Below are 72,089 nucleotides of genomic sequence, written 5' to 3'. Positions count from 1 at the left end.
TTAGCCAACGCATTTGTCTCCTCGTTGTCTGTATTTTGTATATTATTGATGTAGTATGCTGTTTCCATGTGAGTTGTGTATCTAAGTGGAGTCATAGGTATTTGACTTGCTTTGTTTGTGATATGTGCGTGCCGTTCAGAAGGATGTTTGGTGGTATCCTTTTTCATAGCGTGAATGTAATATGGTTGCATTTATTGGAGTTTGCTTTTATTTGCTTTTCTTCTAGCCACTTTTCTATTTTTGTGATATGTTCTTGTAGTAATTTGACTGCCCTTTCTGGGTTCGTATGCCTGACTAGTATAGGTGTGTTATCCGCGAATGTCAGTACTGTGCTACTGGTAGTTGTTGGTATGTTCGCCGTGTATAATGTGTATAGTATTAGGCCTAGCACGCTTCCTTGTGGCACCCCTGCCTTGATGTCTTTAACTTCAGAATATGTGTCCTTGATTTTTATTACGAAGGTTCTGCTGCTTAAGTAGGATTTTATTAATTGCTGTATTTGCTCCGGGAATTGTTTCCTAATTGTTTGTAGTAGGCTTTCATGGTTTATTTCGTCAAATGCTTTCTCTATGTCCATAAAGGGGCTGTGCAGTATTCCTTGTTTTCTAGTGCTACTATTATTTCGTTTATAAGCCTGTGCATTTGCTCTATCGTGGAGTGTTTGTTTCTGAAACCAAATTGGTGATCCGGTATTAGATTTTTGGCTCTATTATTGTTTTTATCCAGCAATATATTATTTTTTCCAGTATTTTGGAAAATACTGGAAGCAGTGATATTGGTCTGTAAGATGCAGTTTGGTGCGGGTCTCTGCCTGGTTTATGTAACATTTTGATCTGTGCTAATTTCCATGGTTTGGGGAAGTATTGAATTCTTAGAATTGCATTGAATATTATTGTCATTAGTCTTATCGCTTTTGGCGGAAGGTTTTTTAAGATTTTACCATTGATTAGGTCGATTCCTGGTGCTTTGTTGTTTTTTGTTTTATCGATTATGTTTCTAATTTCTTGTGCTGTTGTTTTAGGTATGGTGTATTCCTGTCAGTTGTGGTAATAGTGGTTTGCGCATCCTCATCCGTATTACTTTTGAGGTTGCTGTTGTTGATAACGTGTAGTGTGAATGTGTTGTAGAGGTGATTGGAGAATTCTTCAACTTGTTCTTCGTTGCTTCTTGCCCATGTGTTATCTGCTTTCTGATTGCTGGGACGGGTTTTATTGGCTTCTTTACTTTTTTCGTGGCTTTCCGTAGGAAGTAGTTGTAGTTCTCGTGTGCAGAAAGTGTCCCCATGAACTTTGCGAATTCGTTATTGTTGTGCTCTTTTATTTTGTTTTTTCTTTCCTTTGCAAGTTTGTTTAGGTGTTTTTTGTTTTCTCGAGTTCTGTGTTTTTACCATTTTGCTTTCGCTTTTCTTTTTTCTCTAATTTTGTCGAGTATTTCTTGCGGAGTTGTTATTGTTTGCGTGCTGGTTGATTCGGGTGTAGTGGTTGTCCTTGCTGCTTCTTGGATAGTTGTTGTCAATGTTGCTATTTCCATGTGTTCAGGAGTTTTCAACGGGATGTTGCAGTTTATTTTGCTTTCAATTATTTCTTTGAAAGTTTGCCATTTGGTGGTTTTATTGCATAGTGTTTTTGGTTTGCTATAGTGTATTGGTTTGTTTCTGTATTCAATTATTATGGGTGTATGATCGGAGCTGAGCTCGAGGTTGGGTGTTATTTTTAGTTTGTTTGTGTTTAGTCTCCTTGTAACTGCAAAGTCCAGAAGATCTGTTTTTTTGTTCAGGTCAGTCGGCCAATATTTCGGTGTTCCTGTGGATAATATATTGAGGTTATTATTTCTAATGTATTTTTCCAATGTTCTGCCTCGAGGTGTGGTGTCTCTTGATCCCCATAGCGTGTGCTTTGAGTTGTAATCTCCCGCTGCGATGTACTTGTCCTCTAAGTGTTGGAAGTGCTCTTCTCACATTTGTGATGTTATTTTGTGTCGCGGAGATACATATACTGCTGACAACTGGAAGCAGTTGCTGCTAGTTTGAACTGTAACGGTGGTTGCTTGTATATATTCCTTATTAAAATGTCTGTGTAAATGGTGTTTGATATCGTTTCTTATTATCACTGCGGTCCCTCCGTGCGCGTTTTCTGGGTTGATCCGGTGGGTGCCGACGTTGAGGGTCGGACTCGACGGGCACTGCTCGACAGATGGCGCGCCAGCCTTGACATTGGAGCGCCGGGGCTAAGTGTCTTCGACGCCGTCTTTCCAAACTGTGACGTTTGGTTGGACGGGGCCGGCTCCCCTGACTTACAAGGTGACGCAGGTGTTCACCGGACACGGATGATATATCAGCGCCTCGGGACCTGCAAGCAGTCCGGTAGGGGAACCAGACTGCTTTGCACGGCGGCTCCGGAGACGATGCTTTCTGTGCGCGGGAGGGGCCCGGTGTGTCGCTCGCACCGGTTCCCGGGCCTCTTTCGATCGCAGCCGGGACGGTCATTGTGGAGGTTTTAGTCGGTTGGAGTCCGGCACTACCACGCCACTTCCCCCCAGATGCGATCTGGTGTCCGTGCGGATTTCCTCCATTTAAGAAAAAGGAAAAAAAAGTTCCTTGATTTCTGTAGCGTTGTTATTGTTGCCGTTTTGGTTTTGGTTGTTTAAAGGTAGTATTTGGTTAGTTATTTGTGCATAACTTCGGCTGCCAATGGTGTTGATGTTTCTATGGTTAAAGTTCGATACGTTTTGTACATTTGGTGTTGAGAACCAGGTTGAATGAGAACCAGGTTCTGAAATTTCTTGTTGTGAGGGATAGTTGCTGTATGTTCTGCTTCGAAGCGATGGAAACAGTTTTCGTTGTAGTTGTTTTCTGACTTCGTAGCCTTTATAAGTGACTGGGTGGTTTCCATTACGGTTATAGCATTTTACTTCGTCTATTTTTCCTGCGTATGTTTTGTTACGTGTCAGATTGTTGTTACGTGATTTTCTGCACATTTGACGCACGCCCGGTTTTTGTTGCAGTAGTCTTTTGTGTGACCATATTATTATATGACTACATACATGTTGACACTGTATGCATTGCGTTGTATCTTTCTTATAACGAGGTGGCTCAATTGTTACTATTGTGTTTATGATTTTTTTTGTCAAAGAATTCTTTGTTATTAATTTTGTGTTCAAGTTCTATTAAAAACAGTGGCAATAGCTGTTTAGCATCGTATATTATACACATAACATATCGTTATATTTTTTATTGTTCTTACTTGATGTCCGATTTTTGGTAATTCCTCACATATATTTTTTGTGTTTGTTCTTGGGTGTAGTTCGTTAATTACTATTTTGTAGCTTTTTTCAGTTTTGAGCTAGTATATATGATACCCAGCGTTTTTCTCCTGTAATGCTTGCGTCACATTTCTAACGATTTCTGGAGTTTTTGTTTGTACTTTTACTTGTCCCAGTTTTAACTGCTTTATGCCGAAGTTTTCTTTTCCAGCAATGTTGTTCAATCGTTCAATCAGGGGATCTATTATTTGGCCATAGATGTAGATCGGTGATGGTTTAACGATATGAGTTGTGGCTTTTTGTTTTGGGTCCGTATCTACTGCTTCTATTAGTGAACTGAACGAATTTCGGGGTGGGATGTCTTGTAGCCATTGTTGCTTTTCTGTATCTGAAATTTTTATAGCGCCTATGCCTGGTATTATTTTACGCTTTTTGTGTGCTGTTGCTACCTTCCAGTGTTCATTTTCATTGTAGCTGTTTCTTCTTGTTTTTGCAATGTTTCCATTTCTTTTGTACATGAGCTTTCCTGTCTTTTGTTTATTCATTGTTTTCTACTTAACGTATTTGTAACTTTATTTTTGTACTATGTATTTATGTACCTTTGCTTGTTATTTTGGTTGGTGATATTTGCTGTTGCATTTTGGAGCTTTACTATTTGACAGTGTTTGTTATCGTTTTGTTCACCTAAATTCACTGTTTGTCGTAATTTCACTGAAGCACAGTTTTTCACGCCTGTTTAGCTCGGCTGTTCGGGCAGAACTCGTTGTAAATGTTACAACTTGTCAGGTTAGAATTTCCAACTTGCCAAAAGAGCTATCGTAAACTGAGAATCATCCAAAATCCTGAGCAAGTAGAATAGAGCGTAGTCGTAGACATATATGTAAAGTTCCCACTATCACTAATGTTAATAGAAGCGAACAACAGATATATGTGGTGATGCAAACAACAACAATGTATATGTATCTGCCAAGAAGATAGAAACTTCTGCAGTTGCGATGACGAATCATAAAATATCAACGCGTTCAGGCAGAATCATAAAGCCATCCAATTATCTGGCAGAAAATTAAAGTTTTCAGAAGGCATCCATGTTGAAAATGACAGGACTTTTCATGCAGAAGAGAGTTGCTATATAGTGAATATACATGTGTAGTGGTACATGAGTCATAGGACGATTCGAATCGAGAGTGACTCATGTTGTTGTTTTGCCTCGGAAATGTAATAATAAAAAACTGAGGACAAAATAATATCGCCGCTACTTACAACCGTCAACCGGAATTAATTTCAAACTTTCCGATTTTTTTATTCGATCAGTCGCGGGGAGACGTGATCGCGAGGAAGCGCGTCAACGGGAGTTGTAAATTCCCGTTACGATTAGGATAATCGATGCCACGATCCCTTTATTTCTTTTAGGGGTGGTTGAATTAGTATAACACTGCGGTTAACTGGTTATAAGATATATATTTCCAACAACTTTGTACAGTTGATAGTTACGCCGTTGCGTAAGGTGTAAGTGTAGTAGACGAATGATTAAAGGCCCGGTATAGCGTCGTTGACTGTTCTCAGGTTAGAGAATCAGTGTAGAGATGCTGACTAATCTATAGGCGAAATCGAATCCGAGTAGATATGTTGACTGTCCTCTCATTGTAGAACAAGTCCAGAGTAGAGATGTTGACTGTACGAATGTCGTACATCTAGTGCACAGGGTTTCGACTGATTAGTAGTTGACTAGGCAATGAAGTCCGGTGACGATATTGTCGCTAAGGAGAACTCTTGTTCAGTGATGATCACCACTGGTCGCTTGCGGGAGGAATACTGCGAAACATGGAACACCCAGATTTCCCTTATTTTTATCTGATCGAGCAATAACCATAAGGAACTTCCTGGGTCGAAGCTGTTATATGCCAATTGACGGAGTTAATGGTAAATCAGGATTCTATATTTAAAATACTTTTAAATACATTTGAAGATATCAAATACCAACTTGTCTTATCATTTTTTAAATCGTCCAGCACAGATTTCAGGTTAGAAGACGCTAGCTAACAGAGTATAGAGTGCCGCGCAAAGATCAACATGGATAACAACAAAAAGGAAATGAAAATATTCACGCTTATGATCCTAGTTGTTCCCCGACTAACGCTGTACCACGCGGTCACATGCTAAACGGAGCACACGTTAGCATATACAAGAACATACAAAATTAGGAATTTTCTCTGTTTGGTGCATGTTGGCGTAGATTTGAATCTACTGAGTTCCACGCAACAAGAACCTATTTAATTGTACGGTTCTACAGAAAGTTTATATCTATTTTTCTATTCAAGATAGACAAGTATGAGAATAACAAAATAGCGCACTAATTAAACAATTAATTATATAATTATGTGTATATATTAATATAATAAACAATTCTGAATTGGCTAAGAAAGAGAAATTGGTTGTTTACTATATTTTTTTTAGAGAAGGAAAGAGAATATCCTTTTCAAACGATAATCGAACAATGGAATGATGCAATAATTTTGATATATTTTCCATACATCATTCAGATTTAACATTAATCCTTGGCATTTGGCATATCAATAGTACTAGCATGAATGTGTTTTCATCGTCGCATGGAACCACGCGACGTACAACTTCGCGTTTTCAGGCCTTGCAATCGCAAGACATCGGGGTCGCTGCCCCACACACCATGCGAGTGAAAGCTTAATTTATGGCACCTTTAAGAGTTGAGACTTTCTCTTTCACAGTTTGCTGGTGAGTGCCGAAGCGTGCAGACGTGTGTCCAGTGCCCTGTGAAGTTCACAAAACAACACGTGACGCCCATCCGTCGAAAGCGAATCTAACAAACCTAGCCAAGTGTTCGCAAACGTGCTAGTGAAAAATCCGACGCTACTAAGCTCTGACCCGAGTCACAGCCGCTCGACTAGTTATTTCATATTGAATTAACTAGATCGATGATGGTCCAATCATCCCAAAGGGGCTCTACGGAGCTCAGTCACAACAACGCCGCTCTTCCACCCCGGTGGCAAAGAGGTAATACACCCCTCTTTGCAAACGACCCGCACACGAAAAAACGCAAGATGGAAGCTACCCAGATTAATGTGAGCAAGGGACAAACCAACCCACCAGCTAGCCAAGTGACCGCCCACAATAGGTCCGCGATACTGGAGGCAACAGAAGACGCTATGGACATAATCGCAGTGGTAAATACACAACATACCCAAAAAACTCCCCCTCCCCCGCTAATCTTCATTGACGATGTCATTGAGATTAAAACAATGACAGAGACAATCGAAAAAGAAATCAGCAAGGAGGAATATAAATTGAAAATCAGCAACAACCGTGTAAAAATCCTGCCAACCAACCCAGACGCCTATAGAAAATTAACAAAGTTGTTAAAAACCCTGAATGCCAACTTCCACACTTACCAGCTCAATCAAGAAAGATCATTTCGTGTGGTGCTACGCAACATCCACCACTCAGCCGATATAGACGAACTAAAGTTCGAACTGTTAAAGCACGGCCACGAAGTAACTAACATCAGCAACATAAGACATAGAATCACAGAAAACCCACTATCGCTATATTTCATAGACACAAAACAAAAAAAAAAAAAAAAAGAAATAACAAAGAATTCTACAACGTCAACCGGCTGATGAACTCCATAGTTAAGATCGAACCATCTCTTGTAAAGAGAGAGATAGTACAATGCAAAAGGTGCCAAATTACACACACGAAGAAATACTGCAACGATAATTTCCGGTGCGTAAAATGTGCAGGTAGTTACCCCACTGACCAATGCACTAAATCCCCAGAAACCCCCGCGAAGTGCATCTACTGTTAAGGAGAGCATCCTGCGAACTACAAAGGATGCTTAGCCTATAAAACACTACACAATAATAAGTACCCTAAACCAAGACCCAAGGAGATAAACAAACAAGTACCTAGACCTCAAAAATTCTTCACACCATCAATCTCCTATACCCAGGCAGCACAAGGAAATATAAACGATTTGAAAACTCACTGTGGACACTCAGAAAATAGTGTTCCCACCCTACAAAACACAGGCAACTTCACCAGACTCGAAAATATAATCCAGAGGCAAACAGAGCAAATTAACAGCTTGCTGTCAATACTTACACTCTTCATGGATAAATTAATACGCATAGAAGCAAAATAAGACCAATGCGTATAGCTCTGTGGAACGCCAACGGTCTAGCTCAGCACAAATTTGAACTAGAACTCTTCTTAAAACAACAGCAAATCGACGTAATGCTCATATCTGAAACCCACTTCACCGACAAAAACCACCTCAAAATACACGGCTACAACTTCTACCATACGCAACACCCCAGTGGAAAGGCACACGGCGCCTTACGGCGCCTATAACGCCAAGCATACCCAATGGGGCAGCGGACTTGTCACAGCAAGAGGCAAAACCCTCTTGAAAAGCATAACCACCAACAATGTCAACTACCTCACCACATATGAACCCACATACTGGCCCACTGACACTAAGAAAATTCCCGACTTACTCGACCTCTCGATAACCAAAAATATCTCGCCCAGACATGTCCAAATCCACACCTCGACTGAACTCTCTTCCGACCACTCCCCCGTAATAGCAACAGTCGGTTCAGCAATAATCGAGAACCCACCTAATGGCCTTATTCACGACCAACTCACCAATTGGCAGCGCTTTACGGAAGTCTATCACTCAACTCCTGCCTCAATTTCACTAAAAACGAAGGAAGATATCGAACCTGGATGGATCGCCAATCTGTTCGCTAATTACCTATCCAATGTTTTTAAACCTCATTCCTCCAATACCGCTCCGGAAATAACAGAATACCTGCAGTCTCCCTTCCAAATGTCTCTCCCCATTAAACCTTTCACTTCTCTAGAGGTTACTGAATTAACCCATCGTCTGAACCCCAGGAGAGCACCGGGACATGACCAAATAAGTAAGAAAGTAATTGAGGAACTACCCGTAAAGGGGACTGCACTCATTTCTTCAATCTTCAACGCAATTCTTCGCCTTGAATACTATCCCAAAACCTGGGAATCGTCACTGATTACGCTCATCCCAAAACCCGGAAAATGAATACACGAAACTAGCTCCTATCGCCCAATTAGTCTTCTACCCACTTTGTCAAAACTATTCGAAAAGTTGCTAACGAATCGACTCCTTCCACTCCTAGAGGATCTGAAAACCCTGCAGATCATCAATTCGACTTTCGGAAGCAGCATTTCGGAATAGAGCAAATCCACCGAATAACACACAATATCAGCTAAACCCTCGAAAAGAAAAAATACTGCTCAGCGGTATTCCTTGATATTCAACAGGCATTGGACAAAGTATGGCATGAAGGGCCTCTTTACAAACTTAAAAAAGTCCTACCACACACTTACTACTCTATCCTAAAGTCCTACCTAACCAATAGGCAATTCATGGTTAAATACGCAGACGCCATTACCACAACTTTCCCAATAGAAGCGGGCATACCCCATGGCAGTGTCCTCGGATCCCTTCTGTTCTCCATCTGCACTGCCGATTTACCAATATCAACAGAAATAACTATAGCAACATTTGCTGACGCCACAGCGCCATTAGCGTCCCACGCCAACCCGATAATTGCCTCATCCACTCTCCAACGAAGTTTCGACTCAATGGAAGAGTGGTTCCATAAATGGGGCTTCAAAATTAATGAAAAAAAATCGACACATGTAACCTTCACGCTGCGAAAACGAACCTGCCCACAGGTCTCCATTAACAATATAACAGTTCCTAACAAGGACACAGTCAGATACCTGGGCATGACTCTGGACAGGAGATTAACATGGAAACAACCCATCGTAGACAAATCTAAGCAACTCAGGCACAAACACAAAAATTTTTATTGGCTCATTGGCCGTCGCTCCAACCTAAGCACGCGGAACAAAATTACGCTCTATAAGACCGTAATAAGGCCTGTGTGGTCCTACGGAATCCAACTATGGGGAACAGCAAGTAATTCCAACATTGAAATACTCACACGCTTCCAATCGAAAACGCTAAGATCCCTAATAAATGCACCCTGGTATGTTACCAACGAAACAATCCACCGCGACCTCAAGATACCTACAGTCAAAGATGAAATACACAAGTCCAGAAGCAGATATAGCACAAGAGTCAACAACCAACACAACCCATTAGTCACCCAACTACTTGACACGACGGACCAGATCCGCAGACTAAAAGGAACATACCCTTTAGATTAAATCCTTAGATCCTACTGGAACCAACAATATAAAATTATTATATTATAAACCATGTCATTGTATCACGCCAAATGAAGTTATTGAAAATTCTCAACGAGAATTGATTGTAAATATTTTAATAAATATAAAAAAAAGAGACTTTTTCTTTCCCGAAGCAGAAGACGACTAAGAACAGGATGTCGCTCCGGGCGTTCGAACTTCACATTTTCTTACATATTGCTTTTTTATTAGTATATGAATCGATTGGTCAAATAACATTTTGAATAGAGGTTATATACATGGCCCAACCAATGCTGTTTGTACTACACGACAGTAATATGTATCAGTACGAGAGTCGGGAGATTAATTTAATAAAAAGAGAAGGAATTCCGACATCTTCGCTCGTGAAGAGGATACTTTGTCGCAAAAGGCGAGAATGCGATTCCTGGTTGACAGAAAGAAATTTCTTATTTGTAAGGTGAGGTAATACGATCACTATGAAGTCAGTCTACTAAGCAATCGTGTTTCGAAATTCACAGTTTTTGATGAATCAGTTCCTTTAATAATTCTAAGAGCATCCGAAGGGGAGCTTTCCGTTAAAGCCGAGGTAGATCCGTGTCCGAGAAGACCTCAAGAAAGAAGAGCGCAAATCTCAAGAGTTAAGAGGGAGGGCGAAGAACAGTTGGGACCTTCTCGAAGGCAGAAATTTACACTGGAATACCGGAATATTTACAAATGTTTGACTCAAACGTTTTTAGATGGTTATCCTTTATAGGATGACCTATTGGTACAGAGATAGTTATACATATTAGATATATCTAATATTTGTAAACATATTGCTTATTCTCTTTGTTTTCTGTTAATAAATTATTATATTCCGACATTTTGCGCTACTTCTCACCCTGCTTTATATGTATCATACTGTCCAGACTGCCGCATCTTTATGTCAAAAATTCATAGATACATTAAATTTTTGTAAAATATTTTGCTTTTCTTTTGAAATGAATTTTTCGTTACCAATATTGACATAATTTCCTATATATTTTATAATAATTTTTTTGGTAGGGAGTTTTAATTGGTTATTTTGTAATTTTTATCAAATATTTCGCATTTTCTTTTCATCTTCTACAATCCTTCTTCTGTTCTCCCCTGGTCTCTATTCAATATAATGTGAAATGTTTATTTTGATATTTTTAACAAGATCAAAATTCATAGAAATAATAGATTGGAGTCAGTAATGAGAGTACGATAGGAGAAAGAAGTGGCTAGTTACGTGGTTACATAAATTAGTCGCTACGTCTTCATATCCTTACATCTTACTTATAGTCGATTGGTTTTTCTATTTTTATAGTTTTTGTTAATGAACACGCATGTAAAACAGATACCAGAGATACATACATTTAGTTAGAAATATTATTCATTGTTTATCGAATTATTATTTAAAGATTTAAGTTTTACTTTAAATCTAAAATATTATCGTGTATAAAAAATATATTGAAATTATGGCATCATTCCACTGATCCATTTGGGTTGGAAGGAAAATTCTCTTTCCTTCTCTAAAAAAAATATAGTAAATAATTTTTCTTCCTTAAACAATTTACAATTAGTTCAATTATTGCGCGATTTTGTCATTCTCATACTTATGTACATCGGGTAGAGAAGTAAATATGAACTTTTCCATAGAACTGTATAATTAAATATCTATGACAAATTAAATATCTATGTCAGTATACAACCAGATAGGACAGATTCCTAATTTTATAGGTTCATGCTAACGTGTGCTCCCTTTAGCACTTGGCCTTATGATGCAGCATCTGTACTGTGGAACATCTAGAACTATGGACATCATCACGCTCATTTCCTTCTTAATAATAAGAAGTACGTATATTCATTATATATCTTATATCAATAAATTAGTGTGTGTAACAAAAATTTATTTTATTTAATACCCAAGATAATTACATCCTTCCTCCCTTTTAGCCTCTCCCCCTAACTTCCAGTTTCTTCTTCTCTAGTTATAACCTATTTCTTCCCATCTCGCGCCTCTCCCTTCGTCTGTTTATTTCTGACCATGCTTTAAACTTCTCTTCTTCCTTATCCGACTTCCACAATTTGTCTCCTATCCATATCTCACCATATGATGTCACTTCTGCTCTTCTTCCATTCATTCTTTCCTTCTTCACTATCCTTCCTCGGATTCCATTGCGTCCACCTTTCCCTAGATATCGTGTCATTCTCTATCTATATATCTTTTCTTTATATATCTCTTTCTCTTTTCTCTATTTACATTCTCATCTTCTCTGCATTTCTTCCTACCAATTTTCCATATCGTTTACCTGCATTATCGACCCGTTTATTTTCTTCTATTTCTGTTTCCTGGTATCACGTTTTCTCACCAGCTATCTCATCAATAATTCATTCTTCAGCCGATTTCTATCCCCAAAATCTTATATATACTTTTTCACCTTTTTTCTCTGTTTTCATACTCTCCTCCTTCGCTCTGTTCTTTCCACCCGCTGTCAAATACTTCCTCCATACTCGTAACTACTTCTTCCCTGTTCACTCTATGATTTCTTTCCCAATTCAATAATTATTACATATTTTTCGCAACTTTCACTTGTTTGTATCTTTCCGTGAAATATTATAATATGAAATATTGTATTATATTAACGAGCATCAGTGCTCCGTATAGGTAAAATAAAGGCAGGATAAATTATTTTATTTAATTTGTTACGCTTTTTCCATTGAAACATCACATAAAACATTTACGTTCTTCCTCTTTTTATATATTTCTACGGTTTATAAGATACGTATTAATGTAAAGTAAAAAATTATAAAATTTTAATATTTTGCAGTTGAATATTGCTACTTATCAGATTTTAGCTGAAATTAATGTATCCATTCCGGTTCTATAATTATTTCAAGACTATAGACCGACACATGAATTATATATGAGACACTTCCTACCGACTAAGAATTTACATATGCACTTATTGCTAGTGCTACATTATCCAATTTTTTCTTATGTATGTAACAAACGATCAGTATCATACATATCGTGATGGAAAATGTGCTGGATTGAAAGTATTATTAATGGGAAAGAAATTATTATTAAATTGAAAGTATATGTGTCATTACGATATAAGTAGTGTAATTTAGCGACTTTCCAACTGAGTTAGAATCGGAAAATGTGAAGATTCCGCGAAGGAATTTACGATATTTCTTCAAAAAGTGATCCGGAATCCGAATATAGTGGTTCAGGGTAACGAAGGAAAAGGCTGAAAACTTGAGTTTGTAGACGTATTTTTAATAAATTCGGCACTTGACAAACAAATACATTCTACTATGTTTGATGAATATAAATTACATGGCGTTTGATTTATGAATGGATCTTTCTGGTGGTCATGTGATGATTTTTATATCGGTTATCGGTACGGTTTTTTTAACGTCGAGGGATGTTATTTCACGTAACGCTCTGAATTGAGATTAGAAATGTGCCGCAAGTAATGTTTCCGGCCTATAGATAACAGTAAATACGTAGTGTATCATATAATCTATATTAATATAATATATACATATAATCTAATCAAATTAACATATAATCTATATTAGGTCATCCATCATCATCATTCATCATCATCAATCATACATTTCATGTGTCGATTTATAAATATACGGCGATAAGGGACCAATGCACTTGAAAAATGAGAAGAAGTTGTACAACGAGAGGAGGATTACATTTTTTCATGAAACTGAAAGGTATGTAAACAATCTTAACATATATAACCGCTCGAAAAACGGAACGAACTTATGGGATGACCTAATAGCTTTGCCGATTAGTTGTGCGAGTCAATAAAGGATAGCTGCAGGATCTGCATTCAAAAAGAGGGAAATTTAAATATTATATATTATAATTATAATTATAATATAATATTATAATTATAATATAATATTATAATTATAATATAATATTATAATTTCATAAGCTACTGTTGAAACGTTTATTGATTCACATAACTAAGTATCAGAAAATATGGAATTTCGAAGGAAGCATGCATTTCCATGCAAACCCAATTATTTGGAAGGGATGATACCATCCGGTGACTTTTTACATCCATCAGAATCATCCCTTGGTTGAAGCGGCCACTCGCTACGTCAATACAATTAGTTGGACCATAATAATCATAAGAAACTATCGTAATAATAGGCATGTCGATTTACCGTTAAGGTCGTTAAGTGGTATAAAACTTTCGAGTTAAGAGGTTCCTTATGGTTACTGTCCCATCAGGTAAAAAGTAGGGAAACGTGGGTTTTCCCATTTTTTCCCGGTATTGACACCCGCGAACGACTAATGATTCTTGACACGAAAATAAGACGAAAATAAAGAAAAAAATATTTGCGTTTTCGGCTTTGTTTTTTAGTTATTAGAAATTAAAAATTGGTCAAAATATCCGTGCACACGAGCAAATCTCCTTACACGAATGAAAGGAAGTCAGCTTAAGCACCAGGGCCCACAGTGATTCTCAATCCGAACGACACATGAGCGATAGCCTACCTCTTACAAGTCGTAGAGAAGAAGACTACGGTATTCAGAGACGTAAACAATCTCGCGCAATGTTTTGTAAAAGAAATGGTAGACTGAAAATTAAACCTACTTACTCACGGAAATCCATAAGAGCATATCGAAAACCGTCCTATGATATTTCCGAGTAGGGAGGATTAACGTTTCCTCTAATCCTTTGCCTCCGCGAATGTTCACAGCAAAATCATACACTCACAACATAGAAAAGAAGCACAACTATCGCATTTATTATTTATTTTGAAGCAAATATTTTGACTATATTTGTGGAATAATACAAAATATTAATTTGTTATTTTGTAGGAACTGTTGAAAAACCGACTATAAGTTTTTCGGTAAATATTCATTTTTCATCACAAATTATCAAATTAATATTTTATATTATTCCACGAATTTTCTTTCGATTGTGTCTGGTTCCCGTCGACTCGGCCTTCATTAACACCAAATCGCCTACCTTGCTTCTTCGCGAGGCAATCCGCCCCTTATCAAATTGTCGTCTTTGAAACTGTTTATTTTTTTCGAGTAACATTATAACGTCCGCATCCGCTTCTTGTCTACTTACTGTTTCATTGAGCTCGAAAGCGAATTTCTCGTGTTGTTAGGCATTCAAATAACCCTATGACCTTATGATTAAGAACGATGTTGCATGGAGTTCACCTCTTTATTCTATACTGAGAATTATTTATCGTTCATTGCATTTGACACAATTTCTTGGTCCAATATTCCCCGGTAATTGAATCAGTTGACGCTGATAGAAAATTCAAAAATACACTCTAGTTAATCATTCGCTCGTAATGCGCTTGTCGCTACCTTAATATATTGAGTCTTCGCATATTTACGGAATTCTTGAAAAATATACGCCGAAATGCTGCACTTCTGTCCGTAATTATACGACCAGATTTGCCATAGTGAGATATAAATTCGTACACGATTCGCAAAATGGACTATATTTCTATAAATGATGAATTTTGTGTGCGCATTTTGATCGCCCATTTCGAGTCTGTTTTGTCACGCTAAAATCGTGGTCGTCGTCATCCAATGGGTGCTATCTTAAACTTTTTTTGCACGTGGACAAATCCTCCACACTCCGCTGCTGCTAATAATCGGTAACAGCAGAGTAGTGTCGGACTCTTACCGATTGAAACTCCACGATGACCATTCTACGCGTGTGACAGGAGTGCTCCAGGGAGCACATGATGACCCTCATCACTTTCCTCCTAGATCCGGCCCGAGATTCCGTCCGGGCCCGGCGCTACGTTGCGGGAGGCCATTCTTCTGGTCTCCCGCAGCTCTTCTTCCGTGACTTCCCAGTCGTCTGCCCATTCCACCACCCAGGTTGTTCCCCGCGACTGTTCTGCCGCATTTTCCTCTTGCGGGGGGAAGAGCGTTCCGATGATCTGCAGCAGCAGCGCCGGTTCCATCTCCGTCGTTGCCAGAGGCTCTTCGTGCGAAGTTTTCGTGTCATCGTCTTGTATGGCCTTCACCATGGACTGGACTCGACTGCTTCGACCTGTTCCGACCAGACACGGTCCTTCGCGACCTTGATCTCCTTTTGTAGCGAGCGCTGTAGCATGCGGTACGCTCGGTAGCGCAATAAGACTTCTTTCTCGTAGCGTCATCGCCAGCGGCGGGCCCTCAGGTACCGTCTTCGGGCCTGGACACATCTCGCCCTCAGCTCCGCGATGTCGGGAGTCCACCAATACACGGCTCTGCTTCGTCCGGTGTCCAGCGTGTTTCGCGGCATGGACGTGCCACATATTGCCGTCATGACTAAGCGGAGGTTCTCGGCCTCCTCCTCCACGCTTGTTTCCGTCGGCGTCGTCAAGGCCTCCCAGTTCCAAGCAGCCACTATTGCGGTCGCTTGAAGCAGATCGTCGTCCCTTTCCTTGATCTTCCACCTTGGTGGGGTGTTATCCTAAACTGGTGGTGCCACAACATCTACTGTCTCTTTTGCTTCGACCAAACTTCTACTCAGCTCGTCCACTACTTCGTTTCTTTCAACGTACTTGTTGTACTCAATTGCATAATTAATTACATAATAAGTTTTTAGAGTGCGTTAACTATAGCAAGAGTTTCCAACACATACAAATGATAACGTGTTTCCCCTGTCTTTGAAGTAATGCAGCGACTAAACCCAACATGCACGCTCTATATGAATTTCTACTTCCGTGCAATGATCATATATTACGAAGAAAGGTTCTGATTTCGTTAAATGCTTCGGCCTGTTCCTGTCGCCAAGAGATTTTCGCAGCCTTATGCAACAAATTGGTGAATGGCTACTTTAATTGACGGAAGTAACTCACTAAACCTGAAAAATCTTCTAAATCGTGATTGTTTATCGGCTCTGGAAAAGCGTTGTCATTAACTAGCTTCCGCTTATTGCAGATACATCGAAAAATCAATGTATTAATTAATTACTATAATAAATACCATGCTTAAATTTCTTTCGTTTTAAGTTTTTATGCATGAAAGGAACGTTCGAAAGATTAATATTTTACAGTGCAAAGGCACCAACCTGTATTCGGTGTATCGTCAAATTTTTACAATATTTTTCTTGAGCAATAAATTTTGAACAAAAAGTTGGTAAGTACATGTTCTTACGCTAATAAAGATTTGTAAGCTTCTAAATATGGATTACTCATAAAATAATTGTTGCATATTATTCGTTTTTAATGAATACAAGACTTGAAAAATTTTTCAATCACGTTAAATGATTCAAAACTTCTTGTGTGTCAAATCTATTACATATTTATATATAATACATATCATCTCATTGTAAAGATAATTTAATGTAAAATATTGTGTACTACTGTACTTCTGTAATTTATAGATTTATTATATTAGAAATACTATAATATTATTATTATTGCAAATGTAACTAACAATCCATTTTTCTAATATAATCAAGACGATAATGTAGTAAAATAAGTTTTATAATAAGCATTAAAGAAGTGAGTGCGGTCCATATTATATCATGTTTTATTAATCGAAAAGATCTCACTAGTATGTTTAAAAAACATTCACACAAAAACAAGTAAAATTAAAGAAGTTATGACAGCATTACTAACTAGTAAGCCGTGAAATCTCGTCAAAGAATCAAGTCGCGTGTCGCACCGTGTTCGACCTCTCGCAGAGAGACGCGGTCACGATAGAGCGCGCCAACGAGAATCGTAAATTCCCGTTACGGTACGATGACGATGCCACGAATCCGCCGATCTTCTATTTCGATTAAGATAATAGGAGTGGTTCATATGATCATAACACTGAGTTAACTGGTTATATATACACTTTATTCCAACAACCTTTGCTCGGAGAATACAAGGTGAAGAGATGACTAACAACTTGATATATATGAAGTTATGTTTTGTTCGCGAAAGCGGTACTTATACGGAACTAGTGATGGGTGCCGGTCGCCCTACCAACGGTAGTTTGCTGGTGGAGATGACCGTCGATCATGGGAGAAACTCGCTTTTCCCATTTTTTACCGGATTGAACAATCTCTAAGGAACTTTTCGACTTGAAAGATGTTTTGTAGCAATTAAGGGTCTTGACGTTAAAGTAAAAACTGTTTAATTTCATGGCCGTTCATTAGGATTATTACGGTTCGACTAATTATATTTGTACAGTTGGTGGCCGTCTTGTCCGAGGGATGGATTCTGGTTTATGTAGAGGGTAACAGGACGTAACATAACTTATGCTTGATCGACTCCGACCAACATAACAGAGGCATAGGAATAACGTATACTTAGATATAGGCAGAGTGGACAATGCGAAGAGCACCCCACATTAAGTATCCTACAATCAAATTTTTAAAAATAAACCCTTTTCATCCGAAATTTGAAATATAACATTAACAATAAACAGTAGAATATCGATTTGACTTAATTTCATTGTTCCTCAGGTTCTTAATTAAAAGATGATTAGCAAACCTCGGTAGTTGCTAAACGCTCTTTTTCATAAAGATATTATTATCCCAACATACACTTTATACATTGCTAAATGCATCTCAAAATACGTAATAAGTTCACAATATTAGAAATAATGAAGCGGGTCAAAGAAAATATTGCAGAACTTTTTGTTCTAAACCGATAATAATATGAACATCGATTTCTTTTAAATAAAAAGGAATTATAATCTTGATATATGTTCATCTTTGTTGATATGTTATTGGTAGCGGAATTGGCTCCTCATTCTCAACCATGATTATTACAATAAAGGTTTCTCCATATTATTAGAAGATAATATTTATTGTGCTGAATTATTTACTGACAATAAGATGCGCAAAGAGTTGAAGATGGAGAAAGCATTGGACAGGTACTGAAATAATACGAATTTAGTATTCGTTATCTTTGAGTAATTCATTCAGTATAATTATTGATATCCGAATTTTAACTTGCTTTACCGAACAATAATAACGCAAAGAAAGTTCTGGCACTAGATAAGTGATGGAAATAATCACTGGTTTTTGATATACTAATACGTTTAGTAGATCCTTTTGCATTTCTAAAGTCTGTTCATACCAAGTTATGTCGTACACACTCTGTGATACGTTTGCGCTCTAAATATCATGGAAGATTGACTGAGTTTAGGAAAATATAACCCATAGAATACATACAGTCAGTCACGGAAGTCTACATATACCTCGAATTTTCTACATCTGACTTACTAAAAAAAATTGAAAATGTACTTTGTCACAAAATCATTTGTATTTAGCTATTAATACAATTTATTATTAACGTATTTTTAAAAAGAATTTTAAAAGCCAAAACATTTAACTCATACAAATTTTGGATTAAATCTACATTAGAAATTATAAAACTTTTAACTTTTTCAATGATAAAGGAGACAGCAGTACATTATGGATGTTTATGTCAGGGATCTATTGGACCTACAAGATATTAGTATAATATTAAGCCTATTTTTATTATTACATGTAAATATAACAGATGTATGTAATTCTGCAACATTGTATTTTATAGGATTTTTATTTCTTTTTTCTGATTAAAGATGAAACCGAATTTAAGTGTGTTACAGTCCTATTATATGTTTTACAATATGTTTTAATTTGTTAAAAAATTCATACAGAACGTTTTTAGTATAATATTTTATATTCAAGGTGTGTATGTAAACTTATTTGATTGACTGTATAGATAATATTATAGAACATGATTTACCATATCCTTCATGTGATCCGCTGGCCACGCATACATATAAATTTCCGTGAGTACAGTGAGACATGCGGCCATGAACTGCATTTTCACAATTAATGGTGGGTTCTGCTTGTAAATTGCATTATAAATTAGCTACGTTGTATGTTTAATATCGTAAGTATGACTTACCATGAATACTATAATACAAGACAAAGTTATAGTAAATGTTGTTATTATTGTAGTATAAAGTATTAGGAAACGAAAAGAATTGATCACTTCGTTTGCATATCTATAATAAAAATCCATTTACGATGAATGAAAATGTATTATTTAGCCTATATGTCGTGGAAAATATTACACTTACCTCCTTAAATGTAATTGTTTCTTTACGCAAGTGATCACCATATCAATATTTGAACTTTTTTTGAATTCCACGGCCAAACATTCGAATCTTGCAGCCGTAAACCAAAGTAAAAGCGCACCAGATATGCATAGACATATATTTGCAGCGCATTGACAGCAAACAAAAGATTGATGCAAATATATTATAGCATTTACAGGCGTGTAATTAACGTTAAATGGATATTCTGCATCTAATGGAAAAGAAGTTGACAAGATTACTGGTCCTAGTAAAAAGATAGTCACAGTCACGTATGCGAATAACATGCAACTTCCGTAAAGGGTGCTACATCTTGCAATATACTTGCAGAAAATTTCTCTTTCGTATTGTTGCGCCTCTTTGACATAGGTCACCATTTCTCCGATTACACGCTGTAACCCATAGTGAAAATATATACTCGTGTAGTGACGAACATACAGGGTCTGTACAGGACAAGACATAACAAGAATCGGTCCGATAAAAGGAATAACATGTAAAAGAGGATACGACATAATTCCTTATGAAAATATAAGAAAAAGATATAGAATAAAGTTTTTTGTACGTGTTTTGTTACGTTCCTTCGACTGGCGTATAACGCGTGTCATGTTTTTATAAATGAAATAAATAAAATTTATAAATGAAAAAGATTCTGTTTTATTAAGTACAATATCGTTGAAAATGTTATCCTTGTTGTCGGATACATAACTGTGCCTGTCTAATTGTGCAGCATAAACCTTTGATAGCGTATTTCGTTCACAATTCCTGATTGATTGCTTATACTAACTGATCCCGACTTTCGATATCTGCACTATATACTTTTTCTGTAATGTGTCTTCACAAATAAAAGTTTAGGTGTTTAAGTGTGAAAACTTTGAAGACCAGGCGATTGTTCCTTCTTCGCCTATTCAACAACGATAATTATCGTTTAGAAGTCTTTTTAGTACATTGGTAAAGTGTGCCTTAAAGCACTATCATGCTGGGAGATCAGTCGTTGTTGAATACGATAAGGCACATCGTCTAACAATGTTGACAAGTCCTTACGAAGAAAATTTCAGTAAATCTATTCCGTTAGAGAATATAGCAAAAAGTGCGGTCCGATTATGTGATTACCGACTATTCCAACCCAAATGTTAATACTCAATTTTCCTGCAAATGAGTTTCTTGTGTTTCATAAGAAATTGTGGAGGATCATGGATTTGTATTATGGACATTACTATTATGGACTACTATTACTATTATGTTGTTCAAATGAACCAATGCGAAAATGCCATTCGTGGTACGTCATCACTCATGCATACACAATGCATACACTCGTGTTGTATGATACGGATACATTCTATTATCATGTAATATGCGACGGATGGTCTTTTCACTGACGTCATAATTACGAGACAATGAAGTTACACGAATTACAGAATTGTTGTCAATATTTTCCAAAACATTGTCTTCGATAAGTGTTCGTCGATAGGCACGACCGCAATCTCGACGCCAAGATGCGAAAGATTCAAGTTCTAAACGACTTCGCCATATTCTTTGAATAATTCCTATATCTGGAACACGCTGATTAGGATATTGCTCTCTGCAATAGTGAACAGCAGTTGATAAATTACCATTACAAGTTCTCAAAGAACAGATCACGTTGACACAATGTATCTAGTCTTGTAACTCATCATCGTGTATTTGAACAAAAACTGATTGTTCGGCATAAGTTACGCGTTATATGTCGCTCGACGGATCGTAATTTTACCATAACAGTGTGGAAACGCCGCGATCTTCCAAATTTGATTTTCTTGAAAACTAAATTGAAAATAAAACAAATTTATTCTATGTTTTTTCTGACCTTTCATAAGCTTCTACATGTCATTCCGTCGGATCCTGTATATTAACGAAACCATAAATTTAGAATTTTCAAGCAATATCTTTCAATTAACTTAAATATTAAAAATATAACAGCAAATAACTTTAATGTCATTTTTTAGGGACACAAACTTACGACTAATTACTTATTTACTTTTGAAAATCTTCTAAAATGGTCTTAAGACCAGGAAAAACAAGTCTATATGGAAAAATATAATACAATCTAAGCGATGAAGAACACAGTAATCCTCAAATCAAGGATATTGTGATAAATTTTTAAATGGCAATAACCAATAAACGAATCCTCAAATGCAATTTTTGGATTGTTCATTTTATGTTACACTAGTTGCTCGCCCGCGGCATCGCACAGTATTTATTATCATGGCAATATATGTTTATTACCTTCCGTTTGAACACCATTTAGAAATTGAATTTCGGAATACATATTTATCTACCTCTGATGAGAAGTTCATATGTCGAATTTCACGTCCTAACTTTAGAAATTCATGGAATATGGGTATCCTTTAAAAAAAAAGCTACCCCGTTTTATTTTTTTAGGACAGGTATTTCCAAAATCTTGTCTCATTTTATGTCTACGTTATAGAAGAAGTATGATGTTTAAATCTCGCTTTTTTAGCTACAACGATTTGGAGTGGACTTTCATGAGTGAATCAGAAACTTTTGTATTTTATATATATTTATAGATTATAGATTATAGGATGTATAAAAGTAATCTTTAGATTTCATGTCATCCGTTACAAAACACGCTGTAACTTTTTTACTTTCATTTTCTGATTTATATCAATCCATTTTTATACATTAATTTCCCTTACACGTGAAAATTAGTTAACGATTCATGTTATGTACTTATTTACATTAATATTCGGATACTTCACTATCTTTATATTTGTCGCTTTCTGTATGAGAGGTTGATCTAAATATCATGATGCGTATTCTACGAAAATACAAACCGTGTATTGTAGCTTGAAAATATGTGAACAATTTCTTCGTAGCAAAGAACATTTAATTATATAATAGATTTTTAATAAAAAATTGTCTTATTTTCATGTTATAATAATATTTGGACATCTGTTTATGTCTTGCAATGTAACGGTTCTTATAATTAGAAACAGCTCGAACTGCGAAATAAATTTATTATGAATAATCATTTTGTATAATTATCGTCAAATAGTATATAACCCCAATAAATGCAACCATATTACATTCACACTGCGAAAACAGATACCACCGAACATCCTTCTGAACGGCACGCACATAACACAAACAAAGCAAGTCAAATACCTAGAACTCCACTTAGATACACAACTCACATGGAAACTGCATACTAAATCAATAATAGAAAAAATACAGAAAACAAGGAGACAAATGCATTGGCTAACAAGCCGAAAATCCGAATTAAGCATAGAAAATAAATTATACATATATAAAACGATCATAAAACCAATCTGGACGTACGGAATACCACTATGGGGGACAGCAGCAATGAGCCATATGAACAAAATAAAAAGGAAACACCCAGCAGACCTTGCAAAAGATATAACCTAGCAAACCCGAGGATGGTACCCCGCTGAGGGTAGCCACCCACATGATAATATAACAGAAAAAAAATTCTACCAAATGTTCAAATTGGAAAAATTGAAAATGAAAAGAATTGATTAAAAAAAAAAAAAAAAAAAATCCTAAAATCATCGAAATAGAAGAGAATATAGCTTTTCTACAGTTTCACCTTTAAACTTGCACTAAAAGTACAATTAACTCTATATATACAATTGTATATAGCCAATTAACTTTATGTTTATACAGTTCTTCTAACGTTTGTCTTTGGCTGTCGAAATGATTCTGCTCTTATAGAACTGTTTCACTCTCTTACCAAATTCGATGAAACATGAAAAGGTAATGGTGCAGAGTGCATTTACAAAAATAATTTACAATATTTTTCCCCAATGCTTTTGTTTTTCTTATATAGCCGAAATTAATTAAAAGCAGTCACAATACTTGAGCAGTCCTTTTTGAAAGCAAGGGTATGACTATTAAGGAAGCAAACACTTCATTCACTAGATGTATTCAAAAAGTATTCAAAACCGTATTGTACATTCTTCAAACTTCATGTAGTCAGAAATTTGTTCACAATTGAATTTATTATATAATTATTTCTCTCTCTTTCTTTCTTTGTTTACCTCTCTCTTTGTCTCCTCCTCTCCCTATCATTCTCTCTTCCTCTCTCTCTCTCTCTCTCCTCTCTTTCTCCTTATCTTTCTTTCTTCCTCTTTTTCTGTCTCTCTTCTTCTCTCTCTTTCTCTCTTTTTTTCTTTCTTCCTCTCTCTTTCCCAATCTTTCTCTGTTCCTCTAGTAAAAGCTGAAAGTTGCATTTTGGTTATTTAGACAATCAATAGGCAGCCAGGTCATCCCCTGATTGAAAACTTATGCTCAAGAATTACAATAATATTGTATGTTATTTACAATTCTCAGAATATAATAATTTTTCCAATTTTAAACGTCAAAGTAATTCTATAACGTAGTACATTGTAAATTAGTTATTAATTATACGCTATAGAGTAGTTTGAATAAGCAATGCCTGGTGATGCATAACGGTCATAATAAAACATCAGAGTAATTCGCAATCGTATGCAGAAGAAAAGATATCGAAGACACGCTGCGCATAACGAATTAAGACGTGAACCAGGGATATTATTTTAAATTTGAAGAATATACAAAAGAGATAGAAAGGTTTTCAAAACTCATCTAATAAACAGAATCTCCACTGCCTCAATTGCAGGACCCAAATATCATGACTATCTCAATTTCATGATAGAAATAGAAATAGAAAACTTTCAACTATCATCCTGGCAATATTTCTAATTAAAATCTTATAAGACTTTTGTGAATGGTTAAAATTGTATTGGAAGGATAATATCATTTGGGCAACGAAAACGAAAACTTAAAAAAGCTATTCAACATGATAAATATAATTGTAGAGGTGGTATATGTTGTACGTGATGATTGTAGTTGTCGGTTGTAGATGTCGCTTACTGGGGTACTGCTAATTATTCTTCTATTTTGATGCGTGGAAGAAAAATCGGATAACGGGCGTCGGGAATCGAACCCGGGTCCCGAACGTTCGAAACCTAAGGAGTTAACAACTGCGCTGCCGTGTCTTTTTTTATTTGTTTATTATTACCAGATTTTGTGTATTACGTATTTGTATTTTCCATAATAAACGATGAATTCTGGTTGTGGGGTGGTTCAGGCAAAAGTACCGATACGCGAGGGTACGACATAGCCATGCAATATTACATTTTTTTTTTTTTAAGATTACTTTTGTAACTTAAATTTAAGCCGCTGTAGCGCGGTGCTTATGAAGGATATTTCCATTTCTGTCCTGAAAGCGTGGTCGCAAAAACAGGACAGTTCGTTAGTCTATTTGGGAAGGGATGGGATAGGGTGGAATGGGAGGGGTGGGGAGGCGTGTCCTGTGGGATTATTACAATATTTATTTACATATTTACATTATTTACATATTTACAATTTTATACAGTGGTAAATTTGAGCGTTGCCGTTCTGTGGCTCTTTATCTTGTTGTTTTTGTTATGGGTTCCGTATCCACCAATATTTTTTTGTGTTTTTTCTGTGCTTTTCTTCTGTATCCTTTTGGGGGAGGGCCATGTTGTATCACCACCTAGTGTCTGCAGTCCGTCCATCAAAGTTTTCCTCGTATTGTCTTGATTTAATCCTTATTTTTCTTTGTATATGATAAATTATTGGGATGTTATTTTGGTCTTGGAGATAGTTTCTTTTGTCTAGGTATAGAAAAGCTTCGGGGGGGGGGATGTAACCTTTTATCAGAGTATGTTTGTAATATGCGTCGTTTGGGAATAAGCAACCGAAGATTAAGCTATTTTCTTTTATCTTCGCAGCTTGCACGAAGTGGTTTCTTGTTAGTTTTAAGATGTGACAGTCGATGCGGTGGATGTTGGCTAAGTCGTATATTTTTTTATTTTTTTCGTATTTTTTGTATCCGCTGTGTTCTGATCTGTAAATGCTCAGGTAAGCTCTGATGCATTTTCTTTCGAATATGCGAATTTTTTCCATTAGTGAAGCTGGTATGTTGTACCAAATTGGGCAGCCGTAGGTTATAATAGGTCTAATTAACGTTTGGTAGCACAGGATTTTTACTTTGCTGTTGAGATGTCTAGAGTGTATTTTCGAGCTATCGCGGGGAGACGCAATCGCGAGGAAACACGTCAACGGGAGTCGTAAATTCCCGTTACGATTCTAATGATCGACGCCGCGAGTAGATCGATCCCCTGATTTCCGTTAAGATAATAGAATTAATATAACTCCGTGATTGGTAGGGTTATGATTATATTTTTCTCCAACAGCTTCGTTTAATCACACACAATAGTAACGTCGTTGAGTCTGAAGATTGCCTGGATCTTGCTCAGATTCTGACTGCCAATCTGAGAGAGGAAGGCTCGTGGGTCGTAGTAGATGTGGCGATGGATCAGATCCAACTTTGACTGAATCGAATCAACAGGATCAACCGAAAGACTGAATGAGGAGACGTCGACTGCTTGACTCCGACTGTTTGACTTGGGTGGCTTGCACTGACGACTGACTCGAACGACTGACTGATTCGTACTACTCGAACGACTAACTCGTACTACTACGAACGACTGACTCGTACGTCTACCTGTGTCAATGACGATGGAGGTTTTGAACGAAGTAAGCTGATTCGTTGTTCGTACTTTCCGTTATGAACATGAGGACACAGATCCCCGTTACCATTAGCTAAGACGTTAACGGTTGAAGTTGGGATATGGAAGCATCCTAACGGCATGACTTGTGGGAAAACCCAGATATTTCTAATCTCTAAATGCCTGATTTTCCCTATCATATAATTAACAATTTTTCCCGTCATAACTACCAGCTTACTCCGTAATATTTAAGAACGTTCAATAAACCTAAGGACCTTTTAAGTACCCGCTATAAACCGAAAATGCTTGCAGGATTCAAGGTTTCTGCAAGCTAATGAGAATCGGTTTATGGTGGGCCTTAGTTTTATTGAGGGTTCTCTAATGACGTTTGGGTCTGGACGGTCAGACATTAAAGTACGTCGCGCGGACCCTTTCACGCGACGTAACATCCTCCCCCCGTTGAGAGGATCCCGATCAAAAGTCCATGGATGGTATCAGGGGGAACTTTCGTCTGCGTTCTCCGCTGTTCGTGGTTGTCCGGGTTCCTCCGATTCGGGTTGACAGGGTAGTGGAATCAATCGTTTGACGCCGCGATCCAGGATACTCGTCGCTGTCTTCACCGTGGCTGTCCGTATAATTCCGTCGGCTCCTGGGTGGACCTTAATGACGCGGCCCAAGGGCCAATGCATAGGTGGAACGTTGTCTTCTCGGAGAATTACGATTGTGCCCTCACGAATGCCATGTTTACCCTTGTACCATTTGCTACGGCTGGTTAATTCGTTAAGATATTCTCGGTACCATCGACTCCAAAATTCCTGCTTAAGCTGATGGATACGTTGCCAGTTAGATAAGTGGCTTGGTTGGATTGTCCTAAGATCTCGTTCCCGAATGTTGGTAAATGTGTCGCCTATCAAAAAATGTCCGGGAGTGAGGACTGGGAGATCGTTAGGATCTGTTGAGATGGGAGTAAGTGGACGGGAATTCAACATCGCTTCGATCTCAATAACCAGAGTATTGAGATGCTCGAAGGTCAAGAGTTCCGTGCCAACGGCGCGAATAAGATGCCGTTTAAATGATTTCACCGCGGCTTCCCATAAACCGCCAAAATGTGGTGAATTCGGAGGGTTGAATGACCACTGTATCTGCCGATCGGTGAGGAAGGTCTGCACCCTTTCTTGATGGTCGTCGGATTGTAATAGGAGGTGAAGTTCTTTCAACTCCCTGTTTGCTCCGACGAAGTTAGTTCCGTTGTCCGAAAGGATGGTCGCACAATGTCCTCTCCGAGAGATAAACCGGCGGAGCGCGGCAAGGAATGCGTCGGTTGTCAGATCGCTCACTAATTCGATATGAACGGCTTTGGTAGCCAGGCATATGAATATGGCGACGTACACCTTTACCCTTCGGCGATTACGATCCCTTCTCTCCTTGACATAGAACGGGCCGCAATAATCAACCCCGATGTTCGTAAAGGGCCGCGACTCGGTGATCCGTGACTCCGGCAGGTCTCCCATCAGATATTCTACTGATGGTGGATTGGCTCGGCAACAACGGACGTACTTCTTGATGGTGCGCCATACTTGGCTTCGGCCATCGACAGGCCAATAACGTTGTCTAATAGCGTATAGTGTGGCCTGGGTTCCGGAATGATGGTTGCGTCGATGCTCCTGGCCGATGATGAGCTCAGTCACTGATGATTTTGGCAGAATGATCGGATGCCTTTGGTGGAAGGGCATCTGTGAGTTAGTGAGTCGTCCTCCGACTCGTATTATCCCTTCATTGTCGAGGAAAGGATTTAGGCGTTGGAGTTTCCCTCCCACGGACGTGGTCCGATCTTTTTGTAGTGAGCGAATCTCCTTCGAAAAATGGATGTTTTGTAGGAGTCTAAGCAATCTATTTTCTGCCGAAATGAGCTCATCTACTGTTAGAGATACTGCCCGGCTTTGCTTGTGTCTCCATCGAAAGCAGCGAGCGACGACTCTGGTTAGTTTTGACCATGACGAGTATTTTTCTAATATCGTATGGTCGACTGGGTTCGCTGCCAGGCAGGGTGACCTCTTTTGCTCAGGGATTTCGCCCGACGTAGTTGGGTTCCATGTTGGCCAATGCTCTTCGTTTTGCTGGAGCCATTCTGGTCCATTTTTCCAAATGGACGGGCGCAGGAACTCCTTGGGCGTCTGACCTCGTGAGATGAGGTCCGCTGGGTTGTCGGCGGTGGGTACATGGCGCCAATCGGAGAGGTTAGTCTTGAGTTGGATCTCGGCTACTCGGTTCGCCACAAATGTTTTTAACATATGCGGCGAGGATTTGATCCACTGGAGCACGATGGTGGAATCAGTCCAGTATACGATCCGAGAGATCTCGATCGTCAGGGCCTTCTGGATTGATGCGATCAGGGTAGCCAGACGTAGTGCTCCGTTCAGTTCAAGTCGTGGGATCGTCTGTGTTTTGAGCGGAGCGACCTTTGACTTCGCGGTGAGTAGATGGGATTGGATGGAGCCGTCGGAACTAATGGTGCGGAGATAGACGCAGGCTCCGTAAGCCTTCTCGCTGGCATCGCAAAACCCGTGGAGTTCCATCCTAGTCGCTGCTGGTATTACAGCTTTTCGTGGAAACCGGACGTTGTTTATCAACGCTAATTGGGTGTAGTACCGGCTCCATTCCGTATGCAAATCCGCGGGAAGTGATTCATCCCAGTTGATTTTTAATGACCATATATGTTGCAAAATAATCTTTGCTCGAATTATCACTGGAGCTAGCAATCCTAATGGATCATAAATTCTGGCGATCACCGAACTTATTGATCGCTTTGTAACGCGTGGGAGATCAGTTAGGGTATCGACTGAATACAGGATTGAATCAACTTGGGACTTCCAAAAAACCCCGAGGGTTTTTAGGGTCTGAGACTCACCTAATTGTAGCTTCCGGCATTTGTCTTGTTCGGATAGCCCCTTCAGTACGTCCGAATCGTTGGACGCCCATCCTCTAATATTGAAGCCGCCTGATTGCAGAAGGTCGGTGAGCTCCTTCCGAATCGACAGTACCTCTTCCTTCGTATCAGCTCCGGTGAGGGCGTCGTCTACGTAGAAGTCTCGCTTTAATACCAGTGATGCTCGCGGGAATTGGTGTCCCTCGTCGTCTGCCAATTGTTTGAGACATCGTATGGCCAAGTATGGAGCGGCTGACAACCCAAACGTCACGGTGTTAAGTTGATAGGAGTCGATCTCACCGTCGGAATTGCGCCACAGAATTTGTTGATATTTCCTATCTTCTGGGAGTATCAATATTTGGCGATACATTTTTTCAATATCGCCAGTTAGAACATACTGGTGAGACCGGAATCTAAGTAGGATGTCGAATAGATCCTCCTGCAACTTTGGTCCGGTGAGCAAAGTATCGTTTAGCGATACTCCAGTGTTGCTTGCCGCTGATCCATCGAACACAACCTGGAGCTTAGTGGTGTCGCTTGATTCCTTGATCACGCCGTGATGTGGCAGATAATACTCGTGATTAGCGAGGTGACCAGGGTCGATCTTCGTCGCGTGACCCAAGTCTATGTAGTCTTGGATCACATTACTGTACGCGATTTCGTATGAGTTATCGCGTTGGAATCGGCGGTGGAGTGATGCGAGTCGTCTCATCGCTAGTGCCTTGGTTGATCCAAGGGATGGGAGCTGGCTGTTAAATGGAAGGGCGACGATGTATCGTCCTTCGCTGGTGCGTCGGACGTGATCTCGGAAGTGTTCTTCGCATCGTCGCTCTGCCTCTGAGAGATGTTGAATCGGGGGTCCTTCGTCGATTTCCCAAAACCGCGCGAGATCAGCTTGCAGAGCCGTTGTGGAGGCGTGGAATGCATTTGTCGCGATTTGGTAAGTTGGACTCCCCCCGATTACCCAGCCGAATCGGGTTTTCTGTAAACACAGTTCCGGCTCGTCTGGTCGCGTCAGATTAATCTGTCCGACGCACATCGAAGCAAGTGTCGTACCTGAACTCAGTAAGACATCGATCGGACCTGGCACATGAAATCGTGGATCGGCCAGATTGATATTCTTTGGTATTTCCAATGTCGAGCGATCGATGTGTTGACTTGGGATCAGGGTCGAGATAGCCGGAATGACGAGGAACGTTATTGTACGTTCATAGCTGCCGTCGGTTGACATGATCGTAGCCGTTATGTATCGCCTTGCCGTCGTCGTTAAAGTATCGAGAACCCCAATTGGGACCGAACACTTCTTTTGTCTTATTCCAAGGGAATTGGCTAGTCTTCTAGTAATGAAGTTCATGCTGGATCCAGTATCGAGCAACGCACGGCAACGAATAGGTTGCCGTTTGTCGGTCAGCATGTTAACTTGTGCTGTAATTACTAGGTCATTGCACAATAATTCGGGATCTGATGGTCGGGTTTGATCGGTCCTTGTTGGGGTTCGGCGAGCCTGGCGTCAATTGTGTGTCTGTCTCGGACTGGTTGATGGACTTGAAGTCCGTGAAGTCCTTGGTTTGTGCTTCCTTGCGGCCTTCCGAGTCTTTGACGGGGATGTCGATGATCTCTTGCTGGAAGGGGAGGAACCTTGATCTGAATTGGAGGAAGTCGACCTTACCTTTTGCCTGTCCCGATGTAGCATTGTATGATGGCGACCTCCACACACCCTACAAGACCCGGCATGACAATCCCGAGTTGTGTGTCCCGCACTCAGGCAGTTCAGACACAGGAGTGCACTTTTGACCTCCTTCAAGCGTTCACTGACGCTTTTGGCTCTGAAGGCGTCGCAATGCCAAATGGAGTGTTGGCCCTTGCAAGAATGGCAGGAATTCTTGACCCGGGATGCGGTGAATGTCTGTCCTCGTGTCTTACGCTGTCGGATTCTTTTGGATTGGTCCGGTGTTTTAATTTGTTTGATATCGGAAGGTGATATGCCTGTGAGCGCTAGATTCTCGAGGTAATCTAGCAAATCGGTGTATTGAGGCACCTCCTTGTTGGTCAAGGTTAGCTCCCATTGTTGCCTGACGTAATCGGGTAGTTTGGAGCTGATGAGATCAAGAATGAGGCTATTCGGATGTACGGTTTGTCCCAAACTGCTTAGTGCGTCGAGGTTCTGTCTTACGACATTGGCCAAGTCTCTTAGGGCCATTGGAGAACAATGCGTCAGCTTTGGGTAGTCAATGATTGCAAATCCATGGCATGACACGATGCGTCGCGGACAATCGTACCTGTGCTTGAGAAGGCTCAGCGCCTTCGGATAGTTCTCCTCATGGAAAACTAGAGAATTCACACAATTCGCGGCTTCCCCTACTAAGGAAGCCCGCAGATAATGGAATTTTTGTAAGGTGGTTAGGTGAGAGTTCATGTCGATAGTCGAGTTGAATGTGTTAAAAAATGCGTTCTAATTTTCGAATTTCCCGTCGAATGCTGGTAGCCGCATTTCTGATAAATGCATTTTCGCTTCGAGAAAATCGGTGCCCTTAGATGGCGGCGGGATTGAAGATGGCTTTCCTTCCCGGAGATGCTGTATTCTCTCGTCCAGGGAACTGTACTGTTCCGACGCTACGCGTTCCTGAACGATATCCTCGTCCTCGATGTCGTCCAACTCGCCCTGGAGTGATAGGAATCGTTTCCACCCGGTTTGGAGTAGGGCTTGAGATGATCTCAAATATGCAAGATCTTGCATGCCTGACTGTTCGTATCTATCGATGCGGTCCCTTACAGTCGTTAACGTGCCTTCGAACAATTTATCACGTCGTTTCCTCAAGTTGTTGATCTTAGCTGGGGTCGGCATGATTCGGGATGTGGATCGACTTGAAATCTTCTTAAATTGATTACTCAGTTACGTCGGGACGCTGCCTGGTTGCGTGCCTCGACCAGTGTGTATATCTTTTTGAAGGTGTTGCTCCTGACGTCGCTGACATTAATGGAGTGATACACTTCCGCTGTTGGATTCAAAGGGAACACGTGGCACTGTGTGTGGACACTTACTTGACACTGGCACGTGATCCGGCTCGAAGGACCATGTATTTTCGAGCTATCGCGGGGAGACGCAATCGCGAGGAAACACGTCAACGGGAGTCGTAAATTCCCGTTACGATTCTAATGATCGACGCCGCGAGTAGATCGATCCCCTGATTTCCGTTAAGATAATAGAATTAATATAACTCCGTGATTGGTAGGGTTATGATTATATTTTTCTCCAACAGCTTCGTTTAATCACACACAATAGTAACGTCGTTGAGTCTGAAGATTGCCTGGATCTTGCTCAGATTCTGACTGCCAATCTGAGAGAGGAAGGCTCGTGGGTCGTAGTAGATGTGGCGATGGATCAGATCCAACTTTGACTGAATCGAATCAACAGGATCAACCGAAAGACTGAATGAGGAGACGTCGACTGCTTGACTCCGACTGTTTGACTTGGGTGGCTTGCACTGACGACTGACTCGAACGACTGACTGATTCGTACTACTCGAACGACTAACTCGTACTACTACGAACGACTGACTCGTACGTCTACCTGTGTCAATGACGATGGAGGTTTTGAACGAAGTAAGCTGATTCGTTGTTCGTACTTTCCGTTATGAACATGAGGACACAGATCCCCGTTACCATTAGCTAAGACGTTAACGGTTGAAGTTGGGATATGGAAGCATCCTAACGGCATGACTTGTGGGAAAACCCAGATATTTCTAATCTCTAAATGCCTGATTTTCCCTATCATATAATTAACAATTTTTCCCGTCATAACTACCAGCTTACTCCGTAATATTTAAGAACGTTCAATAAACCTAAGGACCTTTTAAGTACCCGCTATAAACCGAAAATGCTTGCAGGATTCAAGGTTTCTGCAAGCTAATGAGAATCGGTTTATGGTGGGCCTTAGTTTTATTGAGGGTTCTCTAATGACGTTTGGGTCTGGACGGTCAGACATTAAAGTACGTCGCGCGGACCTTTTCACGCGACGTAACATAGAGTAAAACAGTTTTTTTGTTTTCCAGAATGCTTTGCTGACTTTGGAGAGTTGAATTTCGATGTGTTGTTTGTAGTTTAGTTTTTCATCTATATTTACTCCTAGATATTTTACGCAGTTTTTGTGTGGTATGAGATCCCCTTCGTTTGCTTTTTCTTTTAGATGGAATTTTTTACAGTGTTCCCTTTCTATTGGGCCGATTTTACTTGTCTTGGATCTAAATAGTATGGTTTCGCATTTGCTTCCATTGACTTTTAGTTTCCATGAGTGGTAGTATTCGTTAATTTTGTTAAAGAGTTCTTGCAGTTCTGTTCTTATCGTTTCGGTTTTGCGGCCTGTTACGTAGATGATTAGGTCATCTGCGAAGGCTATGGAGCGTTTATGGGTGGATGTGTTGAGGTTAAAGAGGTTTTGTAAGTCGTTATTGTAGATACTGAAGAGTAGCGGGGAATTTACTGTTCCTTGTTGCAGACCGTGCAATGGAGAATTCTTTGCTTGATGTGTGTGAACCGTCGACCATTAAGAATGTTTTGTTTGTTATCATGTCCCAGACTATTTTAATTAGGTATTCTGGAAAGTTCTTTTTAATCATTTAGTAAATAAGTCCTGGGATCCAGACTGTGTCGACTGTGCTTTTTCGAGGTCTATTAGGTAGGCAGCTACTCGTTGCTTTGCGTTAAGTGCCCAGCAGATGTCCGACGTAAGTTTATTTATTGCATGGATTGTGGAATGCTTGTGCCGGAAGCCGAATTGATTTTCAGGGATTACCTTATTTTTTGCGCAGAAGACGGCAAAGAGGTTGTTTATGACCATTTCGTATACTTTGCTTATGTTGGGGAGGAGGCTTATAGGTCGTAGGTTCGCAGGTGATGAACCGTCTTTATCTTTTTTTGTAATTGCTATGAGTTTGGCTGTTTTCCATTTTCTGAGGAAATACGTGTTATTTAGCGCATTGTTGCAGAGTATTGTGTAGTATCATTTTATTTTGTTTGGTAAGCGTTTGAGCAAAATGTTTGGGATGCCATCGAAGCCGGAGGATTTTTTGTTGTTTAGCGTGGAGAAGATTATATTTAGTTGGTGGTAGTTTGTAAAGCTGCCGTGTCCGTTGCGAGTTAGTCTCGAGTGGCGGTATTTGTTGTCGAGTGTCGTCACATAAGTTTTCACTTGCTTATAAATTAACTTACATTATTACAGATTAGTCTATAAAAATATCTTAATTAATCCTTTGAGTATAAATTTAAATAATCTTTTGCAGTTGCTTTTTTGTTTCTTCATTTTTTATTTTATATGTATGTATGTGCGTATATGCACAGTTATGTGTGGAAATCGTATGGTCCATGCAAGATAACGCATGACCACATTCAATACTCAAGAATACTTAACATAATGTTTGGGTCGGTTCAGGAAGACCCGTTTCCTAACATGCTCGGTCCTAAATATTTAAATCCCCTGAATTTTTATTTCTGAGGACCTACAGTCTATACATATTAATGGCACCGTCAATGAGTCGGGTGTATACACTACACCCCACTTTTGTCAATTTCTCTTTGTACTGTTGAATATTTTTCCTAATTTTTCTATGTTATATGATTCTGATAGCCCTTTTTTCAAGTTAGTTTTTTCCACATGATTATTAGTTGTTAATATGGTGTCATTCATATATATTACAATATATCTTTTACTTTTTCTGTTCGCTTTTATGCATAGACAAGGATCTGTTTCGGCATATTCGTACTGTAGTTTTTTCAGTCCATTGATGATGCACTTATTTACCTTTGGTTCTTCAACGTGATTCTGTTCTATACCAACCATCCATGCTTAATCTCGCTGGCGCTATGTCTTTGTTAATCCTTTAGGATTGTCTCTTACAGTGTTGCTTTGCGTGTCTGTCGTTAATTTTTCTTCCTCTATAACACGCTTATCTTCCTTTTTTGTTGTACTATTAATGTTGATATCTATTTCTATCTTAGTTCTATTGTCTACCTTATTTTCTTCTAAACTCACGGATTTATTTGGTATTGACTTCCCTGCTGCTTCTTCTAGAAAAATGACGTCTCTACTTATGGTAACTTTATTCGTTTCGCCCTTGTTTATCAAGGATCTCGGCATACGCTTTACATCCGAAAATATGCACATTTTATATTTGTAATTTTCAACCATTTTATATTTTGTATGGCGGGGATTCATTTGTTTTGTACGACAATCTACTTATCAAATATTTTACGGTTATTACCTCTTCTCCCCAAAATCTTTTGCCCCTCCAACATCAATTAGCGTATCGCGTTATTTCTATGTAGTATTTCTATATCTCTGATTTATCGTTTTGCTGGAGGGAATACGGTATTGCGAATTCACTTGCAATACCCTATTTCTTCAAATATAAATTCATCAATTCATTATTACCGTACTCATTTTCGCGATCTGACTTCAATGTCAATGGTAGTTTACCAAATTCCTTTTCATCGTTTCTATATAATGTTTAATTTGTCCGGATTTGTATGCCATTAGGCATAATTCGATACATCCAATGTAATCGTCGATCATTGTCAGCATATATCGTCTTCCTCCTAATGTAATCGTTTTTATGGGTCCGCAGAAGCTTTGCTAGTCTGTTCGATATCTTGGGAAATGGTTTTCTATTGAAATTTCCCTTGATGCATAGTCTTGTACATTTCTTGAATCCCACTCTTCTGTATTACTTCTGTATTATTATGTCAATTGTCATATTTTTATTGGCGAAACTGCTGATAGTATCCGGATCTCTCTATCTCAATTTTTTCTGAAAAAAGTGTATGAATTTGTCGTTATGCTTGTTTACACTGGCATTGCCTTCTCGTCGATCTTAAGTTTATAAAGATTTTTTGCACCACAGCCTTATACCTACACCACTTACCTTCTTATCTTTTAATATGTCATCTAACGATTCTTTTGAGCGCATCAGGATTTGTCTCATCTTGCTGTTACTCTAACACCTGCTACGAACTTCTTTACTGGTCTGATTTCATAACCTATTGAAATTTACTGGTCAATGGGAAAAAGAAACTTGTACTACGATAATTAACTGTTACATTTCAATTAGGTACATTCCGCTTAACGCTTTAACGTTCGACTGATCTGAAAACGTAGTCACACAAGACTGGGAGAAAACAAAATCGTGTACATTCGATTTATCTGTAAACCCTGTCGCTGCGGAGCGCTCAGAAATGAATTGCTCTTTAAACAGACGGCGTAACAGTGGGAGAACGGTCGCGCAGGTGACACGATTCTCGGAAAAAGATACTGTAACTGAGCATCTACAGGCGCTCTTCGCTCGGAGAGAGCGACTATGGCTAAACGCCTATAAGCGCTGTTCGCAACGAAAAGGTTAATCACTCTGTCGGTAATCTAATCGTCCAAAGTCGGGTCCAATGATACGTTTATCTCTTACAGATGGCGATATTATTATTAAGCATTTATTGTTGCAGTACACCATAATATCCGAATTGGAAACAATGTTCTCCTTTATATTTATTGAAGTGTTCGTCGGAAAATGATCCGTTAAAAGATAATATCTTTTATTATTATGAAAATTATGTTTCTTCCATCCTAAAAATTTCCTATATGTAAAGAAGACGATATTGTCAATAACATTTAATTTGATAAAAAATCTCTCCCGAATGTTTATATTAGTGAAGAGAATTTTTTAAAAGGAAATCAGTTCTTCCAAAGACTTATGAACAGAACTCATAAATAGCGGTGATAAGTCGTATTTACTGATTAATTTTGTTCAGTTACAGAAAACCTACAGAGACATAGCGTATTATAAATATATAAGATCGCAGAAGATCACAAACCGTTTTTACAATTTTTATAGCAAAACATGTTTAACGACTTCATTTATATAGAATCAACGATAATAACAAAAATTGTATTATAATGCCGAAAATTAAAATTTCAGTTTATCTGTATTTTGTAGAATTGTTTGAAGTTTATGGATATACATGAAAATAGAGTTTATAACAAAAATTAACAATGGAATTCGATGAGATTTAGGTATTAGTAAGAAATTACATCACATTTGAAAAAATGTAAAATAGTTACAAAATATAATAAGGTGAATTTGGAGAAACGTCACGTCCTCCCCGATTTCGATGATTTTGAAATATGATATAGAAATCAATATTTTGAACAATTTTTTCCTATACATATAATCTGTGGTCTGCCTTAATTTCCGAAATATTTGCAAAATAGCTATCGTTACCTTTTTCGTCCGGTGACTCTTTGCGTAGCCTGAAATCAATCTCTCAGTCAAGGCGATCACTCGCTACGTCAATATAATTAATTGGACCGTAATAGTCATAAGGAACTGTCGTAAAACTAAGCATTTCGATTGGACCGTTAAGGTCGTTTGGTATAAGTGGTATAAAATACGTTCGTGTCAAAATGTTCCTTATGGTTATATTGCTTCATCAGGTAAACAGTCTCATTTTACGACTCGGAGTTCGCTGTCGAGTGCCGAAGCGTGCAGACGTGTCTCTAGTACCCAGTGAAGTTCGAAAGCAACACGTGTTACCCAACCGTCGAAAGTGAACACAACGTGCTCCTATCTTCCCAAGTGTTTCCTATCCGCCAGAGAGAAGAAAAGCCTACGCAACTAACCCCAACCCGATCCCTGCCGCATAGCCTCACGACTAGTTATTCATATTGAAATAGCTAGCTCGATGATGGCCCAACAATCACGATCAGGCTCGCCTGTGCAAACCCACCACTACCCCGCGCTACTCCCCCCGTGGCAGAAGCTCAGCAGATCCCCCCGTGCCAACGACGCCAATAAGGCGAAAAAACGCAAAACCGAACCAGCAGACATAATCTCGAACGAACAGCCATCAACGCAAATCAACACCCACAACAGGTTCGCAATCTTGGAATCCACCAACGACGCCATGGAAACCGCAGGCTCGCCACCTAACCACCACACACAGAGACGCCCCCCTCCCCCACCAATATTTATTAATGATGTCATAGACATCCAGACAATGACCAAGTCCTTAGAGAGAGATATCTCCAAGGAGGACTATAACCTGAAAATAACCAACAATCAAGTAAAAATCCTGCCGACGAACCCAGAAGCTTACAGGAAGCTCACCAAGACACTCAGGGCCCTGAATGCCAACTTCCACACCTACCAACTCAAGGAAGAAAGACCTTTCCGGGTAGTGCTACGAAACATCCACCACTCCGCAGACATCGACGAACTAAAAATAGAACTATCGAAACTCGGCCACGAAGTCACAAATGTCAGCAACATAAGGCATAGAGTCACAAAAGACCCGCTATCCCTATTTTTCATCGACTTAAAACAGAAACCAAACAACAAGGAAATCTACAATATCAGTCGTCTAATGAACGCCATCGTTAAATTCGAACCACCGCAAACCAAAAAGGAGATAGTCCAATGCAAAAGGTGCCAAAGATATGGGCACACGCAGAAATACTGCAACCACACCTTCCGCTGCGTCAAATGTGCAGGTACACACCCCACCGACCAGTGCAGGAAATCACCGGAAACCCCAGCGAAGTGCATCCACTGTCAAGGTGACCATCCTGCCAACTACAAAGGCTGCTCAGCCTACAAAAGTCTGTACTCAAGCAAATACCCCAAACTTAGAACAAAAGAGGAAAATCACCAAACACCCAGCTCGCCGAAATCCACAGTTATCCCAATCCCCCCAATCAATCAAACACCCAGCCCTATCAAACTCACCACTCCCTCAAACTCCTATGCCCAAGCGGTACAAGGCACTCAAAATACACCAAATAGCCACAGGGATCCTCCCCAAAATAGTGCCCCCACCTCACCTAACACAGACAACGTCTCTAGACTAGAAAAGCTAATAGAGAAACAATCAGAGCAAATAAACAATTTGCTATCGCTATTAACATTCATCATGGACAAATTAATACGCCCAGACACAAAATAAAACCAAGACGCATAGCTCTCTGGAATGCCAATGGTCTAGCGCAACGCAAACTTGAGCTAGAACTCTTCCTAAAACACCAGCTAATCGACATAATGCTCATATCTGAAACTCACTTCACCGACAAAAACTACCTGAACATAAACGGATACAAGTTCTACCATACCCAACACCCCAGCGGAAAGGCCCACGGCGGCACCGGAATCATAATCAAAGCAAATATCAAACACTACGAACTTCCACCATTCCAGAAAGACTACCTCCAAGCAACAAACGTAGCAATAGAAGACTATCATGGTACAATCACCACCTCAGCTGTATACTGCCCTCCCAGACACTCCATCGCCAAAGAAGACTTCGACCACTTCCTGGACACCCTGGGCAACAGATGCATAGCCGGAGGAGACTACAACGCTAAACACACCCAATGGGGTAGCAGACTGGTTACAGTAAGAGGCAAAAACCTCCTCAACAGCATAATATCCAACAACCTCAACTACCTTACCACATACGAACCCACACACTGGCCCACCGACACAAACAAAATACCCGATCTCCTTGATTTCTTCATAACTAAAAATATCTCGCCAAGACACGTCCAAATCAATTCCTCGGCTGATCTCTCCTCTGATCATTCCCCCGTGATAGTAACAGTCAGTTCAACTATCATCGAGAATACACCTAATGGCTCCATTCATAACCAACACACCAACTGGCAGCTCTTTAGAGAAGTCTTTACCCACACAACTTCAGCCTCAACCTCACTAAAAACCAATGACGAAATCGAAGCAGCCACGGAATACCTAAATGAGAGCATAATAAACGCTATCCGCGTCTCCACACCGGCAAAAACGTCCATCAGCAATCACGAATACCCCCAGTACTTACTAAAAAAAATAGCAGAAAAACGTAGACTAAGAAGGATATGGCAGACCCATAGAACACCGGAGGACAAACGCAAACTAAACAACGCAACTAGAAAACTATCCAAAACCATAAAGAACTACAATAATGACCGTTTTCACAAATATCTCGCCAGCCTGTCCCCCACAGCCGACTCAAACTACTCACTATGGAAAGCCTCCAGGAAACTCACGCGCCCCCCACAAATAATACCTCCAATCCGCCGCCCGCAGGGTGGATGGGCGCGTAGCCCTATAGAAAAAGCCAACCTATTTGCCAAACACTTGACTGAAGTATTCCAACCCCATTCCTCCATAGCCGCAGCGGACGTCACCGAATACCTGCACACTCCCTTCCAAATGTCCCCTCCTATCCAACCCTTCACTTCTGCAGAGATCATAGAAGCAATCAGTCGCCTAAACCCCAAGAAAGCAGCAGGTCACGACCTAATAGGAAATAAAGCAATCAAGGAACTCCCCATAAAAGGGATTGCACTCATCGCATCAATCTTTAACGCCATCCTCCGCCTTGAACACTTTCCTAAGGCGTGGAAAATCTCACTAATCACCCTCATCCCCAAACCCGGTAAACCAATATATGAAGCCAGCTCCTATCGCCCAATCAGTCTCTTACCTACCCTATCTAAACTATTCGAGAGGATGCTCACGAACCGTCTCCTTCCACTCCTAGAAGAATTGAAAACTCTCCCAGATCACCAATTCGGCTTCCGAAAACAACACTCAACAGTAGAGCAAATCCACCGCATAACCCACATGATCAGCCAAACCCTTGAAAAGGAAAAATACTGCTCAGCCGTATTCCTAGACATCCAACAGGCATTCGATAAAGTATGGCATGAAGGGCTACTCTACAAGCTTAAAAAAATCCTACCCCACCCATACTACTCCATCTTAAAATCCTACCTAACCAACAGACAATTCATAGTCAAATGTCTAGGCGCCACTTCCGCAACATTCCCAATAGAATCCGGCATACCGCAAGGTAGTGTCCTCGGACCCCTACTATTCTCCATCTACACTGCCGACTTACCCATATCAAACGAGGTAACAATAGCAACATTTGCCGACGACACAGCACTATTAGCTACCTACGCAGACCCGGCAATTGCCTCATCCACTCTCCAGCGAAGTCTCGACTCCATGGAAAAGTGGTTCCAAAAATGGGGCTTTAAAATAAACGAAAAAAAATCCTCCCATGTAACCTTCACGCTCCGAAAACAAACCTGCCCCCAGGTCACCATTAACAACGCAATAATCCCAAGCAAGGACTCCGTAAGATACCTGGGCATGACCCTGGACAGGAGGCTAACTTGGAAAAAACATATCTCAGAAAAAACAAAGCAACTAAATGAAAAACTAAGAAAATTCTATTGGCTCACGGGCCGACGCTCCAAACTAAACATACAGAACAAAATAACCCTCTATAAGGCCGTAATAAAACCTGTCTGGACCTACGGAATCCAACTATGGGGAACAGCGAGTAACTCCAACACTGAAATACTCCAACGCTTCCAATCGAAAACGCTAAGATCCCTATTAAATGCACCCTGGTATGTTACCAACGAAACAATCCACCGTGACCTCAAGATACCTACAGTCAAAGATGAAATACACAAGTCCAGAAGCAGGTATAACACAAGAGTCAACAACCACCACAACCCACTAGTCACCCAACTACTGGACACGACGGACCAGATCCGCAGACTAAAAAGAAAATACCCACTAGATTAAATCCTTAGTTCTACTAGAACCAGCATTATAAAGCTATTATAATCCATGTCATTGTATCACGCCAAATTAAGTTACTGAATATTCTCAACGAGAATTGATTGTAAATATTCTAATAAATAAATAAAAAAAAAAAAAAAATCACGATGTTTCACTACCTTGTTATGTTTCATCGATTTCAAAAATTTGGTAAGAAGGTAAAACAATTCTGGAAGGACAGAATCATTTCGACAACCAAAGAGAAACGTTAGGAGAACTGTATAAACATAAAGTCGGAGTTAATTATAGTTTTAATATAGATTTAAGTTATTCTGTTGTAGATTTTTTGGGGTCTTCTTATTTTTAGTATTTTAACCTTTTTTATTTCCGTTATTTTTCTATTCTTTGTTATTTTTTAAATGTCTTTTACTTAGTTCCAACGCGAGTGATTTGGGATTGTGTGTAGTGTGTACAGTGCGCGATGTATATGTAACCCCAAATTCTTTTACCCTGACGTCACCTTAGGCGACCACTTCTAAATATTTTCCGGACAGTTGATACCTCTACTCTAAATATTCTCAGGACAGTTGATACCTTTAAATATCCTCCGCACAGTTGACACTTCTAAATATCAGTTAACACCTCGCCACCCTGATAAGGAACTTCCAGAAACAATATCCCCTCCATCATTTTTATTGTTCCTGCTTAGTATTTAGACTCCGAATAATGATGGTCGAGCCAGTCTGAATCATAAGTCGATACTGGAGCATTGTAATATTGGTACTCAAGAGCCTTCGACTCTTGAGAAATAATGTTTTTATATACATTACTACGAGAGTTATTTTTTACGTGACATATACGTCGTACTTACTGTGTACAATGTTTACAAAAAAAAAAAAAAAAACAAAAATTATATTGAGCATTTACTGTAATATAAAATGATTGATATTTTCGTTAAGATTTCTCTCTAAACAGTTTGAACACTCGCGGTGCGTGTGTAATTCTTCTGTGGTGCATGTATGGACATAGTATAAACATTATTAATGTGCTTCATTTATTAATTATTTATGAAGGCATAGGATTATAGGAAACATTAATACCCTTTATTCGGAAATTCGAATTCGAGCGGTTTCCGTTATGCCATTATGAATTTCTATGCATAAGCATGTTTAATGTTTAATCTTCGATTGTCTTCACGAAACGTTGCGCAGTCTGGTTTAACATCTCTGCATGATAGTCTTCTTCTCTACGACTTGTACTGAGCTGCTGGCCATGTGTCGTTCGATTTGAGGATTGCTGTGAACCTTGCTGTTCGAGTTGACCTATTTTCGTTCGTGTGCGGAGGTTTGCCCGCGCACAGAGATATTTTAGCCGATTTTGAATTGTTAATAATTGAAAAGCAATACCGAAAACTTAACTCTTTTATTCTTGATTTAAGCTTTATTTTAGCTTTTCGACCCTCAAATATCTTTGTAGCTGTAGTCAAACTGCCTATGTATACATTAGTATACAATATTAGATACTCATTTTTTTTTATTTATTTATTGAAATTCACAATTTGTCCAATTTGGACATTTGGTGGAATTTTTTAACAGTTAAATTAGCATGTTGGTGGCTACCCCCAGCGGGCTACCATCCTCGTGTTTGTTAGATTATGTCCTTTATAAGGTCTGCTGGGTGCTTCCTTTTTAGTCTTCTCTCCATGTTTATGGTTTTGTGTGTTTCCGCAGCTAACCGGTTTGGGTGTGTTGCTATTCTTGATTTGTATTTCTCGGAGAATCTGCTAATTTCTTCTTTGACCGTTGGGATTCCCAGGTCCCTCCGTATATCTTCGTTTCTGACGTACCAAGGTCCGTTTACTATTGTTCTGAGGATTTTAGCCTGTATTACCTCTATTTTGTTTATATGGCTCATTGCTGCCGTCCCCCATAATGGTATTCCGTACGTCCAGCTTGGTTTTATGATCGTTTTATATATTTTTAACTTGTTTTCTGTGCTTAGTTTGGATTTTCGGCTAGTTAGCCAATGCATTTGTCTCCTTGTTTTCTGTATTCTTTCTACTATTTCTTTGATATGTGATTTCCATGTGAGTTGTGTATCTAAGTGGAGTCCTAGGTATTTGACATGCTTTGTTTGCGTTATATGCGTACCGTTCAATAGGATGTTTGGTGGTATCAGTTTTCGTAGCGTGAATGTAATATGGTTGCATTTATTGGGGTTTGCTTTTATTTGTTTTTCTTGTAGCTAATTTTCTATTTTTATGATATGTTCTTGTAGTATTTTGACTGCCGTTTCTGGGATAGTATGCCTGACTAGTATGGCTGTGTCGTCCGCGAATGTCAATACTGTGCTGTTGGTAGTTGTTGGTATGTTCGCCGTGTATAATGTGTATAGTATTGGGCCTAGCACGCTTCCTTGTGGCACCCCTGCCTTGATGTCTTTAACTTCAGAATATGTGTCCTTGATTTTTATTGCGAAGGTTCTGCTGCTTAAGTAGGATTTTATTAATTGCTGTATTTGCTCCGGGAATTGTTTCCTAATTGTTTGTAGTAGGCTTTCATGGTTTATTTTGTCAAATGCTTTCTCTATGTCCATAAAGAGGGCTGTGCAGTATTCCTTGTTTTCTAGTGCTACTATTATTTCGTTTATAAGCCTGTGCATTTGCTCTATCGTGGAGTGTTTGTTTCTGAAACCAAATTGGCGATCCGGTATTAGTTTTTTTGTCTCTATTATTGTTTTTATCAGGCAATATATTATTTTTTCCAGTATTTTGGAAAATACTGGAAGCAGTGATATTGGTCTGTAAGATGCAGTTTGGTGCGGGTCTTTGCCTGGTTTATGTAACATTTTGATCTGTGCTAATTTCCATGGTTTGGGGAAGTATTGAATTCTTAGAATTGCATTGAATATTATTGTCATTAGTCTTATTGCTTTTGGCGGAAGGTTCTTCAAGATTTTACCATTGATCAGGTCGATTCCTGGTGCTTTGCTGTTTTTTGTTTTATCAATTATGTTTCTAATTTCTTGTGCTGATGTTTTAGGTATGGTGTATTCCTTGTCGGTTGTGGTAATAGTGGTTTGTGGATCCTCCTCCGTATGAGTTGCTGTTGTTGATAATGTGTGGTGTGAATGTGTTGCAGAGGTGGTTGGAGAATTCTTCAGCTGGTTCTTCGTTGCTTTTTGCCCATGTGTCATCTGCTTTTCTGATTGCTGGGACGGCTATTATTGCCTTCCTTATTTTTTTCGTAGTGAATACTTTCCATAGTGAATAGTTGGTGTTCTCGTGTGTGGAGAGTGTCCCTATGAACTTTGCGAAATCGTTATTGTTCTGCTCTTTTATTTTGTTTTTTCTTTCCTTTGCAAGTTTGTTTAGGTGTTTTTTGTTTTCTCGAGTTCTATGTTTTTGCCATTTTGCTTTCGCTTTTCTTTTTTCTCTAATTTTGTCGAGTATTTCTTGCGGAATTGTTATTGTTTGTCTGCTGGTTGATTCGGGTGTAGTGGTTGTCCTTGCTGCTTCTTGGATAGTTCCTGTCAATGTTGCTACTGCCTGTTCTATGTGTTCAGGAGTTTTCAACGGGATGTTGCAGTTTATTTTGCTTTCAATTATTTCTTTGAAAGTTTGCCATTTGGTGGTTTTATCGCATAGTGTTTTTGGTTTGCTATAGTGTATTGGTTTGTTTCTGTATTCAATTATTATGGGTGTATGATCGAAGCTAAGCTCGTGGTTGGGTGTTATTTTTAGTTTGTTTGTGTTTGGCCCCCGTGTAACTGCAAAGTCCAGTAGATCTGGTTTTTGGTTCAGGTCAATCGACCAGTATGTCGGTGTTCCTGTGGATAATATATTGAGGTTATTGTTTCTAATATATTTTTCCAGGATTCTACCTCGAGGTGTAGTAATTCTTGATGCCCATAGCGTGTGCTTTGAGTTGTAGTCTCCCGCTGCGATGTACTTGTCCTCTAAGTGTTGGAAGTGCTCTTCTCACATTTGTGATGTTATTTTGTGTCGCGGAGATACATATACTGCTGACAACTGGAAGCAGTTGCTGCTAGTTTGAACTGTAACGGTGGTTGCTTCTAAATATTCTTTGTTAACTTGGCTGTGTAGATAATGTCTATATTGTTATAGTGTATGAATGTTTTAATTTCAAGGGCCCGTTGTTGTAGGCCGTTTGAGTTCCAGGCTGCTATTTTTGGCGTGTCCGTTTTTATTTTTTGCTTAGCACGTTTGTAAGTAGTTGTAGCATGACTGTGATTTGTTGGGTTTGCTGTCTGAGTACTGCGTTTTGTTCGCTTATCATTCTGGTTAGCATTTCGGTGTTCTTTATGGATTGTTTAAGCAGTTCTTTGATTTCTGCAGTGTCATTGTTACTATTGCTGTGGTATTGGTTGTCTGTATGTGTCGATTGGCTGGTTACTTGAGCGTAGCTTAGACTACCAATGGTGTTGGTGCTGATGGGTTTGGAGTTTGTTGCTTGCTCTGTATTTGGTATAATTTCGGGTTTCGTGCTGTCCTGTTGGGCTTGTGTGTTAGTGATTGTCCTGCTTCGTAGGGGCGGGAACAGTTTGCGTTGTAATTGTTTCCTAGCTTCGCAACCTTTGTAACTGGCTGGGTGTTTTCAGTTTCAGGTGTGTTGCAGTTGTAGCATTTAACCTCCTCTATTTTTCCCGTGGATGGGCAGTGTATCGTAAGATGAGTTTTTGCGCATTTAACGCATGCCGGGGTTCTATTGCAATAGTTTTTAGTGTGTCCGTATTGTTGGCACCTTATGCATTGTGGGATTTCTTTTTTATGTCTAGGTGGCTCCACTTTTACTATTGTGTTTAGTAATTTTTCTATATCGTATATTTCTTTGTTGTTGTTTCTAGGTTCTAGTTCAACTAGGAATAGCGGTAATGTTTGTTTGGTATCCTATTTGTTAATGTTATTAATTGTCCTTACCTGGTGTCCGATTTTTGCCAGTTCTTCACTTATTTTTCCGGTATTTGTTTTTTGGTGTAGTCCTCTGATTACTGCTTTGTAGCTTTTGTCAGTTTTGAGTTGGAAAGTGTGAAACGCTGCGTTTTTTTCCTTTAGTGATCTTGTAATTTTTCTGAATATTTCTGGGGTGTTGGTTTGCACTTTCACCTGGTCTATTTTTATCTGTTTGATGATATAGTTGTCTTTCCCTGCGATGTTGTTTAGCAGTTCGATGAGGGGGTCAATTATTTTTGCGTCTACGTATATCGGAGGTGGTTTGGTGATGCGGTTTGTCGGACTTTCCGTTGGGTCCGTTGCTGCCTCTTCTGGCAGTGCGCTGAATGGATTATGCAGCTTGATATCTTGTAGCCATTGTTTTTTTTTCAAATGTATCAATTTTCCTCGCGCTTGTGAGCGGGGTTACCTTCCGTTTTTTGCCGGAGTTTGCCACCGTCCAGCTTTCTTCCTGGTGTATTGGTATGTTTTCCTCCCCGTCGGATTGTGTTGTTTCCATAATATCGTCTTTTTTCTCTACATATGTAGAGTCTGTAGCTTTATTTATGAAATATGTTTCACCGGAATTAACTATTTTTATTGGTGGAATCTGCATGATTCCACGTTTTGTCGATTTTTGGCGTTTACTTTGTCCCTTTCTCTTCCCTCTTGCCGTACTTTCACTGGAGCACTGTTTCGCACGTCCGTTTAGGTCGCCTGCCCAGGCGGAACTGAGATACTCATTTAAGTTTCAAGACTTTGAAATTTATCTGGGGTTTCGAAATTTATTGAAACTTTAAAGACTTAAACCTAGCAAAATTATATATGCGGAATTATCCATTTAAGTGAGAACTTGTTACATGTACGCTTAGTATTAGAATCAAATGTCGCGAGCTACGAGCTATTGCTAGAAGTATAATTAGGCAAGAACACAGAGCAGTTTGGTTTTCGCTGAAGAACTTCAAATTTTACGCCACAATAAGGAGAAGACAAACGCTAAGAAAGCGATCCTTGCGGTTTCCTCCGACAATTTCATGTTACTGCACGCTACCGAAGCTTCGAAGCATGTGTCACGAAAATGAAAAAGGTATCTCAGACGAAGAGAAAAATAAAATGTAGAAAAATACAAAAGAGAATTTATTTCTTGAACTCTGAGTTTACGTTGACTGCGATTTAGTTCTGAGCTCCAACCGTGACTTTCCAAGACTGAAGCTCTTACAATTTGACTTTCGGTGGGATCTATTTCTTTTTTCCTTTATCACCCCTCAATATCCCCACTACGCTGTAGGCATACGTAACCGTTGCCACGCACCCCTTCTTCTAGAACATTCGGTAGAAGGACCGTTGGGATAACGATGACTCATTAGGTACTTCGGCGATATGCATTGTCGCCAAGGCCGCCACATCTTTATCTCCATCATCGGTCCATCGGATTTGAAGGTCGTGACACAAACAAGCACATTCGATTTTGTTACCACATGTAACTCAATTTTATTTTTTAAGTAATTGATATTTTGGATTATGATTACCTAAAATGTAATTACAATGTAATTTGTTTTATTTAAAATCGCATTAAACTGCCAGAGTTTTTTTGTTAGAATAGTTTTCATTTTTAACGTATCATACATTTTCTTCTACATCGTACATAAAAATTTATTAACATTCATTTTCTATAAATTGATCACTGTTACCTAAGTTTAGATCGCTTTACCGTAAATAAGTCGAGTGTAAGGGTAACAAATAAAGAAAGCAATTAAGATACCAGACACTTCGCAGAAATCATATTTAGGAATACCAGTAAAAAAATAGAAATTAGTTTAACCTTCGCACGGTAGTGCTCAGGGTCTGTTAGGACTTGTCGGCAAACGACGGAAGTTGTCTATCTTAGAACAATAAGAAACTGAATGTATCTTCAAATGATAGAGCTCATCAGTTCATCAACATCAGTATTCAATGTAATCTCAAAATATTGTGTCCGAACGAACATAAATATCGTCTCCCGTGCAGTTGATCAAACCGTCCGTCTTTCGAGGGTGTGCCATGTTTAATATCATCTAGATTGTAAGAATTTCAACAATTCAACTAAAACAATCTTATAACAATAAAATAAAAAATGTAAAAACTTTATTCTTTTTATTTCGGCGATTTATGGATAATTGCGTCACCGCCAGACAATTTACATCGGCAACTGCTTCGAGCGATCAGTTTCACTTCTAACATAAACAACCTAAGCATTGTAGTGTGAGGATTAAGTGTATTTTTACTTTTTAAAATTGATTTATCTAAATATGAATTCTGTGAAGTGCCTTATCGTACGTTAATTAGTTTCCTTGTTCCTTATTCTTTCATTCGATGTATTCACAGCAGAACGATCCAAAGTCAGGTAGTTTTTTTTTATTATTTAATTTATATTTTACAATTTGTCCAGTTGGACATTTGATAAATAAATCAGGCAGTAACAGTCAATTTCTACAAAAAAATCACGCCGGCGCGTACCACCGGTGGCTCACACCTGACTGTTCCATCCGACGGTGCATACCACGAAAAATGCAGTTCATTTAGTAACTAGACGAAATTTCCATACAGTTGAAAATTTAAATAATGGAAATTTAACGCATATTAATTGAAGAAAGAAACACGAAGTTTTATTTTGCGAGTCTTATATTAACAAAATAAGTACAATGTTTGAATAAACAATAGTAGCGCCGCCAGATGAAGTAAAGCATGAATACAAGCGTCGGCCCACGGAAAGAAACACAAATAGCAGTGCCGGTGTGACATCAATCACATATCAACCCGCATCAAAGATAGGATATCAATGGCCGAACTTCGGACTCCTTTGGACACATCACCACCTTATCATCATAGCCTACACAGAAGCTATGACACACCTTAGTCCACATCATAGATAAGACATCGACCCCCGACCTTCGGACACTTTTCCACATCATAACCTACACCGAGCCCCCTCAACATCCTAAAACCAAAAAGTATATAAGCCGAGACTTCAACCCGCTCAGGCGGTTCTTGTTCTAGCTCTTGTTATTGTACAACCCTTTCTTCCGGTTCAATGTCAATCTATTCTTGTAAGTGTTACATTTATAATAAAAGTTCGATGAAAGAAAATTAGAAGTTGAGTTACGACTTAGTCTTCTTTTCCCTTACAATCCAAATGTCGGTTTTACGTGACACCGGCGTGAAGATATTAATACGTTGAAAATGGAAATTACCGAACGAGATAGGAAAAAGGCCTTAATGTTTGTAGGAGTGCGAATAATTTCATTGTACTTCGTTAATAACTCCGGTAGTTGAATGCAATTTTTAATAACAAATTTTAATAGTGATTGGAATTAAAAAGAAAAAATTGACTTATGTGTGAGAATAGAATTAGGTGCGCTTCCTTACTTCGATGTTCGGGAGCGCACAAAATTCGTCGGGTAAACACACGGACCTCGTTTTCTCAATGATCATCTTTTCCTTATTGTAATATCAAATTTGAAGTTTTTCGGCTTCAATCAAGCCGTTGTATGATGCCACCTAATTATAATTCGAACAATAGTTTATAAATGGAGAACGACATTTGATTGTAATACCAAGAGTATATATTGTACTGTTGCCGTTCTTAATAGTTGCTCGAGCGCAGATTCCGAGTTAAGTGGATAACCTTGTATACATTATAGTATATAAAAGTACTGAATACCCGCTTATTGTTTATAGTTTTACATTTTATGAAGAGCTTCGAAATTTCCAAAATTTATGAAATTTTGGAAACTCAAGGCTTATGAAAGCTCAAGATTTACACTTATCAGATGTTAAAGAGTTTTAAACTGATGTCGAATCATATTCGAAGTGATTCGAATTTTTCGCTTTGCGTTCGGAGCATTTCGAAGGTTTTCAGGGCGTATCAGTGTCTATAATACAGGATTAAAAGTTATATGAACAATACTTTTGAAATATAAAAACTGTAACAAATAAAACTATATTGTTGTAGAATAAAATGTAATAAAGATTAAGTTATAATTGTTAATATCTTAAGAAAAATAATGAAAATACGTATATTAGTAACCTACAGAATAGATAAGAAAGGAATGAGCATTCTAATTCGAATATCCTTTTAACAGGTTTCCAGTGCTATTGCTTTGAGAGATTATTTGCTTTTACGAAGGAAATCTTTTGGTGATAATTTAAAAATTAAAATGTTGTTTTATAAAAACATTGCCGTTTGTCGAACAACAATGCATACAAAAGTCAATATTGGAAAAACAATGCAAATAGTCGAAGAAGATCTAATACATTAATTTCCTTCTAATAATTAAATAATTAAATTTACTTTATTTATAACTTTTTTGTGTAAGGTAGATAAATAGTTATTTCACTTTTTATGTTCAGTTGCTTTTTATCCATTGTACGTACAATGTCTCATGAAAGTATTTGGACACTTGCAATAGAAAATTTTTATGTATTATGTATAATATTTATGTACTATCTATGTTATGTAAAACATTTTGAAATTTCATTAGCGCCCTACTATCATGATTATATAGATAAAATTTGAAACCAATCTGGAAATAGATATAAATATTACAACGTATTTATTATAAATGTATATTTAACAATAAATTAATATACAGCATGAATAGTCATTATAACAGTATAGTTAGTATTCAATATAATCCTACTGAATAGTGAACTTTATTAATATAACGGTTAAATGCGTTTAAGATCTTTGTGAAATAACCGCGCTAAATACCTTGTAATTGCAATATTATTGTTTTAAGTTTGTTTCGAACTGTACTAATATAATCACAATACACAAAATGTTTTGTATAACAGACATAATATATTCATAAAGAGTTTGTATAAATGTGCGAATACGCTTGTGAGCAACTGTATCTGCGTCGTTGTATCTTTTTACATTGAATATTAAGAGAAAATGAATAAGAACTTACCTGAAAAGAATCGTGCTTGATGAAACATATGAAAGTGTGAACAGCAATTTGACTCACACTCGTTACCGCGGAGAAAGATTTAGAAACAATAACCATATCGTCCAAATGTAAATAAATCGAATACATCAAAGGTAAAAGCATCATAATGGCACTAATAACGGTAGCTACCTGTAGAATTTTGAAACCAAAGACTTTATTTCTGCCGCTACCGACAGGAAGTGGCCAAGAGAAACACAAAGCTACGCTAAGCCAAGTAATGTAGATGACTTTCTCTGGTGTCATTCCTTTGCCTTATGAATTGAATGAAATACATAGAATCTAACTGATAGAATAGAACGATATACAATAGATTCTTGAAAGTCAATTACACTGCTTTAAAAGCATCTATATAATCACAGAAGTTAGCTGCATAAAATTGTTTTGTATCCACGAGAAGTTTAATAAATTATACTTAGCCAGCGTAGTACTTCGTGCCAATGTGTCGGTTAATAACTTTCTTTGATGTAATTATTGCGTTGCTAGCTGACTTGCAGATGGCAATTATTGGTTGCATTATATATTGGCCTGACATATAGTATTGGACGGATGCAAAGGGAAGTTATCACGCAATAGGACTATAGTCGATCCAACGAAACGATGCAGTAAACATAAATAAATAAGTGTGGTCGATGCATGGATAGAATAGTATCGGTTCACAGGTTCCAGCTCCTTGTGTGTTAGAAAATAAGAAGGTACTTTTGTTGAAGCTATTTATGTTTTTTTCATACGTGCTTTACTTGATGACTTTGTAATATTTTCCCGTTCAGAATCAGAATTATTCGCAAATATTTTTATGTGAGTTAATTATCTACTAGAAAGAACCATAGAATAAAGGTACCAGTTCGCCCCTGAATATCGACGAGTGAAAATCGATTGGTAGCCACACGTGAACGTTTTGTTATCTGCTACCTCGTCCTGTTGGATCGACAATAGTCAGTAGAACCTGCCATACAACTAGATTATAAACGTAATAAGTTCAAAAAGGAATGTTGCAATGTTGCATATGTACATTAAGTTACCTATTCAGTTACATAAAAAAACGTGTCAGTTTAAATGCGTAAAATTTTTATAAATACAGCAAAATTTCCTTTGTGGCAGGTCTCATTGATGTCGTTTAACTACGTGAAGAGATACGAGGCGGTCTTTTCCTATGTTGTCATTTAAAGAAAGCTTGTTGCAGATGCAATTGAGATACATGTACTCGATCAGAAGTAAGTACAGTGATACAACAAATAAAATTTGTTGATTTTTCAAGTCATGGTTGATATGATAGGGTCACATATTATGTAACGACGAATCACTTTTTCTGTTTTCTTCTAAATATGTTTGGTCGGTTTACTATAAATTAAATGAAATATAAAACATCTAGTAAAATTACGTATTTAAAGTCCTTCCAAAAGTGCGCGATATAATATTTTATGTGTAATAATGTGCATTTGCTTTACACATTATGAACTACATACATTGTACCGAAACAAATTAGTGTCATCATTTAAATATTAGTACATCGAACCCACAAATGATTGAATTTCCCAAAAAGAGTACAATTCAGGGTATTGAAATCGTATTTATACAGATCACTGAAATCATCACGTGCAAATTGTGTTGGGAATAAATTTATAATGAGGAAAATCTATCCAAAAGACTAAAATGTTAATCTATTATATTTGGAAATTTTTATTTACAGCATATATTGAAGAATTAGTCGAACAAGCACTAAAACGTTGCTACCCTATAGTCACCACAAGTGAGATTAAATTATTTATTATCGTTTCACTTAACTTCAACATCTTTGCTTACCTAAAATTAAAAAAGCTTTATGGAGGTGGCTGTACGGTAATGATTTCACGCTGTTGAAAAGAATTAATGAGATATCGCAGATCGCAAATCAAGGTTCGTTCTTTAAAATAAGCTGTTGAGAAACGTTAAGTTGGTATGATCGCTAATTCCTATACGCTAAGTTGGTACGACTTCTAACGACCACGAGGCGACCTCAAGACCACTCCTTAGGAGTCGACCACGTGTTAATTACCTATGTGTATCCGGTGTGTTCAGACGTTTTGTACGAGGTGGTGAAATATAAAAAGTAATATTCAATCTGTGTGAATCTATTGAATATCAACCCCAAACCTATATTTAATAACATAAGCGCCGTGCTTTATTTATCTTATCATTGAGATAACATTTCTGACATTTTCTTTTATAATATTTTATTAAAACAGTCAGTTAAAATTATACTGGATTTCGACAGTGTTAGGGAGTTTATAAAGTCGATTTTACATAATAGTTCGTGCGTACGCAAAAAATGAGAAACTAATTATGTTTTAGGTCACACATGAGAAGCCTTTTATACTGTGGTCTTTCTACAGGGTAAAGATGCACTTGAAGAATTTCTGATAGTAGATCAGAAGATGGGTCAGACGCATTAATATTGATGAAAACGAAGATTGTATCGGTGAAGCATATAAAAATTTTGGAAGTGAACTGAGAACATCCCGTCTTCACCTGCACCCTTCACATTCCTTGAAGAGTTCATAAGAAACAGAAACATCTTTATTCTAAATATTTATCTGAGCAATAAAGTGGCATATCTGCGATTGTTCGTGATAGACATCTCCTTCTCGGAAATCTTGAAGGATGAATTTTTTCATATGCATAAAATAAATTTTTAATCTATCATTATCGTAGAATTTGGGATTTTATTTTAACTGAACATTGAATGTGTAACTTTGTAACCTCGGGTCGCATTTGTTAAGAACTCGTATAGGAAGATAGATTTAAGTTCTCTTTTGATCAAACTGTTAACCTTATAGAATTCGCGAGTAGGCATAAATCATATTCGGCATTACTTTATTATTAAATGGCACATTAAGCATATTGCAACCTTTTCGGAGGCGACGAAAAAATAAAAATTTTCTTCTGTTAAAAGGTCTAATTCTTTTAATTCTTCTATTAATGCTTAAGTACTAATAATGTACAGATTCGTGCAGTTACGTATGTGACACGTCAGTTTTGTGGCCAACTCCTGATACAGTCGTTGCGATTAAGGATGTGGTGCAATTGTAAGTAAAAATAGAATGTGATAACTTTAAAGTTTCATATCTTTCCTTACAATCTATTAATAGCCAGGTTTACTTTACTGATATCAAATCATAAGCGGCGTTATTTTTCATGTCAGTGTCGAATTTTAAATTTTGCTTTGCCTTCAAAATGATTGCGATATATCCAATATGCTATTTAATTTTTTTACTAATTTCATATTTATATGTATTTATTATTTATATAATATTTGTTCTGCCGCGCAACACATCTGCACGCCATCCCGCGCGGCTTGCCAACCAACGGTCTACGTGTCGTCCTTCGAACACTCCATAGGCCCAAGGACCCACCATAAAGTTGTAATTCTAGCTGCATTGTTCGCACACATGGTCTAAGCACATCTGTTTGCCAAAAAAGACTTTCTAATTCTAGAAGTGTTTTCAGCTGGTTTTTTAGAAAGGTCCTTGGGTTTATCACGTGCTCTTAAGAATTACGGAGAAAGCGAATAGCTAGCCAATAAAACAATCAGGTTTTCCCATGAACAAGGTCATCTATCAACCACGATGGTAGGAGACCTTCTCCCCATCCCTTCAAGCATCCGCGTAGGGCAAAACCAATCGACATCGCGGATTGTTACCCTCACTTTCTTAACGAAAAGTATAAACAACGAATCCGCGTTCGTCATGCAAAAGGGCACACCCACATTGAACTTTCTTCCGTCTCAACGCTAGAGCGCCCAGTTAGTCAAAGATCTAACGCCTAACTTCTAACATTAAGTCTCATACCGTGCTAAGTTATTAAGTGTTTATATCTATTCAATCGTGTATACTAAGTGTTGGAAATATAAATTTTAACTCTGTGAGCCACAGTGTTATCATACCTGAATCACCCCTATTATCTTAATCGAAATACGGGGATCGAACTATTCGTGGTGTCGATCATTCTAATCGTAACGGGAATTTACGACTCCCGTTGGCGCGTATTCTAACGACCGCGTCTCCCCGCGATAGCTCGAAAATACAATATTTACAAATAGTTATATAGTACAAATAGTTATAGAGTGTTTTAGGTACCTTAAGCGACAAGTACTCCAAAAGTCATATAAATATTGATACTTACAGTGGTATTGTTTATATGATGAGAGTAAAATTATATTGTGGAAATTGTATGAAATGTAAAAAATGTTTTCATTTCATTTTTGTAATTGTACAGGTGTAACAATTTATCATTATCGGAGTTACATGAGATTTTTTACTCTGCTTTTGTATTTTTTAGAAAATCGTTTAATTTCTTCTAGGATATAGAGGATGAGCAACGCTTTGCGATTTCTAACGTACCCGAATATGTTTATGATTGCACGGAGGATGCATGCATGAAACGCAAGCATGCACAAAACGAGTTCTAGCATGCTCCCAAACACATCTTTTAACCGAGAAAACGTGTGAGCCTCTAGGGCTAACGTCACAAAGTATAAACATACCATTATGTGGCGCCAATTTCAAATCAGTCAAATGACTCGAGCGAAGGTTCAGTCACGAATCAGTGACTATACAACAGAACTAACATTTCTGGTTATCGACAAAGTCTCACAGTCAATTCCATCAGAAGATATCGAGTTCGGCAATTTAGATTTACCAAGGGATATTCCATTAGCTGATCCAACGTTTGATCGATCATCGGATGTTCACGGCTTCATTGGAGCTCAGCTGATCTGGGACCTCTATCACAAAGGAAGGGTCAACTTAGTAGACAAGAACATGCAATTACAGAATACAGAATTATGTTGGATCGTCACGTAAATACGACTTTACATTTATGCTGGTTTAGTTTATTGTGTTCATGTCGAATGTGTACCTATTAATTACAATAATTCCAGTGTCTTGCTATTGACTTCTACTGTGCCACATCGATTCTTCAAATTGCAATGACTCGAATTAAAATCTTGTCGATGGTATGAAGAATACGATTATATAATAATGAAATGAATTTCATCTCAATACATTTTGATATGGCATCTTGAACAAAAATGATAAATAATCGCTTTCTGAAAATGCAGCAATAATACTGTCGTTTTAAAAGGGTTGTCATTTTCAATAGTAGTGATTTTATAAGCGTTTGCTTGACTTCTATTTACTATGACCTAACTGAATATCAATTTTGATAAGTATTTTGAAAATAGATTTTCAAAGGAATCATTAATATTATTGACGGTAACAATTTTTTTTTTTTTTATTTATTTATTAAAATTCACAATTTGTCCAATTTGGACATTTGGTGGAATTTTTTAACGGTTAAATTAGCATGTTGGTGGCTACCCCCAGCGGGGTACCATCCTCGTGTTTCTTAGGTTATGTCCTTTATAAGGTCTGCTGGGTGCTTCCTTTTTAGTCTTCTGTCCATATTTGTGATTTTGTATGTTTCCGCAGCTAGACGGTTTATGTGTGTTGCTATTCTTAATTTGTATTTCTCGGAGTATCTGTTGATTTCTTCCTTGACCGTTGGCATTCCCAGGTCCCTTCGTATATCTTCGTTTCTGACGTACCAAGGTCCGTTTACTATTGTCCTGAGGATTTTAGCCTGTATTACCTCTATTTTGTTTATATGGCTCATTGCTGCCGTCCCCCATAGTGGTATTCCGTACGTCCAGATTGGTTTTATGATCGTTTTATATATTTTTAACTTGTTTTCTGTGCTTAGTTTGGATTTTCGGCTTGTTAGCCATTGCATTTGTCTTCTTGTTTTCTGTATTTTTTCTACTATTGATTTGATGTGTAGTTTCCAGGTGAGTTTTTGATCTAAGTGGAGTCCTAGGTATTTGACATGCTTTGTTTGCGTTACATGCGTGCCGTTCAATAGGATGTTTGGTGGTGTTTTTTTCCGTAGCGTGAATGTAATATGGTTGCATTTATTGGGGTTTGCTTTTATTTGTTTTTCTTGTAGCCAATTTTCTATTTTTACGATGTGTTCTTGTAGTATTTTGACTGCCGTTTCTGGGTTAGTATGCCTGACTAGTATAGCTGTGTCGTCCGCGAATGTCAATACTGTGCTGTTGGTAGTTGTTGATATGTTCGCCGTGTATAATGTGTATAGTATTGGGCCTAGGACGCTTCCTTGTGGTACCCCGGCCTTGATGTCTTTAACTTGAGAATGTGTGTCCTTGATTTTTATTACGAAGGTTCTGCAGCTTAGGTAGGATTTTATTAAGTGGTGTATTTGCTCCGGGAATTGTTTCCTAATTGTTTGTAGTAGACTTTCATGGTTAATTTTATCGAATGCTTTCTCTATGTCTATAAAGAGGGCTGTGCAGTATTCCTTGTTTTCTAGTGCTACTATTATTTCGTTTATAAGCCTGTGCATTTGCTCTATCGTGGAGTGTTTGTTTCTGAAACCAAATTGGTGATCCGGTATTAGTTTTTTTGTCTCTATTATTGGTTTTATGCGGTCGTATATTATCTTTTCCAGTATTTTGGAAAATACTGGAAGCAGTGATATTGGTCTGTAAGATGCAGTTTGGTGCGGGTCTTTGCCTGGTTTATGTAACATTTTGATCTGTGCTAATTTCCATGGTTTGGGGAAGTATTGAATTCTTAGAATTGCGTTGAATATTACTGTTATTAATCTTATTGCTTTTGGCGGAAGGTTTTTTAAGATTTTACCATTAATTAGGTCGATTCCTGGCGCTTTGTTGTTTTTTGTTTTATCAATTATGTTTCTAATTTCTTGTGCCGATGTTTTAGGTATGGTGTATTCCTTGTCGGCTGTGGTAGCAGTGGTTTGTGGATCCTCCTCCGTATGACTTTTGAGGTTGCTGTTGTTGATAATGTGTGGTGTGAATGTGTTGTAGAGGTGGTTGGAGAATTCTTCAGCTTGTTCTTCGTTGCTTCTTGCCCATGTGTTATCTGCTTTTCTGATTGCCGGGACGGGTATTATTGGATTCCTTATTTTTTTCGTGGCTTTCCATAGTGAATAGTTGGTGTTCTCGTGTGTGGAGAGTGTCCCTATGAACTTTGCGAATTCGTTATCGTTGTGCTCCTTTATTTTGTTTTTTATTTCCTTTGCAAGTTTGTTTAAGTGTTTTTTGTTTTCTCGGGTTCTGTATTTTTGCCATTTTGCTTTTGCTTTTCTTTTTTCTTTGATTTTGTCAAGTATTTCTTGCGGGATTGTTATTGTTTGTCTGCTGGTTGGTTCGGGAGTAGTGGTTGTCCTTGCTGCTTCCTGAATAGTTGCTGTCAATGTTGCTACTGCCTGTTCTATGTGTTCAGGAGTTTTTAACGGGATGTTGCAGTTTATTTTGCTTTCTATTATTTCTTTGAAAGTTTGCCATTTGGTGGTTTTATTGCATAGTGTTTCTGGTTTGCTATAGTGAATTGGTTTGTTTCTGTATTCAATTATTATGGGTGTATGATCGGAGCTGAGCTCGAGGTTGGGTGTTATTTTTAGTTTATTTGTGTTTAGTCCCCTTGTAACTGCAAAGTCCAGAAGATTTGGTTTTTTGTTCAGGTCAGTCGGCCAATGTGTCGGTGTTCCTGTGGATAATATATTGAGGTTATTATTTCTAATGTATTTTTCCAGTGTTCTACCTCGAGGTGTAATGTTTCTTGATCCCCAAAGCGTGTGCTTTGAGTTGTAGTCTCCCGCTGCGATGTACTTGTCCCCTAGGTGCTGGAAGTATTCTTCCCACATTTGTGTTGTTATTTTGTGTCGCGGAGGCACGTATACTGCTGACAACTGGAAGTAGTTGTTGCTAGTTTGAACTGTAACAGTGGTTGCTTGTAAATATTCTTTGTTAACTTGGCTGTGAAGATAATGTTTGATATCGTTTCTGACTATCACTGCTGTCCCTCCGTGAGCTTTTCCTGAGGGGTGTTTGGTATCATATATGGTGTAGTATGGTATTTTCAAATAGCTTTTTGTAGTGAAGTGTGTTTCTGAGACAAGTAGTATGTCTATATTATTATTGTATATGAATGTTTTAGTTTCGAGGGCTCGTTGTTGTAGGCCGTTTGAGTTCCAGGCTGCTATTTTTAGAGTGTCCGTTTTTATTTTTTGCTTAGCACGTTTGTAATTAGTTGTAGCATGACTGTGATTTGTTGGGTTTGCTGTTTGAGTACTGCGTTTTGTTCGCTTATCATTCTGGTTAGCATTTCGGTGTTCTTTATGGATTGTTTGAGCAGTTCTTTGATTTCTGCAGTGTCGTTGTTACTATTGCTGTGGTATTGGTTATGTGTGTGTGTTGGTTGGCTGGTTACTTGAGCATAGCTTAGACCACCAATGGTGTTGGTGATAGGTTTGGTGTTTATTACTTGCTCTGTATTTGGTGATATTTCAGGTTTTGTGCTCTCATGATGGGCTTGTGTGTTAGTGCTTGTCCTGCTTCGTAGGGGCGGGAACAGTTTTCGTTGTAGTTGTTTTCTTACTTCACAGCCTTTATAGCTGGCTGGGTGGTTTCCGTTACAGTTGAAGCATTTAACTTTTTCTATTTTTACTGAATATGGGCAGTGTGCAGTTAAGTGATTTTTTGCGCACTTGACGCAGGCTGGGCTTCTGTTGCAGTAGTTTTTAGTGTGTCCGTATTGTTGACACCGCATGCATTGAGGTATATCTTTTTTGTGTCGTGGTGGTTCGACTGTTACTATTGTGTTTAGTATTTGTTTGATATCATATATTTCCTTGTTATTGATTCTGGGTTCAAGTTCTATTAAGAATAGTGGTAGTGGTTGCTTTGTGTCGAATCTTGTTATATTGTTTATTGTTCTTGTTTGATGTCCAATTTTAGCTAACTCATCGCTTAGTTTATGTACGTTGGTTTTAGGATGCAATCCTCTTATGACAATTTTATAGCTCCTTTCAGTTTTAAGCTGATACGTGTGGTAGATAGCATTTTTTTCTTTTAATGCTTTTATAACTTTCCTAAATGATTCTGGTGTGTTTGTTTGAATTTTTACTTGATCCAATTTTGTTTGCTTTATTGTGTAATTGTTTTTCTCATCTAGATTATTTAGTAGATCAATGAGCGGGTCTATTATTTGGGCCTCGACAAAGATTGGTGGTGGTTTTGTAATATGGTTTGTTTGGATGGTGGTTTTACTTACGGGGTCAGCGTCTATTTCTTCAGTTAGTGAGTTGAAGGAGTTACTTAATGGTAGTTCTTGCAGCCATCGCTGCTTTTATGTGACTGGGTTTCCTATGGCACTTGTGTCTGTGGTTGTTTTACGTTTTTTGCTAGCCTTCACTGGCTTCCAGCTTTCATCCTGGTAGTATCTTTCATGTTCTGAATTGCTATCTTCCTGTCCCCGATGCTCTTTTGTTTCTTCTGTCTCCATGTTAATTTGTTTGGTTTTTATATAATATGTTTCTCCTTTTGTTGCTATGTTTATAGTTGGTATCTGCATTGTTATTTTATTTCCTCCTCACTATCACTTTGCAGCACTATTACTTTGGAGCACTTTTTCACTATTCACTTATACCTGGAGAGGACGACCGTCGAGACACGTCCGTCCTCCTCGGCTGTCCGAGCAGGAGTGACGGTAGCAATGTAATAATATTTTCCAAATTTTTTAAGGCAAATATCAGTATATATAACTGAACCCTGAAATGAAGCCGAAGAAAGTGCCGAAAAAAGGTTACGTCAAAGTAAACATAATTTTATCGAAGTCATCATTTCATGTATCAAAAATTTTAACATAGGGTTTGCGCCACGTGTAGCTGATGATTGAACAAATTAAGAATACTTCCCATGCTACAATCATCAAAAATATCGAGGGATATTTTATTATGTTTAACTTATTAGTTGAAGTACAGAGAAACATACAAGACGGAAACGTATTTTCTAACGGTACCTATAATTTTAAATTTTCGTACCATAAATTTTTAAAAGTTGAAAAACATAGATTTACGTTTTAAGATTTTTTTTATTCTACAATATATTTACTACTGCTTATTACGGGTATTCAATAATCTCAAGGATCCACCATAAATCTTAGCATTTTCATAGTTAAGGTCCTTCAGTTTGCTGGTGAGTGCCGAAGCGTGCAGACGTGTGTCCAGTGCCCTGTGAAGTTCATAAAACAACACGTGACGCCCATCTGTCGAAAGCGAATCTAATAAATCTAGCCAAGTGTTCGCAAACATGCTAGTGAAAAATCCGACGCTACTAAGCTCTGACCGAGTCACAGCCGCTCGACTAGTTACTTCATATTGAATTAACTAGATCGATGATGGCCCAATCATCCCAAACGGGCTCTACGGAGCTCAGTCACAACAACGGCGCTCTTCCACCCCGGTGGTAAAGAGGCAATACACCCCTCTTTGCAAACGACCCGCACACGAAAAAACGCAAGCTGGAAGCTATCCAGATTAATGTGAGCAAGGGACAAACCAACCCACCAGCTAGCCAAGTGACCGCCCACAACAGGTCCGCAATACTGGAGGCAACAGAAGACGCTATGGACATAACCGAAGCGGTAAATACACAACATACCCAAAAAAACTCCCCCTCCCCCGCCAATCCTCATTGACGATGTCATTGACATCCAAACAATGACAAAGAATATCGAAAAAGAAATCAGCAAGGAGGAATATAAATTGAAAATCAGCAACAACCGTGTAAAAATCCTGCCAACCAACCCAGACGCCTATAGAAAATTAACAAAGTTGTTAAAAACCCTGAATGCCAACTTCCACACTTACCAGCTCAAGCAAGAAAGACCATTTCGTGTGGTGCTACGCAACATCCACCACTCAGCCGATCTAGACGAACTAATGTTCGAACTGTTAAAGCACGGCCACGAAGTAACTAACATCAGCAACATAAGATATAGAATCATAGAAAACCCACTATCGCTATATTTCATAGACATAAACCACCTCTTGTAAAGAAAGAGATAGTACAATGCAAAAGATGCCAAATTACACACACACAGAAATACTGCAACCATAATTTCCGGTGCGTAAAATGTGCAGGTACTTACCCCACTTACCAATGCACTAAATCCCCAGAAACCCCCGCGAAGTGCATCTACTGTCAAGGAGAGCATCCTGCGAACTACAAAGGATGCTCAGCCTACAAAACACTACATAATATAAAGTATCCAAAACTAAAGTGTCCAAGGACACAACCATACAAGAACCTAAACCCCAAAAACTCACCTCACCAACAGTATCCTATGCGCAGGCAACGCAAGGAAACGTAAACAACTCGAAAACACACAGTGTATACACAGAAAATAGTGTTCCCATCCTACAAAACAGGCAAATCCACCAGACTCGAAAAATTAATCGAGAAGTAAACAGAGAAAATTAACAACTTGCTGTCAATACTTACACTCTTCATGGATAAATTAATACGCATAGAAGCAAAATAAGACCAATGCGTATAGCTCTGTGGAACGCCAACGGTCTAGCTCAGCACAAATTTGAACTAGAACTCTTCTTAAAACAACAGCAAATCGACGTAATGCTCATATCTGAAACCCACTTCACCGACAAAAACCACCTCAAAATACACGGCTACAACTTCTACCATACCCAACACCCCAGTGAAAAGGCACACGGCGCCTTACGGCGCCTATAACGACAAGCATACCCAATGGGGCAGCGGACTTGTCACAGCAAGAGGCAAAACCCTCTTGAAAAGCATAACCACCAACAATGTCAACTACCTCACCACATATGAACCCACATACTGGCCCACTGACACTAAGAAAATTCCCGACTTACTCGACCTCTCGATAACCAAAAATATCTCGCCCAGACATGTCCAAATCCACTCCTCGACTGAACTCTCTTCCGACCACTCCCCCGTAATAGCAACAGTCGGTTCAGCAATAATCGAGAACCCACCTAATGGCCTTATTCACGACCAACTCACCAATTGGCAGCGCTTTACGGAAGTCTATCACTCAATTCCTGCCTCAATTTCACTAAAAACGAAGGAAGATATCGAACCTGGATGGACCGCCAACCTGTTCGCTAACTACCTATCCAATGTTTTTAAACTTCATTCCTCCAATACCGCTCCGGAAATAACAGAATACCTGCATTCTCCCTTCCAAATGTCTCTCCCCATTAAACCTTTCACTTCTCTAGAGGTTACTGAATTAACCCATCGTCTAAACCCCAGGAGAGCACCGGGACATGACCAAATAAGTAAGAAAGCAATTGAGGAACTACCCGTAAAAGGGACTGCACTCATTTCTTCAATCTTCAACGCAATTCTTCGCCCTGAATACTATCCCAAAACCTGGAAAACGTCACTGATTACGCTCATCCGAAAAAACGGAAAACCAATACACGAAACTAGCTCCTATCCCCCAATTAGTCTTCTACACACTTTGTCAAAATTATTCGAAAAGTTGCTAACGAATCGACTCCTTCCACTCCTAAAGGATCTGAAAAGACTGCTAGATTATCAATTCGGTTTTCGGAAGCAGCATTCCACAATAGAGCGAATCCATCAAACAACACACAATATCAGCCAAACCCTCGAAAAGAAAAAATACTGCTCAGCGGTATTCCTTGATATTCAACAGGCATTCGATAAAGTATGGCACGAAGGGCTTCTTTACAAACTTAAAAAAATCCTACTACGCACTTACTACTCTATCCTAAAGTCCTACCTGTTGAAGTGGTCACCACTTCTAGAAAAACACCGCATCTGGTCTTTTTAGCTTTCTCAAGCGCTGAAGCCATCGGCAGCATATAGACAAAAGAATAGCAGGGAGGCAGACCATAAACAGTAGACAGGCGACGTTGGCTACGGGGTTTTCAGTTATAAAGTAACACTGCTAGCGTGCGAATCTGGACCAGCTCAAATTGTATTCCTGTATTTCACTATTAAATCAAATATATTTTGTATCTTACACTTTATCCACGCGTTTTTCTCTCTTTATATACTGAATAATCTCAACACTACCTAACCAAAAGACAATTCATGGCTAAATACTTAGACGCCATTACCACAACATTCCCAATAGAAATGGGCATACTCCAAGGTAGTGTCCTCAGACCCCTGCTGTTCTCCATCTACACTGCCGATTTACCAATATCAACAGAAATAACTTTAGCGACAATTGCTGACGACACAGCGCTATTAGCGTCCCACGCCAACCCGATAATAGCCTCATCCACTCTCCAGCGAGGTCTCGACTCAATGGAAAAGTGGTTCCATAAATGGGGCTTCAAAATTAATGAAAAAAATCCACACATGTAACCTTCACGCTGCAAAAACAAACCTGCCCACAGGTCTCCATTAACAATATAACAGTTCCTTACAAGGACACAGTCAGATACCTGGGCATGACTCTGGACAGGAGATTAACATGGAAGCAACATATCCTAGACAAATCTAAACAACTCAGGGACAAACTCAAAAAATTTTATTGGCTCATTGGCCGTCGCTCCAATCTAAGCACGCGGAACAAAATTACGCTCTATAAGACCGTAATAAAGCCTGTGTGGTCCTACGGAATCCAACTATGGGAAACAGCAAGTAATTCCAACATTGAAATACTCCAACGCTTCCAATTGAAAACGCTAAGATCCCTAATAAATGCACCCTGGTATGTTACCAACGAAACAATCCACCGTGACTTCAAGATACCTACAGTCAAAGATGAAATACACAAGTCCAGAAGCAGATATAACACAAGAGTCAACAACCACCACAACCCACTAGTCACCCAACTACTGGACACGACGGACCAGATCCGCAGACTTAAAAGAAAATACCCACTAGATTAAATCCTTAGTTCTACTAGAACCAACAATATAAAGCTATTATAATCCATGTCATTGTATCACGCCAAATTAAGTTACTGAAAATTCTCAACGAGAATTGATTGTAAATATTCTAATAAATAAAAAAAAAAAAATGGCCAAGATTTTGAAGTTCGTACTTTAGTTCATCTAGGTCAACTGAGTGGTGGATGTTGCGTAGCACCACACGAAAAGGTCTTTCTTGTTTGAGCTGATATGTGTGGAATTTTGCGTTTAACGTTTTTAGCAACTTAGTTAACTTTCTATAGGCGTCTGGATGGGTCGGCAGAACTTTCATGTGGTTGTTGTTAATTTTTAACTTGTAGTCCTCATTGCTGATGTCTTTTTCAATGGTCCTTATCATTGACGTATGTCGATTAAGTCGTCAATGAATATTGGTGGGGGAGGGGGAATTCTTTGAGTATGGAGATTATTTACCTTTTCGGTTGTATTCATGGAGTCTTCCGTAGACTCCAGTATTGAGAATCTATTGAAGGTGGTCACCTGGCTGGCTGGTGGTTTAGGTTGATTCTTATTCACATTTGTCTTGGTTGGTTCCAGCTTGCGTTTTTTCGAGTGATGGTCGTTTATCAGGAGAGATGTGTTGCCCCCTCGCCACGGGGGAGGACAAACGGCGGTGTTATAATTTAGCTCCGGAGAGCCTGTTTGGAATGTTAGAGCCATCATCGAGCTAGTTAATTCAGTGTGAAAGAACTAGTCGAGAGGCTGTTAACCCTTAGCTAAGTTTGTTGGATTCGTTTTCGACAGATGGGCGTTACTTGGAGTTTTGTGAACTTCACAGGGCACTGGACACACGTTTGCACGTTTCGGCACTCAGCAGCAACTGGATGGTCACGTGCTGTTTTGTGGACTTCGCAGGGCACTGGACACACGTCTGCACGCTTCAGCACTCACCAGCAAACTGTTGTACGCGTACGTGACCGTTGCTACGCTTCTAGAACATTCGGTGGAAGGACCGTTAGGACATAGATGACTCTTTAGGCACTTCGGCGATATACATTGTCGCTACGGCCGCCACATCTTTGTCTCCATCATCGGTCCATCGGGTTCGAAGTATGCCGATCGTGACACCATCCTGCCCGCGGTGTGTGATGCCCTTGTCTCTGACGTGATTTACGTTACACGAGCATGGTAACTCAAGATCAGGCACATGGATAGCAACGGCGCACGCTGCACACAGCGGCGAGGCGAACGAGATAAGTAATAATGAATTAATGTGGCTATTAGATAGCGGTTGCACAGATCACATAATTAACAACGTAAATTATTTCGATAAATCTATTGACCTTAAAGAACCGATAAATATATATTTAGGCGATAATAGATCGATAAAGGCAACAAAAGTAGGGAATGTTATAAGTTATTTTGAAGCATTTGAAAAGCAAAGTGAAATAAATATGAATAATGTTTTTTACGCGAAAGAAATGTCCGCAAACTTGATTAGTTTAGGCAAGTTAACAGATAATAAGAACACGGTTATTTCAAAAGGAAATATTGCAAAAGTAATAGATGAGGACAATAAGCTTACAGCGGTAGCGGTTAAAGAAAAGGGAACATATAGAATGAAAAGTATATTGAAAGGGAAGGAGCACTTAGCAAACAGCGCCGAACGTAGTGGTATGAGTAAAAAGGAAAGGTGGCATAGGATGCTAGGACACGTAAATTTTAAATATTTAAATATTTTGGGTAAAGAGCAGCTAATTACTGGTATACCGAATGAATTTGAAAAGGAATTTTTGAAATGTAGGGTGTGCATAGAAAGTAAAATGCACAATTTACCATTAAAAAATAATCGAACCAAGGCTAGGGAGATAATGGATATTATTCATACGGACGTGTGCAGTCCCTTTAAGACTACCGGATTCAATGAAGAGAAATATTTCATCTCATTTATCGATGATTATAGCAAAATAGCTAGAATTTATTGTATAAAATCAAAAGGTGAGGTTTTTGATTGTTTCGTACAGTTTGTAAATGAAGCCGAGAATTTAACGGGCAAGAAGTTAAAAATATTGAGATGTTATAATGGAAAAGAGTATTTGAATAATCAAATTTATAAATTTGCTAGGGATAAAGGTATCAGAATAAATAATTGCCCAACCTACGTACATGAATTAAACGAGACAGCGGAAAGGTATAATAGAACAGTGATGGACATGGCGCGTTGCTTGTTAGCGGAAGTACATAAAAGGTACTGGCCGGAAATAGTTTGTATAGCGGTATACTTGAAAAATCGAATACTGGCAAATACTATAGAGAGAAAGACACCTTTTGAAATATTCTTCGGGAGAAAACCAAGTGTTGAAAATCTACATCTATATGGAAGTAAAGTTTTTGTAAGAAGACCAGAACAAAAAAGAGTTTCTAAATGGGATAAGAAGGCAGATATGGGAATTTTGTTAGGATATAGTGAAGTAGGTTACAGAGTCTTATTAGGTGGGAAAATAACAATAGCGAGACATGTAGAGGTCATAGAAACAGACACAAAATGTATCGGCTTTGTGGAGAATGCATTCGATAAAGATGACGATGACATTGAGGATAATGATTTATTGGTAAACATGAATAAGGAAGAGTTAGAAAGTAGGGAAGATGAAAATGATAATAGTCTTGAAAGCTTAAACATCCCTAGAAGATCTACACGTAATAAGAGAACTCCGGTAAGGTATCCAGAAAAAGAAAACATTAGTGAAATCCATGCAAATTATTGTAGAGTAGATATCCCTTGTACATTTGAGGAGGCGATTTGTTGTGAAGATAGTGAAGATTGGAAACAAGCTATGGATAAGGAAATAGAATGTCTTTATAAGAATAAAACTTGGAAATTGGTAGAAAGGGTAAAAGGCAAAGACGTATTAGATGAAAAATGGGTTTACACGAGAAAATCAGATGAAAGATATAAGGCTAGATTAGTGGTAAGAGGATTTCAACAAAGAGACGTAGCCGATGACATATACTCCCCAGTTGCGAGTAATCAGACCTTTAAGATATTGCTATCATATTGTTGTCAAAATGGATTAATTATTGAACAAATGAATGTAGAATGTTGTGCCTATATACACATGGAGAGGGAGAAAATGTTGTTTATTTGCTAATGTATGTAGACGATTTGCTAATTTGTAGTAAAAATAAAAGGAAGATACAAAGGGTAAAGAAGTTATTAACTAATAGATTTGAAATGAAAGATTTAGGTGAAGTCAAAGAATATCTTGAAATAAATATAGAGTATGATTATTTCAAAAATGAAATAAGATTAAGCCAAAAGAAATACATTGAATCATTAGCAAACAAATATAAGTTACAAAATAGCAAATTGTACTGTACACCTATGGAGACCAACTTAAAAATTGAAAAAGCTGAGATAAATAGAGAAGATATTGCATACAAAAATTTAATTGGCGCATTGTATGTTGTATATTAATGTAAATACCAGACCCGATATAAGTTATAGTGTGAATTATTTGAGTAGATTTCAAGATTGTTGTAATGAGATACATTTTAAATATGCTTTGCGAATATTGAAATATTTGTACCGGACTAGAGATTTAAGATTAGATTATAAAAGGAATGAAAAGTGTGAAACGATAGATTGTTATGTGGACGCTGATTGGGCAGGAGATCATTTAGATAGGAAATCGACTTCTGGATATGTAATTAGATTGTATGGAAATGTAATTGGTTGGAAGTCTAAAAAACAAAGGTGTGTGACAAAAGCCTCGACGTATGCAGAGTATGTAGCTCTATCGGAAGCGGTGAGTGAATTAATGTCTATTAGGGAAATTATGAAAATCGTCAATGTAAATCTAGACGATAAACCTGTAAAAATTTGTGAGAATAACTCTGGAGTGATAAGTATAGCAAAGCACGGAAATTTTACAAAAAATTCTAAACACATTGAAGTTCATTACCACTACGTTTACGAGTGCTTAAAGGAGAACAAGATAAACATACTTAAAGTAAGTACAGACGAAAATACTGCGGATATTTTTACGAAGGTGTAACCCCAAACTCTTTTACCCTGACGTCACCTTAGGCGACCACTTCTAAATATTCTCCAGACAGTCGATACCTTTACTCTAAATATTCCCAGAACAAATGATACCTCTAAATATCCTCCGGACGATTGACACTTCTAAATATCATCCGGTCAATTAACACCTCGCCACTCTGATAAGAAAACTTCCAGGAACAATATCCCCTCCATCATTTTCATTGTTCCTTCTTAGTATTTAGACTCCGAATAATGACGGCCGCGCCAGTCTGATCTGTGAGCCGATACTTGAACATTGTAAGTGGTAGCCAAGGGTCTTGGACTCTTGAGAAATAAAATTTTTTGTATCATCAAGAGAGTTTCCTTTTTTTTTACGTGACAAAGGCACTGTGTAGAGAGAAATTCGAAAGGTTTAGGTCATGGATGAATGTAAACTAAGAGAAATGTAAATAAAGCAATAAGTGTTGAAGTTTCTGTTACGTAATTCGTCAAAGCATGTAAATACGATTAAGCGTACAGTATAAATGTAAGGAGGCGTGTTGGGAACATGATACATTTACACTGTACATGTGAATGTGTGTGTAAGCGTCAGAGGACGTCCAGGCCTTAGTTGAGACAAAAGACAAGAGCCAGTCGTTAGAAGTATCTGGAAGAGTCGGTTGACAACAAGCGTGCGTGCGAGTAGGATTTCAAGGTCTTTAGAGTATAATATATATGTATAACTATTGTGTGCTAAATTGTGTGTGAATTATTTGTATTTCCGAATCCATTCTATATCTTTACACTATTACATTTTAAATCAATAAATATACGATAAAGACATTTCTGCATATATTGTACGTATTATGCGAAACATTTTGGAATTCCATTAACACTGTAATGGGGCATATCGGTAACATTTGATACTACTTTAAAAACATATATAAAAGTTACAAAGAGTTGAGAGAAAAGAGAGTTGAGCTACAAAGAGTCATTTTTCTAGGTCTTATACATATTTTTACATTGGTTTCAAATTTTAGGGATATTGACATTCATAATAGTAATTGACATTCATAATAATAATAATAAAATGACATTTCAAAATGTTGCGTATAATATATTCTTAATAAAATAAATATGTCGGAGATGGAGAGACACCGGAGCCTTCCCGTCGAAACCGGGGAAAAACCCCTAATATTGTAGTTTGGATTCCACCATAGCTGTAGTTAAACAATCACCGTCCTCCAGCCCGATTGTAATTGCCTGCAATCTATGAGAATGAGTTTGGGTTCGATGTGACAACCAGTCACCGAACGTAGCCGCGGTCAAGGGACGAACGTTTTTTCTAACAAAGTCATGAAAAAAGTCTATAGCCCTCTATAAAAAGAAATAGTTGTAACGGCACTCGACAGTAAGCATACTAACGGTTTCTGTCTCGTGGCCCGTCATACGCAGACCCTATTCTTTGGGTAGGTTGATTGCCGGTTGTCGAGACATATTCGCAAAACATCTGCAGCCAGCCTGATGACCCGTCATAAACCTTAAGCCTTAATTAACGAAAATAGGCAAACAGTCTTTTCCGCGAATGACACTTCCGAAGACTGACCAATTTAACAATAACGGCAATTTCCCTCACTCTCCGAACGAAGACTTGTCTCCACGAGTATAAACGACCTGGGGCCGCGAGAGAGTAGAGCAGTTTTTCCAAAACAGCGTCACCGTGAGAGCTTCGAGTACGATCTCATCGACTAAGGTATCATTTCGACAGAGTGCTTAATTCGCATGCTAACTGAGAGTACCACCTAGGCGTTGCCAACGAGTAAAGGGTAAAAGAGTCCCGTTAACCGCGGATTCGTTATCGGACCTAAGACTATTGTCATTCGCATCGCGAGTACCTAACCGCCGCAGTTATTTGTCAAATCTCACATCTCCATACTTGTGCCAATAAACTCTGGATCGTTCCTTGACAATGGCTAATACTGGCGAAGATTCATTACACGCCCACACCTCCGATCCTACTGACTCTCCGACAAATATATATTAATAAAATAATAATATATTAATAAAAAACTTCTACAAGTGTTCAAATATTTTTATTTGTTTCTGTAAGCAGAAATGAAACTGTTATTTACTAATTGTTGATTTCGATAATACTCGTATCTGTATTATGAATTGAGATAATATTAAGACAGTTTTATCAAGTTATTTTACACCATCAATCGTAATGATATTGATAAAACGATCATTCCAAATAATGTATCTAGTGTGATTAATTTGGCAATGGTGTCATCACAAATCAATGAATATCGATCCGTTGTTCATGTCGATCTCAACACTGTATAATATGAAACGCACAGTTTTATCACCTGAAATATACCAATATTGTTCCAGCGAATGCGACGTAATTATTGAAGATAACACTATTAATACATTACTTCTGAAAAGCTTTCCATGTTCAACCGTATTAAACCACCAGCAGTTAAATAGCATGGAGTTAGACTTCGCCGCAACGCTAATAAGTATAACGCTTGCGTTTTTGGATTCGTGTTGTACCATGATGCCTCGTATCTACAAATTTCATTATAATCTATAAATTAACACTATATTGATAGAAATTAACATTATACTAAATATAAATATTTCTGTCGCATGA

At 38.4% G+C, this 72,089-nt stretch overlaps 2 protein-coding genes across 2 annotated transcripts in view; both read right to left on the bottom strand.

Moving 5' to 3' along the window:
- Positions 1–18,319: 18,319 nt before the first annotated feature.
- Positions 18,320–52,140, bottom strand: LOC100646452 (odorant receptor 22c-like). Its single transcript, XM_048414283.1, has 6 exons — positions 51,613–52,140; positions 19,589–19,995; positions 19,414–19,513; positions 19,249–19,350; positions 18,477–18,632; positions 18,320–18,391 (listed from the first exon to the last, which is right to left on the bottom strand). Exons 1-6 carry the CDS (start codon positions 51,892–51,894, stop codon positions 18,320–18,322), a joined length of 1,119 nt encoding a protein of 372 aa, XP_048270240.1. The 5' UTR covers positions 51,895–52,140.
- Positions 52,141–71,014: 18,874 nt separating this feature from the next.
- Positions 71,015–72,089, bottom strand: part of LOC100652216 (odorant receptor 13a) — a 4,408-nt gene continuing 3,333 nt past the window's right edge. Inside the window, exons 8-9 of the mRNA XM_048414276.1 lie at positions 71,872–72,004; positions 71,015–71,802 (exon numbers count right to left, since the gene is read on the bottom strand). Coding sequence (XP_048270233.1) covers positions 71,755–71,802; positions 71,872–72,004 — 181 coding nt within the window. The 3' untranslated portion in view covers positions 71,015–71,754. The remainder of the gene's footprint in view (positions 71,803–71,871; positions 72,005–72,089) is intronic.

Source organism: Bombus terrestris, unplaced genomic scaffold (genome assembly GCF_910591885.1).
Source record: "Bombus terrestris unplaced genomic scaffold, iyBomTerr1.2, whole genome shotgun sequence".
Classification (NCBI taxonomy): domain Eukaryota; kingdom Metazoa; phylum Arthropoda; class Insecta; order Hymenoptera; family Apidae; genus Bombus; species Bombus terrestris.
The sequence above is the reverse complement of the archived record's forward strand: the minus strand, read 5'-3'. Positions and strand labels throughout refer to the sequence as shown.

What these genes read in the sequence shown, in the direction of transcription:
- LOC100646452 (XM_048414283.1), bottom strand. Translation starts at nt 51,894, where the DNA reads ATGACACCAGAGAAAGTCATCTACATTACTTGGCTTAGCGTAGCTTTG. An exon ending in CGGATCACATGAAGGATATG is followed by an intron (nt 18,633 to 19,248) that starts GTAAATCATGTT and finishes CATGATATTTAG; the next exon opens with AGCGCAAACGTATCACAGAG. An exon ending in CTTTGCGTTATTATTGTTCG is followed by an intron (nt 18,392 to 18,476) that starts GTAAAGCAAGTT and finishes GTATTATTTCAG; the next exon opens with TACCTGTCCAATGCTTTCTC.